The sequence below is a fragment of the Curcuma longa genome, chromosome 20, assembly GCF_044706935.1.
Source record: "Curcuma longa cultivar G26 ecotype Majalengka, Jawa Barat chromosome 20, ITB_CL_G26_1.1, whole genome shotgun sequence".
Classification (NCBI taxonomy): domain Eukaryota; kingdom Viridiplantae; phylum Streptophyta; class Magnoliopsida; order Zingiberales; family Zingiberaceae; genus Curcuma; species Curcuma longa.
Window position 1 is genome coordinate 10533419 of NC_133880.1, and position 72089 is coordinate 10605507.

Genomic DNA, 72089 nt, shown 5'->3' on the forward strand with positions numbered 1-72089 from the left:
ACTGCGAACGTCGGAAACAATCTTCTAAAACCTATTAATTCGGAAAAATAATAGGAGATAGGGAAATAAACGGCATTGCCGAAATTATTATTAAACCAAAACTTCTTCTTCTAAACATCAACTCATAACATGTTTATATAGACCCAAACTCTAAGAAAGATTCCTCGTAAAAAAGGAAAATTTCTTAACAAACTCTAAAAGAAAGATTCCTTATAAAAAGGAAAATTTCTTAATAGACTCAATCCTAAAAATCTTAAACGGATTTAAAAAATTCTAAAAATAAAACTTTTCAAAACTACTCTAAATACCAAAAACTCCAAAAATAAAAATTATCAAAATTAATAATAAAAATATTTGGATCCTCCTGCATCACTACGTACAGGAGGCGCCCGTCCACTAGTGGTCTCCTTTCCGAACGTCGTTCGGAGGAGGAGAAACCCGTCTTATAGTCCGTAAATAATAATAAAGAAATGACTGGAAAGTAAAATAGAAAAAACAAAAGCAAACTCTTGGTAGTCGATCTGGAAGTCCTTAGCGTCGCGCACTCCTCCTGGATCTTCCCCGATTGCAAGAACTTGACTCCGTTTGCGTTCCGAAACACCACTAGATGAGGAGGGAAGTTTATGGCTTGAATGATCTTGTTTCTGCACGTTCACATCCTTTTATACTGCTCCTGAGTCGACTCGAGGCTGATTTGAGTCGACTCTAGTCGACGTGGCAGATAAACCTTCTTTCCGCTCGTTTATCCACTTTCCAGTCGACTAAAGTTTACAGGTTCAGTCGACTAGCCAGTTCAGTCGACTGGGTTCCAGTTACAGTCGAATGGATCCTCTGGACTGGTTGGTTTGACTTTACGTTGTTTGCTTCACTTATGTTTTCTCCATCTTGCTTCCATCTCCTGGTTCCTACAAAATAAACATACAAATATACAAACAATCCTAAGCCTTACCTTGTGGGTCTAACTTCGGATTTCTACTGAAATCCTAGGTTAGTCTAACGCCTCCTGTTCCACTCTGGGAACGCGCCTTTACCCACTCCACTCAGGAGAATTTATATCAACCAAGTCCTCCAGACTTGTTGGACTTTTGCTCGGCTTTGTCCTCAGCCCCTAGGATTTGTGCTACGATTGGTTCTCTCTAACCAACCCAGACTTCTGCTGCGACTCAGTCACAGCGCTAGTCGTCTGACTAGATTTCACTCACTTCCACACATCCAAACATCAGATCCTGTTTGGGTCAACCCTTGGTCAAACTGAGAAGACTTAGGTTTATTGTCAAACATTGAAACTCTAGGCAAGATCTTATTGCATCTTGCACCAACAGTTTCGTAATTGAATTTCATACTATTTTCTCGTCCACTCGGGTATTTGATGCTGAGTGTGGCTCTTATATATGCGATAATATATATAGAGTCTAAGGAATAGTAAAAGACTTGTTTGGAAATTATTACTATGTTTGGTTTTAATAAAGAATATCATTTCTATTTCTTGTTTAAATAGAAAAGGGTCCTATTTGATTTTAGACAACAATTGTTGTTACCTAATTTGGAATAGAGTTCTTTATGAGACTGAAACATTAAGTAATAGTATCTACGTGTTAGATATTTCCAACGAGACATTCAATATCGAAACAAACAACAAGCATGCTTGAAAAGATAATCAATTAACCTCTTATTTGCGATATTATCGTTTTGACCATATAAGCAAGAAATGCATCACCGAACTCCAAACGGTTGGTAGTTTGGAATCATTTAAATTACATTCATTTGATACATGCGAAATATGCTTTAAAGTCAAGATGATTAAATCACCTTTTATCGGAAAAGGTGAACTAGTGGGAGAGTTGCTTGGCCTTATACATACCGATGTAAATAAAATTTTAATTAAAAAAATCTAATTAATTAGGAAACAAATTTTCTAATACAAAAATTTCTAACCAATTAGAAAATTTCTATAATTAAAAATTCTAAATTAAAATCTTAAAATTTTCTAAATTAAATTTACAACTAACTACTACATACAAAACTATTTTACGCGTAGGCCTTGCACAATCAAGCTCTGATACCACTGTTGGGATCGTCTCGGTGCGAAAATGTGCACAGTGAAAATAAATAAATAATTAACAGCTAATTATTATCACAACACATGCATGCTAGGTAGGAAATAACATATACAAGGTATAGCAGAAAATTAAAAATTTTTGAATAATAAATTATTCTAAACATGTACCTTGCGGATGACTCACGTTTCGAAAATGTGCACAGTGGAAATACATAAATAATTAACAGCTAATTATTATCACAACACATGCATGCTAAGCTGTGGGAGGAAATAACATATACCAAGGTATCGACTGTTCATAAATCAGAAAGATTCGAGCCAGAGGAAAAATTTTTGAATAATAAATTCGATTGCTAAACATGTACCTTGCGAATGACGTTTGCAACGGTGTAAAAGAAGCCTGGCATCGCCATTCTTTTATCGAGCGGTCCTCGTCGAAGTCTCGCCTCTACTGGTGATCTACGTCAAGCTCTCATCTAGACGACTTCAGGAAGCCAGTCCCGACTGGTGTCACGTCATCGTCCTCGGTACTAGCCGATAATCGATGACGAATGAATCAAAAGAAGCCTTAATCTGAAAACCAGGCAACAACGTTTGTCACAATCATTTCAGGGTTTTCTAACTATCACCAAGAATCATATTTCCGATGTAGTTTTCAGTGGTCAACCATTGACCATCGATAACGGACAAATAGTCGAAACATTTTTGATTAAGATGCAATAATTTCCGGAAGCTTTGTAAGCTTACGCGAAATTAACAAACGATCGTTTACGATCGAGATTTGATTGGCAACAGTCGAAAACTTATCTGATGGTTGAAACAATTTTCGACGATCGGACAGCAAGTTCTCACTTTAAAACCTAATACAAATAGCCTTCCCTCTCATACATGGCTTCTTCTCTGGTAGACAACAACAAAATAGCAGCCACCAACGCTCGGGAGAAGTAAGGGGTGGTGTCACGGGATTGGTCGTACTCGAGAGGACAAGCGGCATACGGGAGGGCGGTGTTGTGCCCTCACCAAGAAGATGATGAACAAGGGTTGCTCTCCAGTCTGGCGACAGCAACCCTCAAATCCGGCACTGCCCTCACACGAAAGGGGCGTGGACGGCGGTGCTTCCGCCGGGGGGGGGGGGGGGGGGGGAGCACAACGTGAAGTTGGAGAAGATAAACAGGGCTCTCATCGCACGATCCTTTTATTTTGAGGAGCTACAGTAACTCCTCAAAAATTAGGTTTAATCGATGATTAGGGTTAGAAAAAAAACTGGGTTTGATTATTGAATCGACTTTAGGAATAAACCAAAATCCCAAAACCTAATTCAGATTGAACCAGATCAAGTTACTGTAGCGAACTGATTTATTTTTGGTTCGCTTGGTTCAATAATCAAACGATCTCCGATTTGGCCCAAATCAGTTTTGTTCAAATTCATCTTCATAAGACGAAGCTCCTCATCTCTTCCATTTTGCCAAAATCTATTCCATCATGAATTAAACCAAGTTGATTCAAAACCCATTTGGTTCACTAACCAAACGACTTCTGATTTGAACGAAATCAATTTCGTTCATTTTATCTTTGTAAGACGAATTTCATCATATTGTCCTTTGTCTGGTCCAACTAGACTTTATTTCTCTCATTTTGAGAATCTAATTCTCAAACTCGTTTTAAGTCCTTCGGAGAACTTGTAGTGCATGTGACCCAATAGGTTCACGGTTATATTGGTCGTTCATAATTAACCATTGATTATGGAACGATTATGAGTGGTACATAGTAGTACATCATGATCCACAATTGATCAAAAAATCAATGATTGATTCCAGAACAATTCTAAACCTTTCAGCAGCTCTAATTAAATGTGTCTCGTTCCTTTCACCGTCTTATACCCGTTTAATTCAGGACATGGTCTATGTGTCGGTCCCCACTAGGCTGACTACGTCACACCTAGCTGAAGCTGCTTTCTTATCTTGTGGATTCAAGTTTCTTGTATATATGTCCAAGAATACCGTACTCTTGACATGTAATGCTTTGGCCAAAGACTTTTAGTAACAATCCTGACAAGCGACCGCAAGGTATACGTCTCCTTTTTCAAGGAGCGGTGAATCCTCTGTGGGCTATTCAAATACCTTCGGGCACTTTAACTTATACCCAATTATCTCGGATCCACACCTCCTCGGAGATGCTTGCTTAAAATGTCAAATTATAAGCCTCTATGACCAAGATGACTTAAATACTGTAAGTCAAAGGAAACTCGCACTTAAGCTGCACTGAGATCTTCATTGACATATGTATAGAACCATATGAAATCTCACGACAGGTCACTCCAATGAACTGGTTACCTTTAATCAGCATCCACGTTTAACTCTCAATATCCAATGTCTCCAGCAGTGAGATCGGTTGCTTGGTTAACCAAGGAGTCTAAATGTGCTAATCTCGACAGAATTGATGACGTCCGTGCTCATCAATTCTTCGACTAGGGATAATTTCAATACGTTCATAATTGCACATGTAGAGATGCTCATGAGTTGTGATCCAATCACAAATTCTCTTATACTATGAATGGTATTGCAGACATTAAGTATTTGAGTTTAAGATCCAATCAAACATATATGGAATATGCACTCAAATAGTAAATGACTATTTATCCAATAAATAGGATAATCGTAAGGCGATTGTCTTAGGACACCTCTCAAATTTAACATTAGTGATAGCGGAATATAAAATATAAAATACAAAACACAAAGACACGATGAATTTACTTAGTTCTCAACCCCCCAGGATTGGTACTCCAAGCCTATGTATGGGAGGCGACCCCATCGACTAGTGGCCTCCTTTTTGGAAGTTTTCAAGAGGTGAAGAAATCCGTCTTACAATTTAAAAAAATATAAAAATATGAAAATATGAACAATTTGTTACTAAATACAACTAAACATTTTTGCCATCGGTCGGTCCAGAAGCTCCTGAGCGTAGCGCACCACTCTTAGAATTGTCTTGATTGACAAGCAGAGCTTCGGTTGCATTCATGAGCACAGTGGAATTTGAGAGTAATAGAGAATTATTTATTTTTTGATGTTGCTCATTGAGTGCTTATAAAGACCCTTCCGGGTGCCCGAATTCCTTTTCAGGTATCTCAAACCGATTCAATCTGATCCGCCTTTGTCGATCTTTATCCAACTAAATCTCATCCTGATCCAGGTGCTTTGACCAACCCAGAGCACCTGGATCAATTCAGGGTGCTTGGACCATCTGAACACTTAGAATATGATCTGGGCGTTGATCCGTTTCAACCTAGTTTAACTTGAGTTGACTTCGAGCATGATTTAATTGTGTCTATTGTCTTCTGCCATATTTCCTTAGTCTTACTTCCAGCTCCTGATTTCTACAAGATATGCATACACCAAACAATCAACTTAAGCTTTAATTGTAGTCTGTTTAATCTACTAGACTTACTTCGAGCACGTTTTTTTTTAGTTTTTAATTATTTTCATATTTATAAATTTATAAATATATATTTTTTAAAAGTTAAAATAAAATTTTAGTGAACGGTAACCTTACAAATTAAGTTAGGAATCCAGAGTTTCTGAACCGTGCACCTCGACCATTCCGAACCGTCGGTCCGTTTGTCGCTGGCCCCTTCTCTACTCAGCTGGCCAAGGAAAACTCACCTACCGCATGTCCTGCTCTCAGGCTGAGTCCCTCTCTTCTCCTTGCCTCCAACTAACGCGCTTTATTTAATAGGCGTCTGTAACAGATTCTTTCATCTCCATTATCTTAATCTGTTCCTGAAAAATGGCGTCGATGGAGCCGGAGCCCAATTCTAAGCAGCCCAGGTTGTGGACTTTCTCCGCCAGGTTTCCTGCAAGAGACGTCAGCCATCGATCTTCTTTTCATCTCACTTTTCCTTTTTTTTTTCTTTTAAATTTCTAATTTTGTTTCGTCATAGTTTTCAATTGAATATTCTACACTTGGGTTGTGTATTATTATTTCTTTCTTGAATCAGGCTACGGCTAGTGAAATAGAGGACCCGAGGGAACCTCTGATCAAGGGCGATGGATCTGGTGATAGTTATTCTGTGGCCGCATCGATCCTCCCGTGAGTCTACTTAACTTCTATTGTGCTTCTTATGAAAAGAAACAATTTTCCTCAATGATTCGTCAATCTATTACTATGAATTTTATGTTAACATAGTACGGAAGGTTATACTTCTGGTATTTCAACTTTTATTGTTTTAACAGTTACAGAGAAAAACAAGATAAGTAGATTGGTGTCTCAAGAAACCATAAAACTCGTCTATGTCATTTCTGTATAAAATATGGAGAAAAATTGAGCAAAAGCAATTACACAGATTTGGCAGAAGAAATGTAATGAAAGGAATAGATTATTCACTTGTCAAGGTCAAGTGTGCTCCATTGCAAATAGATAGTACTACAATTGGGCTGATTTTTAGTTAACCAGTTGGGATCATAAAGTCCTGATCTATGGACCATAAACAACTAAGGGAGACATGGTAATTTTACCGTGACCTTTTCCAACTCATCAATTAGTATCATTAATTTTAATCATCTATATCTACCCTGCCTAAATCCTTTCTTGGTGGGAGTTTCATACTCTATGACTACCATATAGCTATCAGTATAATTCTCCATTAAATCTAGTTTATCACATGAAACTATGGATGATAAATCATAGAGAACCTGCATTTTGTGAAAGTTTACACAACTGAGATAACCATATGAATATTTTTCTTGAACATGACCTTCATAAACCACAAGTCTAAGAGGAGTAGAAAGGTATATACAATTGACTTCTTAACTTTCTTGGGATTTTTTAATGCCATTAGCCATTCGCAATGGGTTATAAAAAACAATAAATGTATGAAAAAAGGAGCAACCTGCAGCTATATCAATGTAACTTAAAATTTTTTGGAGTGCACATGTATCATTTAATTTTTATTTTTTTTAGTGTTTTATTATTTTTCTTCCTATGAGGGATGATAAATATGACTGAAGCCTGTTGTTTCTCAATGGTATTTTCTTTTGAAGTTTTAAATGGTAGGGAACACTGAAGAACATCTTTAGCATGTTTCCTTTTTTGCTTCTCCCAGTCTAGTTACTGTCATATTTAACATGCTTCCGTTTTGCTTCTATTAGTCTAATTGCCAAGTCCTTTTTCATATATATTTAAATCTACTTAAATTTATGTTTTTTTAATATTCTGGAGATTCTTCACGAGAGATTTATTGTAAGCATGTACTTGTTTCAAGAATAGCCTATGGATATAATACTTTATCAAGTGAAGGTTTTTGAAGCAGTGAATCCTTCACCATCCTCTCTAAATTTCATTCTAAACTTATCTAGTGTTGGCCGTGGATTAACATGATTGTAGGTCTTTTAAAATAATGAAGATATTTGTACAGTATGGTGGCATTCTTGAGTAACACAATGTATTTTAGGTTCTTATTCCCAGCTGTAGGAGGGCTACTCTATGGTTATGACATTGGTGCAACATCTGGTGCTAAAATTTCTCTGCAGGTATTTTTTTGATCAAACTTTATAGCTTATGTTCTTGACATTGTTTATAGTTTACTTTAGTACAATGATTTATAGATCTCAATTTCTTGTCAGTTGTTTGTCTTTGCTTGCAATGGATATTATTATTAGTATACTTCATAGTTTTAGTTTTAAACCATACAAGACTCGCCAGAATAGGTAGTATGGGCAGATAGATAGGCGAGCTTGCAAATTTCAGTGTTGTATCCTTGTGAATCCAATGTTTCTATACCATCTGTCTGTATAGGGTAGGTACAAAATAGTATGGTGCTTTATACAAGTTAATGCTAGCCTAGGATATCAATATCAAAAGGGATATAGCTATGCATGGAAGTAGAAGATTGTTTCGAGTACCCATGGTTACTTGACTTGTTAATCATTTTGAATAATGTTTTTAGAAGCCAAAGGAAGGATAGGAAGAGCACATTTATAATCAATAACATTTTTTTTTATCATTGGATCTCAACTCCACAGACAAATGATAAACCAATCTCAAATAAATTACAGAAACAATTCCTCTTGTCAAAACACCAGTACTGAATTGCACCAGCTTAAGTTAGCATAACACTAAAGAACTCCTTAAGCAATTTGTAGGCATAAAAATTATCTTTAGAACAGTATAAATCACAATTTGATTTGTGCTTAAATTCATGGAAGCTGTATGCAATACATGTCATCATTTCACTTACATATTTAGATGTCTAAACTTGAAAATCATTATAATAGCATACCACTATGTATAACCACAATCTAAAATGGAAAACAAGAAGGTAATAGCAATGTTATAAAGCAACACAAGAAGATATTATAAAGGAACTTTAACAATATGAAACCACTTGTAGAAGCATTAACATTAGCACCCATTGGATGCACTTGCATCATAAATCACTACAGAGGAACCTCAGTGTTGAAACAACAATATAGAACAAATTCACAATAGGTAACACCAACAGCATGAAAATTCATCTGCAATACTATAAATTCCTACAACAACAAGGAACCCTAACAGATTGAAGTCCCTCTCTAGGAAGAAACAATAGAGTATCAATCAAAAAAAGGAATTCAAACAAAGAAAATATGAATTAAATTGCAAGCCTCAAATACTCTTAAGCCCGGTGGCTCATCTCCATTAGTTCTGATGAAAATCCTTTTCACAATTGTGCACATAAAGACACTTGCAGTCCCAAACTTCATATAATGTGAGTTCAAGTGAATATTGAACAGGGGTAGGAATAGTCCTCTCAATTGGGATATTCCAGGAAGGGAAGGATGCAAGAGAACTGCTTCCACTTTTGGCTAAAAGTGAAATTACTAGCCAATTTGTGGAGAGATTGGATTACACCCTTTTTGCATGTAGAGTTTACTAGGGAAAATGTTGTTTGTTGGTTGTATTCTTAATTTATTAGCCTTGGATGAAAATACTATTAAGTGACTAGAAGAGTTGGGGGAAAACTACCTAATTGCAAGGTTCCAATAATTCAAAAGTTAGACAAGGAAGATAGGGAAAGGGAGACAATGTTGTTAGTGATAGTGCTTAGAGACAATTGCATTTTAAAGAGAAATCATCATAAATATACAATGTAATTACATGTTATATGAATGAAATTATTTTTATTTACTATCTTGTTAGATGTTCTAATAGCATCACTGCTTTAGTGATATATCAAGATAGATGAGAGATAATCATAATGATGTTATTGAAAGGGCCATGATCATAGCGATTTTGAGATATGATATCTATTTCATTACTATATCAAGATGGACATATTAATGTCTAAACCAACACATTGGTGATATTGTTGAAGAATAACCTAATAGACATGAGCAGTTATGAGAACACATTTGGTATGCTACTTAGTCTTTATGAGGGTCTTATGTAGATGACTCCAATTGGTCTTAAGATTTGTAGTTAGTACTCATCTCATAAGAGAAGTAACATATTCAGATGATGTTGGACCTTTAAAATTGTTACATATTGTTAAACATAATATCCAAAATAATAATTCTTATACCTCTTCTCTTTACATACGAGGTATATTTATATATACAAACTAGCTATCTTTCTAAGGAAAGGTTCCAACTAAGGAAACTATAATAAGGAAAGAATCCAACTAAGAAAACTATAATTAGGCTAATTGACCACTACCTAATTGAGAATATATATTAACTAATATATATACAGATAATACTCTTCCTCAAGTGGAGCATAAATATTAATCAAGCCCAACTTGTTACAAAGATAATCAACCCAAACCCCATTTAATGCTTTTGTGAAGATGTCTCCTAGTTGCTCTCCAGTCTTCATGTATCTTGTAGTGATCAATCCTTGTTGAATTTTTTCACGAACGAAATGACAATCAATTTCAATGTGCTTAGTTCGCTCATGAAATACGGGATTTGATGCAATGTGAATAGCGGCTTGATTATCACATCATAGTTTTGCTGGTACTAAAATTTTAAGTCCTGCTTCAGTCAATAGCTGATATATCCACATTATCTCACATATAGACTGTGCCATAGCCCTATATTCTGACTCTGCACTGGATCGTGACACAACATTCTGCTTTTTACTCTTCCATGAGACTAAATTTCCTCTAACAAAAATACAATAATCTGAAGTAGACCTATCCACTCTAGAACCTGCCCAATCTACATCTGAAAAGCCGCCTTCAATATGAGTGTGCCCATGATTTTTATATACGATACCCCGTCCGGGTGCTCCCTTCAAATAACACAAAATTTACTCTAACGCTGCCCAATGATTAACTGTTGGAGATGACATAAACTGACTAACAACACTAACCGAATATGCAATATCTGGACGAGTCACAATAAGATAATTCAACTTCCCAACCAACCTTCGATATTTCTCAAGATTTTCAAATCGTTCTCCGTCTTCTGTGAGGTGCGTGCTTTGAGTTGTTGGAGTACTACAAGGCTTTGCCCCTAATTTTTCTGTCTCATTCAAGAGGTCGAGAACATATTTTCTTTGAGATAGAAATATACTTTTCTTGCTTCTTTTAACTTTAACACCTAAGAAATACTTTAGCGCCCTTAAGTCTTTTGTATAAAACTGAGTAAGAATGAAAGATTTAAGAGATAAAATTTCCGTAGTATCACTTTTAGTGATAACATTATCATCCACATACACAACCAACAGAATGACACCAAGTCCTGACTGCTTATAGAATACAGAATGATCAGACTTGCTTTTTACCATACCAAATTTTTCAACAACTTGGTTAAATTTTCCAAACCAAGCACGAGGGCTCTGTTTCAAACCATACAAAGATTTTTGAAGACGACAAACTCACCCTTTCTCCCCCTGAGCAACAAAATCAGGAGGTTTCATGAAGCATACCATTCTGACTCATGTAAGATTGAAATAGATTGGACGTATATTCCTTGGTATTATCACTTCGTAAAGTACGGATGAATGTATTGAATTGTGTTTTAATCTCGTCACAAAATGCACAAAATAAAGAAAACAACTCAGAACGATTTTTCATTAAATATAACCAGGTAACACGAGAATGATCATCCATAAAAGTGACAAAATACCTAAAACTAAGTTTAGACAAAATAGGACAGGGACCCCAAATATCAGAATGAACTAACTCAAAAGGAATAATAACACGTTTATTTATTCTTGGACTCGAACTAAGACGGTGATGCTTTACAAATTGACATGACTCACAGTCTAATAAAGACACCTTACTATACTGTGGACAGAGCTTCTTGAGCAAAGGAAGAGATGGATGACCTAATCTACAATGAGCCTCGAAAGGAGAAGTTACACTCGAGCAAGCAAGGGATCTTGGGACAGATGGGTCAAGAATGTAGAGGCCTCCAGACTCATGTCCTTCACCAATAATCTTCTTCGTCAAAAGATCCTGAAACAAACAATGATCGGGAAAAAAATGAGATGCAATAGTTAAGATTACGAGTTAATTAACTAACAGAGAGCAAATTAAAAGATAAATTAGGTAAATGTAAGACAGAGGATAAAGAAAGCAAAGGAGTAGGATTGATAGTGCCAGATCCGCGAACACAAGAGAAAGACCTATCAGCTAAAGTAACAATAGGATTGTTAGATTTGAGTGAAAAAGTAAAAAAAAGACTAGAATTACCTGTCATATGATCTGTGGTCCAGAATCAATGACCCATTTAGAGGATGAAGAAACAAAACATGTGTTGTGGTTACCTGAATCAACACTAACAGTGATAGAGGAAGATGCAGATTTGAGTGATTCCTGATATTGAGAGAATTTAACAAATTCATCCGCAAAGATAAGAACTGATTTATCAGGGATATCATTAGTGGATGCAATATGAGCCAAGTGTTTTTGCTAATTTTTATACTGAAGCTTTCTGCACTCAAACTTTGTATGATCCGACTTACGACAATAGTTACAGATAATACCATTAGAATTTGACGTTCGAGTTCCAATGTTTTGTGAGCCTCCTTTGTTTCCATTGTGAACAGTTGACTTCTTAGGCACATAATTAGTATTGCGATTTACCAAAGCACCACTAAATGGAATAGGGGTAGTACTTTCTGTATGGAGAATGCGACTAAATACATCTTGTAAGGAGGAGACCTCAGAGCCAGATAGAATTTGTAATTTAGCAGATTCAAAGTTTGAAGATAAGCCAGCGAGGAAGCTCATGATAGTCATCTGCTCTCGTTGGCGTTGTTGAACCTTCACATCAGGGCTAAAGGGCAGCAATATATTAAGCTCTTCATATGTCTTCTTGAATGCCATAAAATAATTAATCAGTGGTTGATTTTGTTTTTTCATACAGTAAAAAGCTTTGCACACCTCATATATATGGGAGATATTCCCTTTTCCAAAATATAGAAATTCTAGATAATCCATCAATTCTTTAACAAATTCACAGTGATTAATCAAACCAATTACCTCACTATCAATACAATTTCGAATTTGAAGAAACAAGCGAGCATCCTCTCTCAGCCACGTCTGCTTTGAACCATCTTGAGGAGGGTCATCAGTCAAATGACCATCTTTGTCAATACTTCGTAGGTAAAGACGAACAGTTTTACTCCAATCTAAATAGTTTGAACTATTTAACTTATAATATGTGATTTTAGACACCACAGGCACAATATCCGTCATAACAGAAACCTTATTTTCAACCACAAGATTTTATTCTAAAATATGTGAAATAAGAAATAAAGGAAGGAGCAGACCAACTTATCAAACCGCGGTCTGGTTTCATTGTCCCATGTGATCGTGTCTAAGGAATGGAGCGTTGATGAACGCGTGATCGTGTCTAAGGAACGACACGCGTGAACGCGTGATCGCGTCTGAGGAACGAAGCACCGACGATCGGAGGGAGGACGCGTGTGATCGCGTTCCGAGGAAAGATTTCGTTAGCGGCTGTGGATGCGCGTGATTGTGTCCGAGGAACGATGCGCCGACGAATGGAGGGAGGACGCGCATGATCGTGTTCGAGAAAAGACCTCGTCGACAGCTGTGGATGTGCGTGATTGCGTCCGAGGAATGACGCGCCGACGAAGGGAGGGAGGACGCGCATGATCGTTTCCGAGGAAAGACTTCGTCCGGGCGAAGCCGAAGGTCGGGGGCGCGAGGACGAAGCACCTTTGGGAATTGGGGAGGATGCGTGTGATCGCGTCGTGGGCGTTGAGGACGAAGCGTCTGCTGGCAGAGCCTCGATCTGCTGATCTGCTCCCAAATCGCGACTGAGGAAAAGCCGAAGGACGTGATGCGAAGCCAACGGATGCGATGTGGAGCCAAAGGACGAAGCGCCAGAGAGAAGAAAAAGGAGGAAAAAAAATAGAAAGAGGAAAACCTAATGCTCTGATACCATGTTAAACATAATATCCAAAATAAAAATTCTTATACATCTTCTCTTTACATACGAGGTCTATTTATATATACAAACTAGGTATCTTTCTAAGGAAAGATTCCAACTAAGGAAACTATAATTAGGCTAATTAACCACTACCTAATTGAGAATATATATTAACTAATATATATACAGATAATACATATTTACTTGTTATTGTTGGACATTGTTGCTAGTTATATGGAGATGAATGAGTAATCAATAGAGGACTTATAACTCTTGGTAAAAGATAAGGGTATTGCACAATCAATTCGATTGATGACCACTTAGAGTTCTCAAGCTAATGTTCCTTCCACTAGTTTATGGTTGTATTGTCTGATTACTTGATGTATAAAGACTAATTGAAGTACTAAGAGCACATTGCGATAAAAGATGATAAAAGGATTAATATTGCACGATAACTGTATTATAGAAAGACTTTTGTAGATATCATCAATTTTAGAGTAATGGGTAGTCTTAACACAGAAGGGGAGCCTTGACACAACGGTAAAGTTGCTGCCATATGACTTTGAGGTCACGGGTTCGAGTCGTAGAAACAACCTCTTACAAAATACAAGGTAAGACTGCACACAATAGATCCATTGTGGTTCGACTCTTCCCCGAGACCCCGCACTTGCGGGAGCTTCGTGCACCGGGTAGTCTTAACATCTTGCTAGAGATCAATATACCTAAATGGATGAAGAGGGTTTTCATGTGGTATCAAAGAGTTTAATAGCCTAAGTGCATTGTCACTATTTCTAGGAGTCTAGAGAGTCACAAACATAAGGCTCGATTCACGACATGAGATGCATGTAGCTTGAGAGAGGACTACTGGATAATTAAGAATTTATTATCTGAAATTAACTAATTAATTAATTAAGAGTAATTAGGATTAAATCTTAATTAATCTCTTACAATTAGTTTAGATCAAAATGTCGAGTTTAGTTCTCATAGCTATAAATAGATGACTTAGGTTGAGACAATTAATGCTCATCCAAAATGTAATTAGATTATGACCTAGTTGTCTAACCTCTCTCTCCTCTCATCCACGTTGATACCGACTACTTGCCACCAATGCCACTTCAATGAGCTTGACAAGACATCCTCATCCCTCTCTTGCCAATTGGCATTAGCACCTCCGTGGTATGATGAGAGTTTGCATTGTGTGGATAACCTAGAGGAAGTGTAACTTTGTGCATCTCTTACGAATGATGGTATGATAAAGATTTTTTTTAATGTTTTGTTTTCATATGCTTGATTTAACAATGCTAGGAAAATTAGCAAAACAATTTAAAATAAGTTGATTTTGTTATGCCATTGTGCCTCTGTCCGCTGTGATGACCAAGCAAATGCTAGTTATAAAAAGATCCTTTGAAGAAAAGTAATGTTTCCATGGAGGGTTTTAGTCCCCGTTAGTTCAAGTGGGGGCATGGAGAAGGAAAGATTGAGGGATCTTATAAAGATTCTTGGTAGAAATTGTTGGTGTCCCGGTTAGTTTTGATGTGATCAATCAGGTTAAGTTAGGTCCTGGGTTGTTCTAATCCCTCTGTTAAGTGTGCAGGAACTTAGGTACGGAGGAAGTTGAGCGTAAGACGTAGCGGATGAGAAGGGTTGCGCGGGGAAGTGAGCCGACGGGCTCGGTGCAATCCGAGGGACGCGGAAGCTACGGAAGAGTACGCCGGTGGATCGAGAAGGACGTGCGCGACGTCCGAGGGACGAGAAGCCGGGAGGAAGCACGCTCGAGGGGCAAAAGGTCGGAGTCGGGTTCGGGTGAGCCTAACTCCGGTTGGCAGAAATCACCCAACCGACGATTCTACAAAAAGTCAACAAAAGTCAAATCATTGACTTTGATCATTGACTTTTTGACTATTGACTTTGACCGTTGACTTTGACCAGAGGAAGACATAGACTTGGACCTTTTGGACGTGACTTTTGAAGAGAGAGAAAAAAGAGAAAAGATAATTAAGTTTTTATCTTTTATCATATAAAAGATAAATACTTAATTTTTATTAATGATAATTCTCTTTATCTTTTATTAAAGATAAAGTTTATCCTTATTTAATCAACGACTACGATTAAAGCCTATCTCCGATCAAAAGTTAGGATCGCATCAACGGATCAACGACCAAGAGAAAGTTCATCTACGATCAACGATCTAGATCTATTCTCTTGGGCTATAAATAAGACTTAGAGTTTTAGAAGTTAGATCATCAATTACTTTTGTAATCTTCTCTCTAAGTCTCTGTGCTACAATTGTAAAGGCTTCTCCGCCTAAAGAAGTTCTTGATTGAGCGTTAACTGCCTTGGAAGCAACGATCCAGTTGCAACCAAGTTTTTTTTAAAGACGAGTGCTAATTCTCTTAACCGTCTATTCACCCCTCTAGCCGGTCCAACCTGATCCTACAAGTGGTATCAGAGCGAGTTCGCCGCAGAAGGACTAACCGCCAACTGCAGCACCGTCAATCAAAATGGTCGGACCCGTCATCTACCCGCCAAAATTCGAGGGGGAGTTCGCCGAATGAAAGCGCAAAATGGAGGTATTCTTCACGACTGAATTTGAGTTATTTTTAATAATGCAAAATGGTTTTGCAGCTTCAGAAGATAAAGATATAACCAAATGGAGCAAGAAAGATCAAGCTGACTTCGTGGCAAATGGAAAAGCCGTGTTCCATTTGCTTTCAGTTCTCCCGGCGCAAGAGGTCAACCGAATCGGCGATTACGCGTCAGCAAAAGAACTCTGGGAAAAATTCTTGGAGTTACACGAAGGTATCTCGGAGGCCAAGCTCGCCAAGAGAGATCTGCTCCGAAATCAGCTAACGAACCTCCGGATGGACGAAGGCGAAACGGTAGCTCATTTACATGCTAGAATAAAGGGTTTAATAACTGAACTAACGAATCTCGGAGAAAATGTAAGTAATCGAGATTCGCTAAGGTACGCTTTAAACTCTTTTTCAAGAAATTCTGATTGGTCTTCCTTTGTCGATTCATTTTTTATTGCTAAGGATCTCGAGACAACTACACTCGAGAATCTATTTTCCACGTTTGAACTTCACGAATCCAGACTTGCAGGAAATAAAAAGGGAAACAATATAGCTTTGAATGTGAACACATCAGAACCAGAATCCATATCCACGAATGACGAAGAAGAAGGAAAAGCGTACTTGGTAAGGAAATTTAAAAAGTTTGTTAAAACTAACAAGTTTTCGAGGATGCAGTCAAAAAGGCGATCTCCGAAAAGACGGACAGTCAAGTGCTACAACTGTGACGAAGAAGGTTACATAAAAGACAACTGTCCTCAACTCAAGAAAAAGAAGGATTACCAACTTAAGAAGAAGAAAGCACTGAAAGCAATGTGGGACGACACATCTTCTGATGATTCAGAACACGAAGAGTATGCTGGACTTGCTCTAATGGCAAGTCATCAAGAGGAGGACAACGAAGAAAGCACATCGGAGATGAGCATCGATAAAGGGGGAGAGTCATCCGATGAAAGCAACAGCGACGATGAACCACTAAGCGATAGGTATAACGACATGGTAAGTGAGGTATGTAAACTATCTCCTGATGAATTATTTTTTGCTATAAAATCTCTTTTTAATAATTTATACAAAAATAGGAGAAAACTTTTGAATTTGAAAAAACAATTATCTACATCATGTCCATTAAGCATGTTTGATAATTTAAAAAATAGAAATAAAAATTTAGAAAATTTAGTTGCGAAATTGGAAATTGATATTACATGCTTGCGACAGAAAAAGAATTATTATACTCAAGGGTTAAATTGGTACGGAAAAATCATAAGGGTCAACTTAGGAAAATTCCCAGAAATTATGTACCCCCAAAATTTTTAATTAACCCGGTAGATAGGAACTTATTTTGGGTTCCTAAATCTTTTTTAAATTGATTTTTTTTATTACATATGTATTGGTTTTTGCTAAAGAAAAATTTTTTCTATTTTTCCATGGGAAATCTTTCAAAATTTTTTGAATATTTTTTTAATTTTTATGATTTCTCTTTCGAAATTCAAATTCTAAATCTTAAAAATAGATAAAAATTTTATTTTCTCAGATCCGATTTTTTCGGATTCAGATATAATTAGTAGACTTCAGTAAAATTTTATTCAAATTTTTTTGAAGTGTTTTTAAATTTTTAAATATTTATTCTTCAAAGATTCCTCTATGTTAGTATTTGATTTATTTTTAGACTTAGCGAACGATTTTAAAGTTGAAAATTTTTGTACAAACTCAAATCCCTATTTTCCACTTATATAGAAATTTTAGATTTTTCTAACAGATTTTTGATTTTCTATGAATGTTTTATTAAAATCTGATTTTTTTAATTTTAAATTCTGATAGAAAATTATTTTGACCAGATCTGATTTTTCCTGATCTACACATTATGTGTTGTCTTTGTAAAAAAAAACTATATTTTTTAATGTAATTTCTAATTTTAAAAATTCATTCTTCAAAATTTTATTATTTGAATATTTAATTTATTTTTCCTCACAAAAAATTCAATTAATTCCAAAAATTTTTGTACTGTTCCCTAAACTTTTTATTCACCTTTCACAAAAATTTTCAAATTTTTATGACAGTGAAATTATTTTCTGTAAATTTTTAAGTGAAAATTATATTTTAAATGAAAAATACTTAGCTAAGCCATTTTTTGACAACCAAATTTTTTATGATCTGTTCTACATTTATTAGACACTTATACAAAAATTTTAGGTTTTTTTTGTTTAAATTAGACTTGCACATTTTTTTCCCCTTAATTTTAAATACCCCATTTTTGCTGTGATCAAAGGGGGAGAGTAGGCTGAAGTTCAGGGGGAGGTTATAGTTTTGACATGCAAATTTTTTTTATGCTTAACTGTTTATTTAGTTTGTTGCTTTTATTGTTTTTTTGGTTAACCCTAACTGAACCTGGGTTGATGCACATCAAAAAGGGGGAGATTGTTGGTGCCCCGGTTAGTTTTGATGTGATCAACCAGGTTAAGTTAGGTCCTGTGTTATTCTAATCCCTCTGCTAAGTGTGCAGGAACTTAGGTACGGAGGAAGTCGAGCGTAAGACGTAGCGGATGAGAAGGGTTGCGCGGGGAAGTGAGCCGACGGGCTCGGTGCAATCCGAGGGACGCGGAAGCTACGGAAGAGTACGCCGGTGGAGCGAGAAGGACGTGCGCGACGTCCGAGGGATGAGAAGCCGGGAGGAAGCATGCTCGAGGGGCAAAAGGCCGGAGTCGGGTTCGGGTGAGCCTAACTCCGGTTGGCCAGAAATCACCCAACCGACGATTCTACAAAAAGTCAATAAAAGTCAAATCATTGACTTTGCCTGTTGACTTTTTGACTGTTGACTTTGACCGTTGACTTTGACCAGAGGAAGACTTAGACTTGGACCTTTTGGACGTGACTTTTGAAGAGAGAGAGAAAAAAGAAAAGATAATTAAGTTTTTATCTTTTATCATATAAAAGATAAATACTTAATTTTTATTAAGGATAATTCTCTTTATCTTTTATTAAAGATAAAGTTTATCCTTATTTAATCAACGGCTACGATCAAAGCCTATCTCCGATCAACGGTTAGGATCGCATCAACGGATCAACGACCAAGAGAAAGTTCATCTACGATCAACGATCTAGATCTATTCTCTTGGGCTATAAATAAGACTTAGAGTTTTAGAAGTTAGATAATCAATTACTTTTGTAATCTTCTCTCTAAGTCTCTGTGCTACAATTGTAAAGGCTTCTCCGCCTAAAGGAGTTTTTGATTGAGCGTTAACTGCCTTGGAAGCAACGATCCAGTTGCAACCAAGTTTTTTCTTAAAGACGAGTGCTAATTCTCTTAACCGTCTATTCACCCCCCTCTAGCCGGTCCAACCCGATCCTACAGAAACGTAATGCATCTATTGAAATATAGATTCCCTATTAGTTAGGTGGGGGCATGGAGAAGGAAAGACTTGGGTATCCGGTACTTCTTCCTAATCATATCAAGTATGTTTACAATCATTATAGAGGTTTTCCCATGCTTACTAGCCTTCTTAGCTTGCTCCCTAGTAGGATGCACTACATGAGGGTGGTCCTCTTCTATGTGCTCTATATGAACTTACTAAAAGACACTTATACTTATGCAATAGAGTTACTGAGGAAAAGAAGTTAGAAGATAACTAGGACAATTTTTATCAATTTGGTGAAGAGAATTTCACATTACTAATTTGTCTTTTTTCTTATTTAAATTAGTTTGTAATTTGAGGATATTAAGGTAGTACAATAACTAAGAGTTTTAATCATGATTATCAGTATATTGCTCCTAAAGGTGATGAGTGATCAAGGGTCCCCTTAGGACACTTGATTAAGGTATCATAGATCTAAAGAGATGTGTCACTTAATACGGTAAGAGTTGTAGCATTATATTAGATCATTTCTAGAGGAAGTAGTTTACTAGGAAGTTCCTTTAAGGTTAAGCATTAGGGCATTAGTTAGTCAATGATCTCAAGTGAAGACTTAGGTCTGCTTGGAACTATTTGTTGTTGTGCTAAGATTGGACTTGCCTCTAGGTCTCTAATTTTCTTCTAAAGTTGTGGTTGAGGTAAGTCATGAAGTGACTTTCCATAGATTGGATCTTTTGACTCTATCTCAGTAGATTGTTGACCTAAGGAGGGTCGGCTTCTACATTTCTAGGGTTGACACTGCTACTGTATTGGTCTTTTTCTTGTTATGTTGGGTTACTGTGAGGGTCTGAGGTTTTTTTCTTTGTTATGTGTGGCTTTGGTTTAGATTTGGAAGGGTTAAACATGGGTAATTTATGGGAAAAATGTTACACTATATCTCATCTATATAGGATCTCATATGGATAGAACTAAAAAAATGTTACAACTAAATAATTTATGGGAAAAATGTTACACTACATCTCTCTAATGCAGAAAAGGATGTTTGATCTAGCTATACAACTTTACAAGGATTCAAGTGAGGTTGTAGTGAGTTGGATTTTGGCAAGTTCCTTGTAGAAATAACATTTATGCAACTACTGCTATCTTATGATAATTTTGCATGTTGTATCTCTACATAATCTATATGTATAAATAATGTTTGTGTTTTTTCATGTGCCATCTAATATCGATGCAATTAGATACTTTATTATGTTATGTTTTGTTGTTTTATTTTGATCTACATCCATTGGTTCATCCAGAGAGGATCTCTTCATTTAGTAAATATTCTAAGTTGTCTTTAATCTAGGTTCATCTTGCATTTTGGTTTTAAGAAGACCTTCGCTATCTCCCACACTTTCAAAAGAGTGGTGGTTTTTTTTTTTCTTTAATCATGTTGATCTAAGATGATTAACAAGTTATGGTTCTTAAAAAGGAAGTAGCATGATAATCTAGACAAAATGCAGAAAATGTTTTTATTTATTTTTTGAATGATGGACGATGGTGCAATTAAAAAATGGACTACCTATATGAAGATTTTTTTTCTTCTATATTAATGATGGATAACCATAGCTTTTGAATAAGTTTATCAATGTGACAGATGATGAACTATGATATGATGATATGCAATGGTTTTCTAGGACAATAGCTAAATGTAGAATAATCAAACTAACCAACTAGTTTAACAAAAGGTAATTGTAAAAAGAGAATATAACATTTTGGAATTTTGCAAATCAACTTCATTTTTGAAGTCGACATGATCAATGTCTTGATGTGGATTGCTTGCAAATTAACTTAAGTGTGGATTATAGAACTAATCCACACTTAAAGTTAATTATCTCTAAATATAGACAAATAAATATTGAAAACAATCAAATTAAAATTTTAGAGCATTATAAAAAAACTTCAACTAATCTTTATGCCTTGCTAAAATCAAAATGACCATGTGCATTATATGCAAGCATTGGTTCTTGTAGCTTCCTAGTAGAATAGACCTGCATAATTTTTATGACCCCATTAAGTAGTGTAGTTAGGATACCTTATTTCTCTAGATGTTCTAAAATATATCTTAGGTAACAAACAAAGTTGGTTGGACTCTAATGTCACTCCTTTTTTTATTATTATTGTGGGTGCTCCAGATGATGCTTCCCCTATTCAATTGCTCCCTCTTTTATATTATTTTCTCCTTCCCGTGACTTGATAGGTGGAATTGAAGGATGAGTTATGACAAAATCTTTTTTGTCTTGGTTGATATAAACGCTTAATCAATCAATGATTTAATGTATCATGCTGTCTTGGTCAGCATGAGTGAAATTTACTATTTCGCTACCGACTAGCACGACATTGGATTTGGTATAGTAGCCAAAAATAAAAGAGAGGGAAGAAGATGAGAAGAGGAGTTTACCTAGTGGCGAGCCGATTAAGGTTGGGTAGCAAACGATAGGCAGATGTTTCAGAAAGGGTAGCGAGTGTGTGCTACTAGAGTGGCACGAGTATGATAGCAAACGATGGTAGTAGTGGTGAGCAGTGATCAGTGGATGGTAGCAGTGAGTTGGCAGGATCAAGGTTCGTGGAGAGAAAAAGAAAAAAGAATTGGAGTTATATAATTATTCTTAATCTTTTAAATATACTACAAAAATAATATAAATGAACCAGACTATCATATGTATAAATTTGGTGAAAGTTTTAAACTAACCAAAGTAAATTCACATTGAACTTGGTTTGGACCCACTAAATCCTAATCACTATGTCTATTTAATAGGCTTCATCTAACCCAAATTCAACTTTATTCAACCACCAAAACTCAAAATATTAATTAAATTTAGTTTAATTAATATTTAAATATAAAAAATTAAATAATGTAAAATTTGATATCTACAATCAATAAACAATTTTTTATTATTTTAAATTAAATAATTAAATGAAAATTTATTATATTAAATAAAAATAATTTATTTATTTTAAATTTATTTTATTGAAATATCATTTAAGATACATGATAATTACAACTTGCATTGAATAGGTTAAGTTATTTTTAAAGAAAAAAACTCTATAAAGTTCAATTTGATAGTATAAAATTTGTTACAAATTTAAATTTAATTTTATTAAAAAAATCTTTAATCTAAAAAATTTCAAATTTAATTGAGTCAAATTCGAGAAATTTTATATTTTCATTTAAAAAAATTATATTTATAAACTTTAATGAATTTAATTACAAAATTTAAAATCTAATTTAAGCCTAAAATATAATATTTTACATCTCAAAATAAAAAATTTTAAATCTTTTTATTTTTCTTTCATTTTGATAATTATAAGTAGAAACAAAATCCTTAACAATGAAAACCTTTTGGACCTTCAGATTTTGTGTTATATTGTTACAAATTCAAGAAAAATATGCCTAATTTATAGAAAAGTATAAAAAAGTCTCATTTTCTCATTTCTTGTATAAGTGATAATTACCTGCAAAAATTAAATAGATTATAAGTGTAAAGAGAAACAACTATATAATTTACAAGCGACTAGAAAAAATAAAATTTAATTACTTTCAAACATATTTAACTTTATGGACTGAGATGATCAAATTAATCAACAAATATAAAGAAAACAAATGTATTAGCAATGTAATTAATTATTAAATAAATAACTAATTATCAATAAAAATTTAATAAAAAGATACAACTTATACAAATTAAAATTAACCATATTATTATTAATTCAGTTGAATTAGTATTGAAACCATACCAACATGACACAATATAATACCGAAAAGGTATCATTTTGGTTAAAGATTGAAACTCCGGCGCGACTTTTAAATTTTAAACTTTGGTTAATAGTGTTGGTACCAGTGGGACAATGAGATTTATCAATGTTGCAATGGTTTCCATATTGGTCAATGGCTTGAATGATATGTTTCAATTATGTCGATTGCTATCAGACACTCGAAACCTTGATTGTGTGGCCAAACCCATAAACCTACTCTAATTCTAGATTTTCTCCCCAATATATTAATCTTATTAGTATATGTACAACCAAATAAGTTTATTTTATCATTCTTATATCACGGAAAATATTTCCTTTCTTTGTTTTTGTTTTTGTTTTTGCATATAATTGATTCATTGTAGGTTTTGAAACTGGTATAATATGAAGTTTCAAAGATATCTGACTCACGATTTTAACTCCTTAAAAAAATCATTTTCTGTTTACTTTTTGGATTTTTTTTGACTAAGAGGTAAGAACTTTTCTTTATGCAGTCAGCAAGCTTAAGTGGGACAACATGGTATGGTATGTCGTCCATAGAGGTCGGACTAGTGGTGAGTTAATAGCTGTTTTACAGAAAGCAAGGTATATTTGTCTAGTTCTAATACTATTTGCTGTTAATTAAATTTTATATGACAGGTCAGTGGATCTCTTTATGGTGCCTTGATTGGTTCAGTGCTCGCATACACCATTGCTGACTTTTTAGGTCTGCTGTACAATTCCTTGTACTTTTGATGCAAAGGTTGAGCATACTATATATCTTGAAACTAATACAATAGTGTCTTTCAATGAAGGTAGACGGAGGGAGTTAATCCTCTCTTCTATACTATACTTTGTTGGAGCTTTGTTAACAGCACTGGCACCAAACTTTCCTATTATGGTGGTCGGACGCTTTATTTTTGGTATAGGAATTGGATTAGTAAGTCAACTAAATTATCTGACATTTATTTATTTATTTATTGATTGTAACATTAGCTTATGATTTTGTTTCCTATGCTTTTTATCATAGATGCACATATGGGTATCTGAATGTTAATGATCTTCTAACATTTGTATTATTGTTTTTCTTGCTTGTTCTCAAATATGTAGAATTTAGCAAATAAATATTGAGTCGTTTATCTGATAATGAGATATATATGGGTATAGTGTAACTCATGTTAAACTCCTAAACCTAAACCTAGAGACTATTTATGTAAGAATCCACTAGATTAATAACCTAATGTAATGTCTCTAACACTGGTCAAACTAAAGCATAGATACTACCTATTTTCAACTTGTTATCTAAATTAGAGAAATTTTCATCAGCAACCATAAATTACATGATAAAATTGAAAAGAAACGTAATACTTAAATGTAGACAAAATTAAAGAGATAAAGAAGCATGCAACTAAAGATCCCTTAGACCTTTCATCAACGAAGCTCTAGAAATAGCTAATTAAGCACATGAAGGCAGTTGGATTGAGGGCAAAACGCTAGTAGTAGTGTTCTTTGTTTGGATGTGAGGTGTAGTCGTTGATAGACTATAAGATTAGGAGCAAAGCTTGTTAGCGGTTGTGCTTGTGTCTCCTTGAAGTCCTTGTAGACGCTAGCAATGGCAATTCTCCACTATAATTGGTTTTGACGTGATAAAATTGAAAAGAAACGTAATAGTTAAATGTAGACAAAATTAAAGAGATAAAGACGCATGCAACTAAAGATCCCTTAGACCTTTCATCAACGAAGCTCTAGAAATAGCTAATTAAGCACATGAAGGCAGTTGGGTTGAGGGCAAAAGGCTAGTAGTAGTGTTTTTTGTTTGGATGTGAGGTGTAGTCGTTGATAGACTATAAGATTAGGAGCAAAGCTTGTTAGCGGTTGTGCTTGTGTCTCCTTGAAGTCTTCGTAGACACTAGTAGTGGCAATTCTCCACTATACTTGGTTTTGACGTGATAAAATTGAAAAGAAATGTAATAGTTAAATGTAGACAAAATTAAAGAGATAAAGAAGCTTGCAACTAAAGATCCCTTAGACCTTTCATCAACAAAGCTCTAGAAATAGCTAATTAAGCACATGAAGGTAGTTGGGTTGAGGGCAAAAGGCTAGTAGTAGTGTTCTTTGTTTGGATGTGAGGTGTAGTCATTGATAGACTATAAGATTAGGAGCAAGGCTTGTTAGCAGTTGTGCTTGTGTCTCCTTGAAGTCCTCGTAGACGCTAGCAGTGGCAATTCTCCACTATCCTTGGTTTTGACGTTACTTTTAACCATACACAACCATTGATCACTTCACTAAAATTGCCCTAGTGGCTTTGATAAACTAGTTTGTTCAATTATCATTGTTGGTAGCTTTGTTAGCGGCTAATGTGGAAGCAATGAAATGTTATGGTAGTGAAGATAATGGTTGTAGGATCGATGTCCCAATTGGGTGAAAAGTGGGTGTGTAAAAAGGAGACAAAATCCTTGCACAATCATAAATTCAAATAATCTCTAGCAACACTTGCATATATATGACAAGATATCGAAGTTTAATACACAGTGAAAATAAAATTAGAATAAAACACACTAATAAAAAAATATACATGTTTTAGAACGCCCACTCCCAAGGTTTAAAGCTTGTGCCGTATCGGTCTACACGGATGAAATTTTGTTGTTATATCCGTCGATCGATACGACATTGGATTTGTCATTAGAGCCAAAGAGAGAAAAAGGAGAAGGAAAAATTTTTATCGGCGAGGGATGATAACGGAGAAGCGAGGTTTCTTCTCGCTGAAACTCCAATAGTGCAACGTGGGGCCTCTGTTAGGTCGCGGTGAACTCATAGCGACCAAGCGATTCTACGAGGCCTCCGTGAGGTTGCGATGGCCTTGCTGTTGCCTCGCCTGGCTAGGAGGCTTCTGCGAACTCACAGTGACCTCGTGACGGCCAAGCGAGGCCGTGAGGACTCCACGAAGTCACGGTGGTTTGTGGATGTCTCGCTTGGCCATGAGCTTTTGCGAGCTCGCAGCGGTAGGTAAGACCGTGAGGCTGCTGTAGCTTCATAGAGAGCCTGCGGCTTTACGATCCATTTTTTTCCTCTTCCTCCTTCCTTTTTTTAATCTCATTCCTTTTATTTTATTTTATTTGCTATTAGTTACCTTCCTTTCCTACTAATTTCTTTTCCCTCTTTCCTTTTCCCTTTTCCCTTTTCCCTTTTCCCTCTTCACTTTGTTTCTTTTTTTCCTTTCCTTTCCTACTATTTATTACTTTCCCCTTTCATATTTATTTTCTTTCCTAGTAATTATTTTCCTTTTCTACCAATTTTTTCCTTTTTTCTTTCATTAATTTTTTTCTCCTTTTTCCTTTTTCTTTATTTTATTTTTTCTTCACTTCCTCTTTCATTTATTAATTTTTATTTTACTCACGTTCCTTTTCATTTCCCTAAATTTATAAGAATATGTTATTTTCCTTTTTAGACTAAATTTTTTTCCATAGAGATGCACCAAAATAAATATAATATAATTAATTTATAAAATCTGTCAATGTCGGTCCTAAGCCTGGATGTAAAAGGGCATGAGTTTTGCATGCTTAGCATGGACTTTCAGGTAAATTCAAATGAATGGATTGATCACACTATTATGCTAATGCTAGGATGTTCTCCAAAAGGAATGCGTTGTAGAATCTGACTGTAATGTCTCGGTAAGGATTGCTATATCCCCATGAGAATTTGGGTGTAGTGTTAAATTTGCAAGAGTTTTCACACAATAAGTTGGGTAAGAATAAATATTTTAGGAAAACTAATATCTAAGATTTGAAACATGAAATCTAGGAACGCTCATTGTAAAACAATGGAGGTAGTAGATATAATGATTAGGAAAAAAATTAATATTTTATAATACAAAAGATAAAATAGATAGGAGAGAAGACAAAAATGATAGAGAATTCGGATTTTATGTTATGAAAGTAAAATAAGAAATAAAGTAGGTATTGTTGTCGATAGTTTGTTAAAGGATGAAGTAGTAAGAGTAATTAAAAATGGGATATAATTATAGCTCTCAAGAAAATGACGGCAAAAGAAACTATTAATGTAATTAATATATATGTTTCTCAAGTAGGATTTGATGAACACACCAAATCTAGATTTTGGGACGATCTAGATGAGGTATTATAAAATATTTCGCCAATTGAAATGATTTTAATAGGAGGAGATCTAAATAGGTATGCAAGAGTGAAAAATAAGGAATATGATAGAGTACATGGGGGTTATGGGTTTTGAAGAAAACTTAACTACCTAACATAGGTTAATAGTGTTGGATATACGCCTCAAACATAATATCAATAGAAGAAAAATATGTACGATTCCTATAATTAAGTGGTGGAAGTTAAAGGATAGGAAACAAAATATATTTAAGGAGAGGGTAAAAGTATAAGTATTAAGAGAAATATACGGCGGCTCAAATATGACATTAGATAAGATGGTATCAAAGTTGAAAATAGCAGTTAAGAGTATACTTAGGTGAGTCAAAGAGGCATGCACCACTCACTTGGTTACCAGATTCAAGGAACTTTAGTACTTTATCCTGCAGGTCTAGAGTTCGAATCTGGGGAAAGCAAAAATCCACTGGGCAGGGGTGGAAAGTCCTAGTAGGTAACGGCACCGTCGATGGTCGACGGCCCATGACCCACGAAAAATAGGGGTCGGGATAAGTAGAATTCCCAAGTAAAGAATCTTGACGGTGGAATGAGGAGAAAGTGAAGGAAAGACGAACATCTATTATACATTTGTAAGAACGAGGAAAACTTAAAAAAATATACAATAGCCAAGAAAGAGGCTAAGAAAGTAATGAATGAAGCTAAACTGAAACTTTAGAACACTTATATAAAAAATTAGATACAAAAGAAGGGGAAAGAGATATTTACAGAATAACTTAAGAAAGAGAGAGGAAGATAAGAGATTTTATCTAAATAAGATGTATTAAAAAAGAATGCAATAGGATACTAGTAAATGATAAAAAAAAAGCGATAGAAGAAGTATTTTTCATCAACTTTTTAATGAAGGGGTTTAGGTGATCAACTTAACTTAATTTAATAGGTCAAATGAGTATAAAAATGTAAATTTTTTATTGTAGAATTCAAACTTCAAAAGTAGAACAAGCTTTAAATGGGATGCAAAATGAATAAACTGTTGGACCAAATGATATTTTGATAGAGGATAGAAGTGCTTAGGGAAATAAGGTATTGAATGACTTAGCGGGATAGTTGAAATGGAAGAGAACGTCAGGTGTTCTTTGTGATCGTAAAGTACTTCTAAGACTTAAAAGAAAGTTTTATAAAATGACGGTTAGACTTGGTATGTTATATGAAGTTGAATATTAGGCTATAACTCAAGGACATGAGTAAAAGATGAGAGTTATAGATATGAGGATGTTAAGGTGGATGTACGGACGTACCAGGATGGACAAGATAAGAAATGAAAATATTAGAGAAAAAATCAAAACTGCATTTATTGAGAGAAAATTCCGCGAGACACGTTTAAAGATGGTACTGACATGTACTTAGATAATCAATAAATGTTCTAATTAGACGATGTGAAATTATGATAAATATGCATATCAAACGAGGAAAAGAAAAACCAAAAAAGATTTGGTTAACAACAATAAAATAAGATAAATTTATTTAAATATAAATGATGATATAGTAGCAGATAGAGTCCAACGGCGTAGAAGGATCCGTATAGCTGACCCCACCTAGTGGGATAAAGTTTAATTATTGTTGTTGTATAATTAATTTTATAAAATATACTATTATTTTGATTAAATTTAAATCAAATTATTCTTAATCTTATAATATAATTTTATAATATAATGTAATATAATTCTTAATCTTATACTATATTTTATATTTAAAAAGTATTGAAACCGTATCAGCATGACACAATACAGTATCGAAACCGTATCATTCCTGTCATAAACTTAAACTCTGATATGACTTGAAGTTTTAAACCTTGCTTACTCCTCCACGACCCGACGTATTGGATGCAACACCCTTAATAATAGGATCGACTATCTTCTCGTTAACATGAGGTTACGAAGCTAACCTCTATAATAGAAGATGAAACCTCAACAAGGATGAGATATCAACGAACTACAGATGTTGGCCCAATCAAAGTTTCGACCCAACCAATGGTTCCATAAGCTAGAAAGCTTGACCCAACCAACAAATTCCTACAAATTATAGATCTTGACCCAAAGAAATGGGATTTCTATAAGCTAGAGAGCTCAACCTAACCAATGGACTTCCACGAGCTTGAGAGCTTGACCCAACCAATGGGACTTCCGCGAGCTTGAGAGCTTGACCCAACAAATGGGACTTCTACGAGTTAGAGAGCTTAACTCAACTAATGGGACTTCTACGAGTTAGAGAGCTCAACCCAAACAAAAATTAATTGTGATCTACTTTCTCATTGATGTAAAATTCAAGTTTTAGAGAGTAAATCTCACTACTCTAATAAATTAAAACATAACCCTACTATGACGGAGTTACCAAGAGAACTTTAATAAGGATGAAACCTTGAACAAGCATTCCAAAGTCCATTGGTGATTCTTTGGCACTTTAACAAAGATGGAGAAATGCTAGATGTATTTTTGTGTAAATTCTAATGCCAAAACAACCACTGAAGTTACTTATAAACTTGGATTGAATGGTCATATTTTAGCTCTTAGACCTATCTAGAGTATTATGTGTTGGGAATCTTATGCGATAAAAACAAAAATTTTGCAGCAGAAAATAAGATCCCTCGAGCGATCCATGCGAAAAATCTGTACAAGTTAAGTCTACAAAATCCTATTTAATAGAATTTACCTTTGATGCGTGCCTTTCGCTTATCCCGCTTGTCTAAAGGGTGTCGGATCTCTAGCACGTTCAAGTGTCCGTGCCTCTATGTGTCTCCACACTAACACTCTTTCACCTTTTGGAGAAGACTTAGGTTGTGCTAGCAACCCTATAGGAGTGGTTGGCCAAGCAAGAAGAGGAAGGCAAGAAGAAGAAACAACACTTGTGAATTTGTGGAAGAGACATTCTTTTATACTCATGCCATGAATACCAAAGGTTTTTAGACTTTTGGTATTCTTTCATCAATACATGATTAATCCTATTAATCAAGCATGATAACTCCTATGCATGTAATCTCCTCCTTTCCATTGCATGATTAATCCACATTAATCATGCATGATGAATCAAAATCCAATTTGATTTAATTTGAGTCTAACTCAAATTCAACTCATGCATGATAACTTTCATGCATGTAATTTCCTCTTCTTTATTGCATAATTAATCCACATTAATCATGCATGATGAATCAAAATCCAACTTGGTTTAATTTGAGTCTAACTCAAGTCTAGGCCTTCTAATGAGCTTAATTGCTCCTTCAGTCAAACTAAAATGAACTCATCTCCAAATAGACTGTTATTTGTGTGTGACCCAATAGGTTCTTGTAACTTTGACAATGTCTCTAAAACTTATTTTATAAACATAAGCAATGAGCGGCATCTAGCAATGCATCATTACTACTCAAGTAACAAGAATGTCGAGATCTGACATAACCTTTGTGATTATGATAATTTATGACCATGTCCTTTTATCCTCGATATCTAGATTGATCAATGAGGTATAGACTATGACATCCTCTTATCAATTTTTATGTTTCTTGATCCCCAAGTAAACTCACTCAAACAAATAAGCTCAATATCTCATATTGACTTATTTGAGCATGATCATGCATTTCGTGGTTCTACTCTATCAAGAGGCCGCAAGATATCACTCCTGTTATATGGGAGGGATAGATCCCATCTACATCATTCACATTCCTCTGCATAATTTGTTTACATACCCAGTGATCGCCTTTATAGTCCACCCTGTTACGGGTGATGTTTGACGATACCAAAGTACATAACTCCTTATGTAGGAAACTGTAGTGACTTCAGATCTAAGGACTATTCATACCAATAGTCACGTGAGAAAGTTTATGACACTCATATAACGATCCATGAAACTTTCTCATGACGGGTCAATTCAGTATACATTCTTTAATGTATACCCATGTGTCAACTCGATATCCCATATCTATGACTTGTGAGATCAAGTCATCCAGCTGATCCACATGCTAATCTCAACGCATTAACATCGTCCCTGAATATTAATGCTTGACTACGAATGATTAAGAGTAGTGTTCTCTACATCATCTCATTATCGATTCAAACAATCGATATGATTTAGATTAGAACTAGCTACCCAAGGACATTATTATACTTAGTTATTTGGCACAAATACAAAGTAAGTATAATAATAAAAAACCTTGCCTTTATTAATAATAGAATATGATACAAAAAGTCCCTAGTCAATCATCACATAATTGGCTCTAGGGCTACTACTAACATTATATCAACCTAGCTTTAAGGAATCTGATAGTTAGAAGTTGACATTGACATCCAGGCTGATTTTTTTGGTCATCTTAGCCAACATTAGTCAACATACTAGAAAGGTTAGATTGACTTAACTTACATTCTGTGTAAGTTAGTTGGTCAAATTAACTAGTTAGGTTGGCGTAAGATAAGTCTACTAATGGGTTAGGTTGACCTAGTAGAAACCCAAGGTTACACTGCCTCCATTCGAAAGATTAGAGGCGGTGCATTTAGATTTTCCACTGATCAAGCGATTATTTTATATTCTGGATCATATACTGTCAGCTTCTGGGTCTTCGGTGGATGATGCACAATGGATGGTAGATTGGTTTGCACAGGATGGAGGGGGTGGCCAAGGTGTATGACTTCTTTAGGTCCTAGCCCTAAGAAGCCTTCAGTGTGGATGGTGTGGAAACCTTATATACAGCCGAGTCGTGCAGTTACTTTCTGGATATTAGCACAGAGGTGCTTCCCCACCAGAGACAAGGACTATTTGGAGGATAGACAATGTACTTTCTGTAAACAAGTACTGGAGGCGTTGGAGCACTTATTCTTCGGGTGCGCCCCCCCCCCCGATTGTGGCTCTATGGAGGAGGGTCAGAGATTGGTTGCATATGGAACAAGAGATGTCTACATACAGGAGGATGTTTCGAGTGTTTGGACGGTTTTTCCTTGGTGGGCGGGTATTGACTAAAGCAAGATACCTTGCTATATCTTCTTTGATTTACTTTAAATGGAGGGCTAAAAATCATAGTTTCTTTGGTGAGGGGCAGTTGGATAGTAAGTCAATTACAGGAATGTGCAGATTCATGTGTATCGGACATTGGGGTGTTTTTTGACCTAATGTTGTGTCAGGCATGAATCACTATCAATTTGTACATGAATGCAGGTCATGTATACAGGTCGACACCAAAATTAAAAACTATCGAAATGTATTGTTTCGATAAATCACCGAAATTTGATACCACTCGACATTAAGGTTCAAAATCTTGAGACCTGTTTCGGTCTTTGATTAGAAAGATACTGTTCCAGTATCGTGTTGATGCTCCGATGCATGGTGTAGGTGATAATTAGAGGTTGAAGGAGGAACAAGGTGAAGTAAAGGAAGAAGATATTGTCTGTGTTGAATGGTATTGAGTTTCGGTAATTTATCGAAATGATATGTTTCGACCATTTCGCTAAACAAGGTACAAGATTTAAAACCATGCTTGACACCATACATCAAAACATCTACTTCCTTCTTTAACTCCAATTCATTATCAGCACTATGCATTGAAACATTGGTACAATATTGAAACAGTATTGTTCCAATCAAAGACCGAAACTTTGGCACAACTCGAGATTTTGAACCTTGGATCAAACACATGCAAAGCCTGAGATGTTTTGCGTGTGGAGCTAGATGAGAGAGAAGGCTTGAGATTGTGCAAATGAGGGAGATAAAATCACTATGGGTTGAAATTTGAATATCATGTTTCGCATAATGGGAATAATGTGCAAATGAAGGAGATGGGAATCACAACCACTTGAAATTTGAATATCATGTTTGGCATAATGGGGATGAGGATGGATCCCATATATCTAAAATTCCTGAATTTCAAATTCATGTGGATATGTTTGTGATCTATCTTAACTATTTCCTCACTTGAAGAACACAAATGAATCTTACTGTTTTATTTTTTTCTCTTATGCAAATTGCTTGAGCAGATTGCTGAATTCCTAGAAAATTTAATAACATTGTTCCTTTGAATGAAATAAGCATCCTTGCTAGATGGTCATGATGAGATTAGCTTGATTCTGCATGTCAGATTTCCATCAATATCCTTTTGTCTGGAATACTCTATCACATTGATGTTGTTTTCTAGTCCTACATTTTCTTCGTAGAAAATATGAGTGGGCATACAAGTACTTCTATTTTACTTATCTCATGGCAGTCCGATTTCATCAGGCTATGCATGCTGCTCCCATGTATATTGCAGAAACGGCACCAAGTCAGATACGAGGAACACTTATTTCTTTGAAAGAGTTTTTCATAGTCTTTGGGATGCTTGTAAGTCCTATTCTGTTATGCTGAAAATATCTGACCTCAAATATTCTAACAGTTGGTTTTCTATTTTCTAAATGTAGTTGGGTTACATAACTGGAAACATTTATGTTGATTTGGTTGGTGGGTGGCGCTACATGTATGCAACCTGTGCCCCAATTTGTATAGTTATGGGCATAGGAATGTGGTGGTTACCCCCATCTCCTCGTTGGCTGCTTTTGTGTGCCATACAGGGAAAAGGAAGCGTGCAAGATGCAAGAGAACTTTCCATTAACTGTTTGTGCCGTTTGAGAGGTTCAGCTTTTGATAGTTCGGCTTCGGAGCAAGTTGACTTGATTCTAAATGATTTGTCTCTTGCCAATCATGAAAAACAATCAACATTCACGGAGATCTTTCAAGGGAAATGCCTTAAAGCACTCATAATTGGTGCAGGACTAGTTTTTTTCCAGCAGGTTGCCACTGAATGACTTCAATGTGCCAAAATGTCCCATTTGATATGCTTAATTGATAATGCTACTTCCAGAATCAAAAATTGGTTTAATGCTTAAGCTCTAGTATTCGTGTACTATTACCTATCTATCTGCTTATGTTTTTTCTCCCATATCAGATAACTGGGCAGCCAAGTGTGCTGTATTATGCTGCAACCATTCTTCAGGTATTCCAACCAGAGTCTTGTGACCAGTCCAAAACTATTTAACAACAGTTATGTATCTTTTTCTTCTTATTAACAAATATTCTTGATATACAGAGTGCAGGATTCTCTGCAGCATCTGATGCTACACGTGTCTCTATTCTTCTTGGATTACTAAAGGTCAACTTTGAATGCCTTACTGAGAAACATTCTGGTTTGTTTAACACTTCAAAAATCATGAATTTACTTATACGTGTGCTGCTATTGAGCAATGTCTTGTAATAATCACACACATGTAAAAATCTATTTTGTTGATTGTTCATCTCATTATAGGATTCTAAATTCTTGAAATTTGCATGTCTGATCAAACGCAAAAGGAAGTCTGAAAGAAGACTAGCTTTCTCAGTATTCTGGTCAGCCACAAAAATAGCACCTGTTCATATTTGTATGAATTTCATTTTCCTTCCACACAAGTGATTGTACCTACTTCCACATGCAGTTTTTGCGAAACAACAATGTAGTCATCTCCAAATAACCATACCTAACCCTCTCTCTTAAGTCTTACCACATCCCGTGATAGCAACTTGTCACTATCATCATCAAGTTGTATTGGTCCCAGCTATTTGCTTGTGTGAATACTAACTACTTAAATAGTTTTCACTTTAGTTCTCTTTTTTTAAAGGTTAGTTTATATGCTATAATCATTTATTATTTCAACATGCTTTCTCATGAAAATATAGTTTCTGTAAGGTTGCAAATAATGGTGGTTTTTGCTTCCTTGTGCAGCTAATTATGACTGGTGTTGCTGTTCTTGTGGTAGATAGACTTGGACGAAGGCCATTACTTATTTCAGGTGTCAGTGGAATTGTAAGTTTCATGCTATTTTCGTGCTGACTTGAGTCTTACATTTGTCATTCAATCATCTTTAATTGGAAACTGTTTTTTCCTGATATGCACAGAATATTTTAATATTGTTATATGGTGTCAACAAAGGTACCTTTAAAGTATTGTTCTATTCTGGATTTTCAATCCCCAGATGGAATGGTATGATTTTGGTTCCGCATTATACCATCACACTGAGATGAATTGAGATGGACTCCTTTAGTGCCCTTCACTTAGTTTATATACTTTGAGGATTCATAGTAATTAGTTATTCAATTGAATTAAAATTTTGTTGTACTATTGTTATCGCATGAATTAGGTTTGTCATGAAGCTAGCTTTGCTCTCCATGTGTGAATGCAATAGTGTCAGAGCAAAATATAAATAATATCTAATTAAACTAACTAAATGCATTCCTTTGAATAAATTCCGTAAGTACTCTGCATAAATTTCAGCAAGTAACCTCGAGGCTAAAAATTCCAAAACATGAGCATAATAATGCAAAGTGGGTATAAGAGAGAATTGCATAATGTAAAATAATATATATCTCATAATGAAACAAATAAAATAGTAAATGTTCAAGGCCATCATTTTCTTAACTTTGCCTCATTATTCTCGTATTACAAATTTCTCTTAGCTAGGTTCATCATTCCTCTTGTTTTCTCTTTTATGTTGTGACAAATATTCTTGATTTAATTTATGGAATCAACATATATTATTCTAGGGTGGATGATCAACAATCTGCCTAGTAAAGGATGCATGACTTGCAATTCGTCCAAAATGAAGTGCTTGATAAATATATATGAATATATATAGGGTGAACGACTTGCAATTCATTTGATAAAGATCTATCATATATTCATGGGATAAACAACTCACAATCTATCCAATGTAAAATATGCCATATAAATATATAAATGGTGAACACTTGTAATCCACCCAAATACCTCACAAAAGAAAGGGTGAACAATCTGCAATGCATCTTATTGAGATCGGCATCTTATGTAAAATGACTAAAGCTTACAAACATGCGAAAAGACCAAAGGGTCCTTTTTGAGCTTGGAGCCAATGTTCTATAATACAAGTAATTCATTTGTTTTATTAATTCAACATAAATCGTCGCATAAATCCTTTAGAGTGTTGGGCCCAAGCTCTACTACAAGTAGTTACGCAGCTCTTTCAGAGGACGGAACCAAAACTCTATAATACAAGAAGACACACAACTCTTTTAGAGGGTAAAGCCGGAGCTCTATGGTATACATGTTGCATTCATTATCTTGTTAATTTAATATTAGTAATAATGCAATACCTTTCAACTTGTGGAGACGAAGCTTTAAGTATAAGTGTTGCATTCATTATCTCATTAATTTAATTTGCATAATCACGTAACGCTTTTAAAGTGCAAAGCTGAAGTTCTATCATATGAATTTTCTATAATTTTATTGATTAGCATAATTAATTATGTAATTTAATTCGTTCAATTTCTCAAAAGGGAATAGGCAGAATAGATATACAACTATAAATAAAAGGACAAGCAATGTCAGAGAAAACTGTTAAGCAACTATACAACTATAAATATAAAAGGACAAGCAATGTGGGAGAAAACTATTAAGCAACTATTTTTAACAATTGCATCACATGATACTCCTTTATGACCATTCATAACTTGCTCTATAAAACATACATCAAAATCAAAATTGAGTATGAATTTGGAATATCAAACAAAACTAAGATAAGAAACATATGATATGCCCAAACTTTAAGAGTAGGGACGATAAGAAACTTGATTAGCTTCGTCCAATCCCAATGAATCTTCTCAAAGAGGTTAATGACGAGTTGCTTCAAAAAGTTGTCAATTAAACACCATCCTTGACGAATCCAACATTTATAACCTTTGGTAATTAACTAATGCTTTCCATTCTTATACTTCGTTGCAACTCTTGACAAAATGCAACCTTTCCACAGCTAGTCTTTCCACAACTGTTCTAGAATACAAGAGAGCCTCATTAAGATCAAAATTTGATCTTCACCACTTTCTTCCACTCTCCTAGTGCATGAGCAATGTGTTTGATCGAGAGTCGAAACCTCTCATGAGATGGTATGCAAATGAGCTCTTGTCCAAGCATAAGGCGCTCTTTGCTTCGGAGTTGTGAAATGGGGTGAGATTAATGAGGGGCGAAGCCAGGGATGAATGTGTCGTTAAGCAATTGAGGGTGAGGAAGAGTACGATGAAGATGACCATAAGCATCAAACCGATGGAGGTGCGTCATTTTGCTCCCCACTGACACCGCTACTAGAGCCGCAGCCAAGGGAACTCACTTTCAGCCATGGAACAAATCTCCAACCTCTAATCTTCTGTCACTCTTCTAATTTAGATAGGTGCGAGAAGAGATGGACAAGCGATAGGCTTTTCATGTGAAGATGGAGAGGTGGCAATGTAGCAATGACGACATGTGTGGCGACATGGGTGTTGTGCCGAACAAAACAAGGGATAGGGCTCAGTTGGGAAGGAGATGGGTTAATTAATTTGGCAATCTTGTACATAAGTCCACATTTATTTTTCAAAAATCACAACTAAGTCCTTTGAAAATTTCAATAATATAACAATTATACATACTGATACATGAGAAAAATCAATACTTGTTAAGAAGCTACCTAGATGAATTATGTATTCCACCCTATATCTTCACTTCACCTTTTTTATAATCCTATTTATATACAAATATATGGAATGTACTATATCGCATGGAATCTATGCATTGATTGTCGTCTCACATTCATATCCATGATGCTTGTATATTCACAACTATAATCCTTGTATATTTGTAAATAGGTTATATTAAAACATGATGGATCTATTGAAATATTGATGTGCATAGCCTAGCTATTAATGAAAATTGAAGGAAAGAAGAATAATAAAGTCAGACATTTGCTCCTACAAAAGCAAAGTCAGTTTTAGATTAGTCTTAATCCAACTTTTAAGATGTATTGCTATCACACCCTATGCTAATAGTGTAAACAATCATGAAGGAAAAAATGTGACGACTACCTTCGTTCTTGTGTTTTACTTGATTAATTCCTGCTAGGCAAATGTGACAACTAACAGACGACTACCTTCTCTCCTGTGTTTTACTTAATTAATTCCTTCTAGGCAAATGTGACAACTTAGCAGATGTCTATCTTTTATCCTGCGTTTTACTTGGGTAAGTCCTGCTGGTTGAGAATTTATAAAGGTTTTGGCATCTAGCAGAGGGCAGATGGGAGACTTCATGCTTTGAGATGATGTTGAAGTCAATTGACTATTTATTTTCCTAAAATCTCATAGTGTTAGCAAAGAGATTGATCTATAAATTTTATTATTAATCACTATTTGCACAAAGGATAGTTACATTATTACGAACAAATACCCATTTCTCACAATAGTTTTGGCACTTGGGTAATAAGACGAAGGAATGTGCCTTTCTTATTGGTGACATTAGTTCTAACAATGTTGTTGGAGCATATTGCATGTAAAGATTATTATTATCATTATTGCTATTATTATTTAAGTATTTTGCCTTGTGATTGCAGACAATCTCCTTGTTCCTTCTTGCTTCATACTACACCTTCTTGAAGGATTTACCTTTTGTGGCTGTGATTGCATTGCTGGTGTATGTTGGATGTTATCAGGTATTGCTTTGCGATAATCTTTCTTCTCTCATTATTGTCATAGAGCATTCAATGTTATCGACAGTAAAATATGTTAGCATACAAGTCATATCAAATGCTTTCTGATCATCTCATTGGTTTATGCATGGATCTATGTTATAAACAGAAGATCCACCTGTTGCTTGTCAGGCACTGCTTTCATAGTCATTCTTTGTTTAGGATTGGATCCTTCTTCATGATTGGTAATCTGCTTTAGTTTCAAGTAGTTCATGCCATTAGTCTACTACACTCTTTTCCAATCTACACTAGACCAGCAAAAGAGCACCAGGAATTAAGTGAACTAGTCTTCCACATGAATTCTTTGATCATGCCAACAATCTGATAGGTGAAGCTCTATCATCAATAGGTTTATGGTACAAATAATGAAAGAAAGACTTCTCCAATTTCCCAGGATTATAGCAAATTATGTAGTAAATGACATCTCAAGTATTCCTCCTGTTAAGATAACAAGGATTTATCCTAAAATTGTGGTCCCAAAAGCTGGTGACAACATATTTTCATCAGGTGTGTGCTATTTGGTTATGTTTCTGATTCTTTTGCATGATGCATTGATATACTTTGACCTGAGTACAAAATCTACTTTGTCATGCACTCATGCTCTGGTAAATCTTCACTTTTTGTTTGTGTGTGTGAATGCTGAATGTTGAATATCTTGAAGGTATTAAAAAAGTCTGTAAAATGGACACTGTAATACTAGCTTTAGAAACCAAGTCCAAAGTCCTATTGTCTTTTTATCCCCTTTAAGCTTCATATTCTGCTCATGATGAGCTAATAGTATATGTTTGTCTTGTTTTCCTTATTATTGTCTCATCCTTGCAGTTATCATTTGGTCCAATTGGTTGGCTGATGATATCAGAAATTTTTCCCTTGCGATTAAGAGGTCGGGGTTTAAGTATTGCAGTGCTCGTTAACTTTGCCTCAAATGCATTAGTGACTTTTGCTTTCTCACCATTGGAGGTACTTATTATAAGATTTTCATTATTTTTTGCTTTTCTAATTAGATTGATTGTAGTGAAGATAACAGTAAATCTCTGATATGGCTGTCTATCATCATTTTTTTAACAATATTATTCCATTAAATCAATGAGAAAATTACCTGTTCAAGTGACCCTCTAGAGAAATTAGTCTATTCTTTGATACAATTTTAGCAACCTTTTCAGCTTCCTTGTTACCATCCTAACATATCTCCATATCTTAGCAACTTGCCTCATTGAGAAAAAATTCCATCAACTAAGACATGACTTGCCATTGAGGATCAATGTCATCATAAAGACTATCACAGTATTTAAAATCTCAAGATGTTGTAGTCAACTTGGTGAAAATTTTCATTTTGTTCACCAACTGGTACACTAGAAGCTACGAAATCGTTGGTGCAATGAGCGAAACTTAATGTCTACCTTTGCAACTTTGTTGTGAGATGCTTCCTTTGTCGGCGTCTTCCATGAGAAGTTTTGGCTTCTCAGAATAGTTAGTCACATCGAGCTCCTCTCCTGCTTTATGAGAAACCCCGAACTGGTCTGAACTAGAAGTTGTGATGCAATAAGCATCACGTCTGCTCCTATGTGCCGAACTATCCTCCTTGATGTTGAAATTCTAGCTTCCTCCTCTACACTGAAACCCTTTGATGTAGCAAAGCAGAAAGATAAAGATATCATCCTCACCTAAAAGAAAGTTATTGATTCTCACACAGAGAAAATGAAATTGCAAATTGTGTTAACTCAAAACTTGTTCATTACATGAGATCGTGACCTCTTTTTATAACTCGATTACATGACCTATTCTTTATAAAATAAAAGATCTTTTCTTATAAAATCCTAATTATCCTAATAAAACTTGTTTGACTCTTTCAAAAGAAATAAGATAACTTTTTTAAAATTTCAATAAATTATAAAAATTAATGACTTAGACAACTTTGTCATAAAATCCTAATTATCTTAATAAAACTTGACTAACTCTTTCAAAAAGAAATAAAATAACTTTCAAAAAGTTCTAACAAATTATAAAAATTAACGACTTAGATGACTTTTAATAAAATTAAATTCTTGATTGAATTATTCTCCTCAACTAAAGGGGAGTCTTGGCATAATGATAAAGTTGCTGCCATGTAATCTAGAGGTCACGAGTTTAAGTCACGGAAATAACTTCTTACAAATGTAAGGTAAGACTGCGTACAATAGACTCTTCTTAGGACCCCACATTGGCGGGAGTTTCATGCACTGGGTTATCCGTTATTATTCTCCTTTAACTGAAGAGCACTTGACTCTGTCAAGTGGGAGGGTGGAGTAATTGTGAAGTGGATGTGCCTTTTTAGCCGAATCAGATAGTTGTTGGTTGATTTCTTCGATCATTGCTCTTTTGATGCTAATGTGTTTCCTTGTTTGCATTTTTCTCCTCCATTGAGGAGAACTCAACTCTTGGTGAGTTATTGACTTTTCTTCTTGAATTGTCTTGTTCGAGTGTAGGGAATGATTGCTTTGGTAACTCAGGCTAGTAGGCTAACAAGCTGTGTCATTGATGGGAGTGTAGGAGTCAACACTAACGGTATTTGACCTGAAGTCAAGTCAACAAACAAAGAGGAAGACTTGAATGCCCCCGATATGATAGTAGGTCCTTAACAATGAAAATTGGATTAATGTTTAAATAAGTAGGCAAATTAACAACATATGAATTAGTACTAATTTTTCTTATAATTTGAAAAGGATCAAAAGAGGGGTCATGAAGCTTTTTTGAGAAATTTTTAGAGTACTTAGGTGAATGCGAATAAGCACATAGCCTCCTACATTATATTCCTTCAATTTATAATGTATACTACCTTGAAATTTATAAGCCTCGTTACTCGGTGTAACCTTTCTTCTGACATCAACATGGATCTCTATATTGCTACTGATTTAGATACATAAGAATTGGTAGGTAAGGGAGGCATATTAATTGGTTGACGAGCTTTCGACTGATTCATGATTTTGAATGTATTATGACCCGTAGATTGGCTTATCGTATTGTTGTGAGCAAACTTGACAAGTTGTAGGTTAGACAATTGAGATGTTGGAATCATATTCTTGGTGCAATTGGTCATGTGCAAATGTGGGGCCATGTAAGGTAACTTTGTGCAACTTATGCTCTTATGCTTGGTAGGGCCTGATTTGATGTCATGGGTCACTAAATGGGTATTATGTCCCTTTTATTTTCAAATATGCATTGTGTGAGAAGATTGTGGGGTTGTCTCAAGGGTTGGGTCACTTTAGTGAGCGAGTTAGGTTTGGACTCTATTTTGCTAGACTTGGCTGGGTACATCTTAATTTTTTTCCCATTGTGTTTGAAAGAGTAGGCATTTTCTTGTCCATCATGAGTAACGAAAAAATCGTAAAGCCAAGGTCGACCAAGAATGACATGGGCCACATTCATAGGAAGAATGTCACACCATATATTCTCTTTATATGAGCTCATGTCTATTGGAACTAAACACCTTTATATAACGGGAAGGGAGGTTTAATTTACCCATGCCACCTTATATAGATTCGACTGTGGTTCCGGGGTGGCTTGAATCCTAGAGATGACCTGTGTAGAAACTATGTTCACACAACTACTATCGATTATGATTTTACAAGATTTACTCCCACATTTTCGTATTGGAAGATACTGGTGCGTTTCCATGTGTCATCTGACATAGGTGTTGAATGGATACAACATACTACACTAGTTCCTTTGGTCCGTTCTTTGTTTTTCTCATTTTCATGGTAAGTTTTCAAATTTACCTAGATATTCATCTACGCTCATGTTTGATTGCTTTATATTGAACCACATACTGAACTCTTGTTTTCTAAAGTATATTGGAACCATGGTTTAAAATCTCATGTTGTATTGGCTGACATAGCCTAAACTTATCATTTTGCTCGTCGACCAGTAAGACACCAACACCAATAAGACCCCACACAAGGTCCCACGTCCTCGCGGACACCTCACAAGAGTCTTGCAACCACGTAGAGGGCTTGCGTGAGCCCCGCGACTACACGGAGGCCTCACACAAAACTACAGCGGTTGAGCGAGGTCGTTAAGTTTTTTTTTTTCAATTTATTTTTTTAAATACATGGGAAAAAAATTCCTCCTTCAATTGTTTAAAATAAAATAAATTTAAATCTATTTGTTCCTATTCATCATGTCTAGACTTTCATTAATCCTAAATTGACTTTTACTCAATTTTAATTTTTAAAATATTAGTTTAACCTAATAGTAAGTATTTATAGCAATCAAATATTATAATAATATTTTTTAAATAATATATTTTATATTTAACAAAGTACGAAAATCATATTAGTACAACATGATACGATACTAAAAATGTATTGTTCCAATCATAAATCGAAACTCCGATACAGTTTGAAATTTTAAACCATGGTTAGAACATATTGTATACTTAGAATATGCTTAATCTCTACCTAATGTGTGATTGGTTCTTTCTCGTTTATGATGTATTGATCTACGAGTATTTCTTTTTCGAACCTACGAGTTTGAATTTTACAAATGGTACTTGTTCAATTTAGGTCATACCATACCTGTCAAAGTAATCTTTAATTTGGGTAATCCAATTGAGGAATGCATTTGGATCTAACTGACCATTGAAATTAGAGACATTTAGTTTGACTCAATGGGTAGAATCTTTTTTGATCTAATTTCAAATTTAGGTTCAAGTCTAGACTTAGGTCGGATTTGAGTGTTCTGAAAGTGGTCTACTTTGTCGATGACTGAGTGATGGTTCCAACTTGGATGATAGGTAGGTGATTGTTGAGCTATGTGTAATATGTGATTTGTGGACTCGGGACTCATGTCCTTTACTAGCTTGTTAGCAGCATGTGCTTTAAACCATTTTAGGTCTTCCATATTAAATCGGTGGATCTTAAGCTCATCTTCTAAAAATTCAAATTTAGTATCTATCTCTCTGATAGTGGAGTTTTTCATCATGATGATGCAATGGTTTGATAAGTAATGAGTATTATAAACTTAAGATGCAGAATAATTTATGATAATAAATTGGAAATTTAATAAATAATGGTGATATAAGTAGAAATAGATGTCAAAATAGGTAGGTAATAAGATGATTATTACATAGGTAGAAATAATGAGAAAAAATAGATAATGTACATAAAGCAATCAACCTACTTAATTAAACAATAATAATTTTCAAAAAAGAAAAATATTATCTGGTTGATGCGAGTCTTTTTTTTGCTCTAGAATTTGCACTTTAAAATTCACGAGTAGGTTTGTTCTCCTCTATTTGTGATCTCCTATATTGTAGGTGGTTGTCATAAGAAAACAATAATGATGACAATGACAGTGATTGGGAGGTGATGATGCACAACGATGATGTGCGAAGATGATGAGAGGGCATGGAAATCATATTTAAACCTAAGAATGTATGAAAATAGAGAATTAATTGATAGTGGTGGAACAAAATGGTGAAAAAGCAGAGATGACAGTAGATGAGCTGAGGATGCAGTGTAAGAAACGATGTGTGATGCTAATGAGAGAAGAAAATCTCATTAAAAGTAGTGATGGAGAAGATGGAGCAATGATGAAATTTGCGGTGAGCGGATATGCAATGAAAAAAGGAATAATGATTGTGCAGAGAGGGAATAAGGCATGGTGAATAACGCGATAATTTTTTTTTTTCGTTTTAAAACTTTAGATTTAATCGGAATTTTAATAATTAACTCCTAGCTATAGAATAGATAATTTAAATAGGCTTTATTAAAACCTATAAAATTATCAAAAAATTTTATTTTTTATTTTTAAATATTTAGATTAAATTTTTTATTTTAATTAATATATTTTATATTTTAAAAATATCGAAACTATACCGGCATGGTAGATTGATAGTGGTGATATTTTAAATCTTGATTGAAAGTATGATAGTTTTGGAGATTGATAGTGGTAATGGTAATGGTGGGGAGAAAAAATAATGGTGAAGAGGGATAGGAAGGTATTGAACACTGAATTAGGAATTCAGTTTTGATACCAATTGACGCAGTATAGTGGAAAGATAAAGATACAATCCTTATATAGAGGAAAATTATCGATTTTCACCTAGAGAAAAGGAAATTGCAAATTCTATTAACTCCAAACTTATCTATTATATGGGATCTTGCCCCCTTTTTATAATTTGATAAAATGACCTATTCTTTATAAAACAAAAGACCTTTTCTAATAAAATCCTAATTATTCTAACAAAACTTGATATACTCTTTCAAAAGAAATAAAATACTTTTTAAAAGTTTCAACAAATTAAAAAATTAATGACTTAGACAATTTTATAATAAAATCCTAGTATCCTAATAAAACTTGACTAACTCTTTCAACAAGAAATAAATAACTTTTTAAAAGTTTCAACGAATTATAAAAAATAACAACTAAGATAATTTTGTCATAAATTCTAGTATCCTAATAAAACTTAACTTTTTAAGAGTTATAACAAATTATAAAAATTAATGGCTTAGGTGGATTTTAATAAAATTAAATTTTTGATTGAATTATTCTCCACAACTAAAGTGAATTTGATTCCATCAAGTGGGAAGGTGGGGCACTTGTGAAGCAGTGCATTTTTAGCTGAATTAGATAGTTGTTGGTCGATTTCTTCAATTATTACCAAGGTTTATAATTTCGAACCATATTGAAGTTTCGATTTATGACTAGAATAATATGATTTTGGTACACTATCGTACCGTATTGATACAATTTCAATACTTTTAAAATAAAAAATATAGTATAATATTAAAAATTTATTATATTATATTATAAGATTAAGAATGATTTGGTTCAAAATTTAATCTATAATAATATATTTTATAAAATTTATTATATTATATATATATATATATATATTTTATCTCTATGGAAAAAATTCTTAGTCTAAAAAGAAAAAACAATTCTTGTAAATTGGAGGAAATAAAAAGGAACGTAAGTAAATAAAAAATTAATAAATGAAAGAGGAAACGAAGAAAAAATAAAATAAAATAAGGGAAAAGGAGAAAAAAATTAATGAAGAAAAATGGGAAAAAAATTAATAGAAAAGAAAAAGAATTAGTAGGAAAGAAAATAAATATAAAAGGGGAAAGTAATCAATTAGTAGGAAAGGCAAAGTGAAAAGGAGAAATGGAAAAGGAAAGAGAGGAAAGAAATTAATAGGAAAGGAAAGTAATTAATTGCAAATAAAATAAAATAAAAGGAATGAGATTAAAAAAGAAAGGAGGATGATGAATAAAAAAATAGATTGTAAAGGCATAGACTCTCCATGAAGGTTGTAGTGGCCTCGAGGTCTTGCCTGGCTACTGTGAGGCCACTGCGAGCTTGCGGAGGCCTCGCGACTAAGAGTAGTAGACGTGAGTAAAGCCGTTAATTTGGATTGGGCCCGTCCTGCCAAACAATTTAAGATGGTTGGATTAAAATTTTATCAACCTATTTAAAAGTGGGCTTAAATGGGCACCCATGTGGGTTACAGGATCGGCCTGTGAGTTGACCTGCCTGGATGATTTCCCAACCTGCTCTGCCTTGATGATGGGTTTTTGACGGGTCGACCTATGGCAGGGTAGGTTCGGCCTGTCTAATAGCTCTAGCCGTGAGGCCCCTGTGACCTCGCGGCCTCACTTGGCCGCCGTGCAACGACTACAAGTTTGTGAAGGTCACGCGAGGCAGCCACAAGGTCATCACGACCTCGCGGAGGCCTACAGATTTGCTAGGCCTCTGTGAGGCCACCACAACCTCGCGGAGGCCCCGCGCTGCATTGCTAGAGTCTCCTGGAGTTTTGGTGAGAAGAAACCTCACTTCGCCGTTATCATCCATCGTCGGTAAAAATTTTCTCCTCTTTGTCTTTGTGCCGAATCCAGTGCCGTATCAGTCGGCGGATAGAACGACAAATTTCGTACGTGTCGACTGGTACGACATGAGACTTTAAACCTCGATCATTACCCTTTGATGCTAACTTGTTTGCATTACCCTTGCTTCCTCCTCCAGCGTTGGCTTGCATGGTGTCCCTCTACTCTAGGTAAGCATCATTGTCTTTTACTTTTCTTCCTCTCCCTTTGACACCGGTGACACCTAGGTTCTTCATCCTCTTCTTCCCCTTTCTCCTTCAACACACTTCCAACAACGATATTTGGGATCATTTGTATGTCTCCCCAAGACTGAAACCCTAGCTTGGCTTGATATTTCAATCCTTGCTATCAATAGACCCTTTATAATTTTAAACTTCCATTAGATTAGAACAAATCCTTGACAACATCAAATGAAGCCACTTCTATACTGCTATCAGCTCATCTTATATGACAATTGTAGCACTATCATGCACCACTGCATTATAATAGCAACAACACCAGTGCCATGATGCATCACCACTACATGTGCAGCCAAGTCAAAAACCATTCATGTGGCATCTTAGCAGATCGACAAATAGTCTTCCTGATCATTGTCCTACACACCAGAAGCAGCAGAAGCAATTTCCAGGCCCTTGCTGTACACCTCAATCTTTAAAGCCTTTGCATTTGTACCACCGATCTGAGAGCAGGCTCCTAGATTCATTAACATCATTAGTTACTTTACCAACAAATGTACCAGGAGTCAATTCATCATCAAACTTTTTCTTATTTCTGTTATTCCAGGTATTCTACAAGCCTATTGAGATACAAGCCTTATCTCAGCAACACGAGTCTTTCCAGATGAATCATCTGTAGGATTGAGTGCCGATTTGGAAGAGGTTCATGTGTAGTTCGTTATGGCTAGAGGGGGAGGCGGTGAATTACTGAACCCTAAAATAAAATTCTTTTCTAAAACACAATCACAATTAAAATTAACAATGCTAATTTTAGCTTCTGATCCATGACTTATTACTCATCTAGTAAGTCAACCTTAAAATTTCCACTAAAATAGGGTAAACTTCTTACAATCCATATCTGAGATATTTACAATTAAATCTCTCCTAAGAAGAATGAAATGCAACTAAAAGAAGAATACCAAGAGCTTGAGTTGAAGGCTTCAACCTTATCTAAGCCCTTGGAGATCTTTGAGCATTGCTAAGACAATATTAGAGAAGTAGAGAAATGCTTTTATGCAACCTCTTGCAGCTCAAAGATCCCAACAGCTTTTATAGAGATTGCTCTAATGGCTCTATTGTGTCTGCCTCTAGTCTATTGGAAAATACTTCAATAACTGCTTGGGCACAAATGACCTTAAACAACCAACTACTATATTGTCAGTTGATTGGAAATTACTTCTAGTTGATTTCTCAAGGCCCAGTTGATTAAAATCCAATTCAGTTGATTGTTGCTTAAATAGAAAAATCCATTCACCCCCCCCCCCCCCCCCCCCCCCCCCCTGACAATTTAGTGGACTCTCAAGTTGACTCAACTCTCCAACTGATTGGGTTCACCCTCTAATTGAATCTTCTCAATGGTCCCTCCTTCACACGAGATACCTCACTACTATAAACCTACACAAAGTCCTAGGACCGAGCTAAATTGTAGACTACGACTTGAGATTTGTTGCCTCTCAATTGGAGGTTTCAAACTGGCCACTAGGTAGTCTATCCTACCTTGTTATAAGCATCATCTCCTGTGATATTACTCCAAAGCAAAAGCCCAAGATTATACATCACCTATAATTTCTCACAACATTCATACCTCCAGTCTTCAACCTTGCCAATGATTTTGTTGCTTCCTTGTGTCAAACCCCCCTTAGCTATATCAAGGCTCACGAGTTGGTTCCACATGCCATCTTTATGCCTTTCACCTTGCTTTGGGTTGCCTTAGAATACACCTCATGTTACACCCTCAATATCCAGATATATTAAGCTTCTTGAGCATGCTTCACATGTCATCCTTCTTCTTCCCTCTCCTTTTATGTCAACATTAGTGATGCCTCATATTAGGCCCTTGGTACCTCATATGCACTAAGCTCTTAAGCTTGCTTCAAGTGCTATCTTTCTCCCATTGCCTTTTGAGTTTATCTCCTCCAACAACCAATCAACTTGAGCAGTTTGAGTCGTCCAATAAAGCAACTCAAATGCGTAAGTCATACGCCTTGCAAGCTCCTATCTCCTATTTGTACTATTTTAAGTCCCTGAACACTTGATGTATGCATCAAAAATACAAATCAAATCTAACTTAAACCTTTTCCCAAATAATCCGACTGTTTGGGAAGATCGTTGCACCAACAATCTACCTTTTTATATTTGATAATCCTCTTGAACTAGAGCATAAAAACACATAGGTAAAGTAGCACTAGGAACTCAAAGCTCCCCTCAACCTAAGCTCTCTCTTGATTCGGGATTCCAAGATTCCATCCCTGATGAGTTACCATTGAGGTGACCCTTTACTTTCTCAAAGATAAACAAATAAGTATAGTGATGAGCATATAAACAATTAAGCACATAAAATGCATGTCAAACAATCATATAATTTCCCATTTTAAGAATAAATATGAAAATCATATTCAATTAAGGCATGAGAATACACTCATGCATGATGAGCATCCTAGAATTAAAATATACTCCTTAAGTGTTGTCAAATAATGAAAATGTAACTATTTTAACACTTCAAATTCCACAAAGTTAATTCTACGATCTATAAAAAAATTTGATTTAACATACTTTAAATACTAAAAATTATTTTAAGTAGGTTTTGATAGCATTATTCATGGCATATAATGATTAAGATTTGAAGAGGGTTTAAACAATTAAAAATGTCATAAAATACTTAAATTTGAACTAGTTTCCTATTTTTGTTTGTTGAAGGGACCATCCAATTAACTAAACTAAGTTCTAGTTAACTCTATCTCTGATGCACTTTGCTGGATGTTGAAAAGCTTAGTGGTTCAAGTTTGAATAATTATTAAAATTTTTACAAACATAGAAAATTAATGAAATTTAGTATACACATACAACTGGGCTATCTTTATCTGGGGGAAAACATGTTTCATATAAAATCAATATTTTTTGTTTTTGTCATAATTCTCAAATTGGTTAAAAGTTTCAATTGTTAAGCATTCAAACAATGTATTAAAAGCACAATTATGTATACATTGTCTATTGTTATTAACTTGACAACATATATATTATTTAACTAAGTGATTTAATGCAAAAATAGACAATTTAGTGAATTTTTTGAAACTTAGTGGTAAAAATTATAATTTTACAAGATGTTATCTATCAGATCTAATATTTTTAGATAATTATGAGTAAATTTCCAAGTCGACCCCACTTAGTGGGATAAATGCTTGGTTGTTGTTGTGTGAGTAAATTTCGAACTATAATTTTTTTGAAGTGTACATGATTGAGTACATTAGTCTTGCCATCTAATACATCTCAGTACATAATTAAAGTAAATTAATGTTTTTAATGAGAAGACTAAAGTTTTATCATAATCTTTTCTGTGTGATATAGGACCTATAAATGTACCAATCTTGCATCATATTTGTGCCTATCATATAGATTGTCATATTTACATATAATGTAGGCATTCAAATCATACAAACAAATATGAATGGCATACAAGTATGTCATATCAAACATAAATTACCCAATTTGATCATCATTCAAAAGTAGCATACATGCACAAATGGCATATCAAAGAATTCCTAGCTCTACCACCCTTCCAAATGTGTTTTTTTTTATATTCCATTCATCATCCTCACCTAACAATTTGATCATCATTTAAAAGTGGTAAACATGGATTGAAAGTTTGTCCATGCTCAATTAGGCACACTCAAAAGATACCATTCTAGTAAATTATTAAATTCCTATACTCATCGATATTCTTTTGTACCATACCAACACTCAACATGCTTCAATCTACGCTCTAGATGAATCAAGTAATATTTGTTATTTTCTAAAGCTTGTTTCTAAATATTCTACTTCAGTTTATTATCTCATTGCTCTACTTTATTTTAAAAGTGGTTAATTTATTAAAATAACATAACCTTTACATTGTTTTCCAAATCTAGCACATTAGTTTATTTTTTAAAATTCTATAATAACATTTATAGTTTATGTTAAAATCTAGCATTGGTTAACTTTTCTTCATCCTTTCGTCATTAGATTGTTAATGGGACATCTATGAATTAACTACAATGTATAAATTTTCCATTCTTCCTACTAATCGACATGTGAAATAATGTATAAATTGAGGCATAACTACAATGAAGAGCTACATTGACAAGGTTGGGCGAGTAACTTGAGACTTTGGCGAGGTTGCACGAGTGCACTACGACAGCAAGGTAACACAATTATTCCGTGATGTCATTGGGGTTACATTGAGGGTTCCACCTCCTTCAACGATGTGTGGAGGTTATACGAGAGTTCCACCAACTTTTGCGATATTGGTGAGGACACACGAGTGTTTTGTGTTGTTGTTGAAGTTGCTTAAGACTGTGACATAACTATAATGAGCCATCAACAATGCTAAAAAAATGTCCTATGAGGTTGTGCGAGTGTTTTATAATGTCAGTGAGGTCACGTGATTGTTCCTTGATGTCATTGAGGACTTGTGAGATGGAGGTTGCATAAGGGTCTTTCCTCTTTCTTTGAACCTTGATTCTCCTCCTTGATGCTTTTGGTAAAACATGTCCATACGCATGACTTGGCATGACATTGTCTCATCTTGGCTAGGGGTTGAATTGGAAACAATATTTCAACCCTTGGTAACATCCTCATGATATCATGACAACTCAACATAGAATGTTTTTATTTACCTGGACCCTTATTAGATCTTAATTTAAACATCTAAAATGGCCAATAAGGCAGCAAGAGAAGTTGCCTACTGCTCAACTCCTTGTCGTCCTTGTTGTCTCGTTGTTGGTGACATAGGAGCACTCTCCTATTTTATTCCATGGTCTATGATCCTACGATAGATCCCTCCTGAAAGCCCTCCCATTAGCTTTACTTCCTCTCCATGTTTTTGTACTTGCTGTTTTATTTACCAATTATTCGAAATGTCGTTCACTGAGATACAATTTTCCTTTTTATGATTACAGGAACTAGTTGGTACTGGTATACTTTTTGCCAGCTTTGGGGTGATTGCCATTGCCTCTCTGTTATTCATATTCTACGTTGTGCCAGAGACAAAGGGTCTCAGTTTAGAGGAAATTGAAGAGAAAATCTTGTGAAAGGTTCAGACAATCTTATATATGTAATTTATATTTATAATTATTTAGATTTGCTCGATACAATTATAAGGTGATATTGGTGCTGAGGTGTCTTGAGATCCCTTATCTGATATTTATCTAAAAATGTAACTCAATACAATTTTAAGGCGATATCAGTATAGTGTTCCCATGAGTTCTCTTAGCTGTTATTTGTCTTGCAATTTTGTGCTCACAAGTAAAGATTGGTGAGTTAGATTTATAACAAATACAAAGAGTTGTGGTTCTGTGGGGACAGTGTACAAAAAGATTAGGACTTGTTTCAAAATTCATGAAATTGTAAACGTGAGAAAATTGTTTATGTACATGGCCAAAAAGTATATTGACAAAATTTAAACTGCCCCTTACATAGAGGAATGACATAGGTAAATCTTAGATTGTGGCTATTGTTTGAAGAGTTGGGAGATCAAAGTGAAGTTAATAAAAATTATTTGATATTCAAACGATTATTCAATGACAATACATGGAGGAACTGATTAGGGAAGGCTTTTTGGGCCCAAAAGACTGAGCAATCAAATGAGGATTCTCTTAAGAACTAGTTCAAAACCATATACATAATAGTTGGAGGGTGAACATATAATGGTCAAAGCAATAATAATTTGAAATACAAAGGAAGATGGTGGGGGGAAGGACAATACATTGAGGAAGAATTATTTGGGAAAGTTTGTTGGGTCAGAAAGTCCGAGAAATCAAGGATTGAGGTCAGTGCTTTGATCTGTAAGTGAGTTTGGTATTTTTCTGAGAATTAAGGAAGATGTCGTGGAGAGTTAGCCTTTATAGTTGTAGATTTTAAAATGATTGTAACAAAAATATTTGAAAAAAATGGATTTCCTTGGATACATGAATGTAATATATGTTTATAGAGAGGTTTTCAAATCATTTTTTATCACATATAAATAATCTTTCATGAGAATACGTATTAAATTTCAATTTTTATACAAACATGAAAAGTAGTTAAAAATTTTAATATGTATCACTTTCATATTTTGAAAATCTAAGGTTTGAAAACACTAATTCAAATTCTTAAAAACATGAAATTGTATCTTCCAAAATAAAAATTTCCATGATCTTTGAGCTGAACATATACTATTGTTAGATCAGTGAATGTGGCTAAAGGGAGGTGAATAGAAAGTTATCATTGCCCTCTCCCTTGTACACCTAGTTCATGGCTATGATCTGTCGATTGGTCTAGTTGTCTGCCCTTCATTAGTCAAATAGCCTAGTTGACTGACCTTCATCTGTTGATTGACCTAATCAACTAGCCTTCGTATAGAATTAAATAGTTCCCTTTTGTTCATTTTAATTTTAGCTCGAATTGTTTGCTTCGTCAGTTGACTACTAGGCCATCATTAGTCGATTAATCAAATCTTGAATTCATTTAAATCATAACTTTGGGATCATCAATCGACTAGTACTCCTACATCAATCGATTGACACTCTAATTCTAGCTACATCCAAGTTGAATTTGTGCCATGATAAGAGACTCCGTACCTCTAGCACTTTCTCGTCTACCTAATACTCATCAACCATAACTCTTTAGGCCTTCAATTGCTTAAGATTTAATCAACTTTGACTTACTAAGACTTTTCCTTTCTTATAGTCCACTCCTCTATGACTTACACTTATGTAGCGTTCACTCTTTTAGGACTTTAACATTGTTTGACATTTGATTAACCTTGACCTGTTAGAACCTCCTTTGTTAAGTATATGATCCCTACTAACCTACTTAAACTTTCATTGTCTAACCTCCAGTAACCATCGACTTGTTAGAACTTTCCATCACTTGGTCCTCCCTGACCTACTGGACTTTCTTTGCCAATATATGTTGGAACTTTTCATCATTTGCCAAACATCCAATCTACCTAGATTTGTTTGAACTTTCACTGTTAGCACTTATTGAACTTCTCCAATGCAAAATATTTGGTCTGTCTGATACACTTGAACTTCCCAATAATCAAGTGTCTGATAAATCTTAACCCACATGAAATTTTTATCTGCCAACACTTGTTGGACTTTCTCAAATACTGAGTATTCGATCAACCTCAACCCACTTGGTCTTCTTCCATAATCAAGTTTTAGTTAACTTTGACTTACTTGACATAATCAACAAATATATTTCTCAAACATCAAAATATAATTCATATTCAATCTAACCATGAGTTAATTGCTTCAACAATCTCATCTCTTTTGATATTTGATAATATATTTAAGTTAAAAATATTTATCAGCCTAAACTTCATTTCTTATGCCAAACTAAGTGAATGTTTCCTAACTTAAACATTTCATTTCTCATCCTTTGACATACATCAAAAATGTTTCTCAAAGACCTTAATCCAAAATTCAACTTTCGTGTCAATGTCTAGGTGAATGTTCCCTAACCTTCCAATCTCCTCCTATAGTAAAACACCCAAAGCTTAACCTTGAGTTGTTCCTAAAATGGGTATTTCATTTCCCCCCTTTGAGACAAAAATATTTTGCCTTTCATCCAACTAAGGCAGGTGCTTCCCCTTGTTGAAAGCTTCTTCTCAATGTTCCTTAATATAGGGAAGTCGGTTTCCCCCCTTAAGGAAATATTTTCCATCCTTTGGTCATTCAAGTACCTTTAAGGTGGACTTCCCCTTTAAAACATACCTCTCCTTTGCTAAACTAAGGACCTCCCCCTTAGTAATTGCACCAATATTTTTTCTAGAATTCCTAAACCTCTAGGCAATTCTAACGAGGTAAAAAAGTTTAATCTTGAACTTTAACCTCCTCTTAAACTAAGATTTCTCCCATTCTTAGACTTTCCCCTAGTTTGCACCAACAAACTCACCCTTTGCATATTTATCATATCAGATCAGAGGATTAAGGATAGTTAAATACTCATGGGATAACTATATAAAGTTTTAGCCGAATTTGAAACTCCATAGTTCTTCTAGCACTGTAGCATTTGACTAATGTGGATTAGTCGATACTGATTTCTGAACTAGTCGATTGATTTTTAAAAAACCCAACCAATGAAAATCATAAACGCATAAATGATTTTATAATTAAAAAAATCATGAAGACTCGTATATACATTACTTATATTAAATGTTATTAGGAAAAAATAATTTTCTATGAAAATAATCTCTATTTTCAAAGAATGTCACAATTGGAAACCATTAAAACCCTCAATGTTTAATTCCAATTTTGTATCAATATCATCTTCCTCTTAGTAGGCAACACCAAGTTTTTTAAAAACAATTTTAAAATAGTTTTTTTCAAAAATAATTTTCAATCATGATTGTTAGGCTACATGGACATCAATTGTATATGAGTTTTCCCCATAATTAGCATACACTTAGTTTGTCCAGATGCACCACATCAAGCATCCTAAATTTTATTAGGCAAAAATCAAAAGGGCACCTCAACTTTAACTAATCATCAAATGGACACCCCTTTTGTAAAAATCATCAAATGGGTGCCCTACTAAATAAGAACTATCCAAAATACCCTTAAGTTGCCCGTCTAATCCAAATTCTTTTTTTTTTTTCTGAATCGAGTTTTAGGGTTTATGATCTAAACCACAACTGACTTACCTAGTTTTAAGGGTTTAGGGTTTTGTTTAATGTAACTAATTCCTTATAAGTTAGCTACCAAATCCAATTTCTTTGCAGAGATCACAAGCTGATGATTCATCTCCCTTTTGCTTTAACTCTCACAACTACTTCAGTTTCCTTTCTTAAATTGAGAAACAACTTCAAGGGAATGCAATAGGGTGTCCCAAATAGAAGGTAAAGTCAACATAACATTGTAGGGTTTCCCATTTGTCATCTTGAAGCTCTCATTTAATGTTTAGGGTGTTTGTAGGATTTAGTGTTTAGTCCGTTATCCATTGCTACTTGCTACAAGATCGTAGCAGATTCCATGCTGGCTGCTTTAACTTTGTAGCAAGCAAGAATGGTGTCCTTGATGCTACCATGGAACTTGCTATGATCTTGTAGCAAGTAGGGATGGTGATACAATGTTGTAGTTAGGGGTGAGCAAAAGTTTGATTAAATTGAATAAAATAATTGAACCTATTGAATTTAAAAATTCAGTTCAATTATTTCAAAATGTTAATTTTTTTAAAAAAAATTAATTATATCGATTAATTCGGTTCGATTTTGATTTTAAAATCTCTTATTCAATTAAACTGAATAAACAAAAATAAAAAACATAATCGATAAATTTTTAAGTAAGTGAATCTATAAATTCCTAACTAATCGGTCAATCTCCCACAATACTTGAAAATTTTGATTAATTCAGTTTTCAACCAAATTAATCGATATTTTATTGGTTCAATTTGTTTGATTTTTATTTAAAAATTTGATTAGTTTGATTAGTTCAAAAAAATTTGATTCAGTTTGATTTTAGTAAAATACTCAGCCCTAATTGTAACAACTATAGTTACTACAATGTGTAACAGTTGGCATGTAGCAGCTAGTAGGTAGCTGCTACAAACAACATATAGCAGCTAATAGGGTAGCTGCTATATGTTGTAGTTGTTATACATTGTAGCAGCTACCTACTAACTACTACAATACTGTATCATCAAGGAATTAGATTCTATGGTGATACCTCAGTAACTGTTATAACTTTGTAGTAGTAACAATTTCTTAATGCTACAAGTTCAATTCATTGGTTGCATTCAATGGTGTTTTCTTAACTTCAACATTGTGAATAAGAAATCTAGTATTTGTGCTGCAAGTTTAAACGACTTCAAGGATTTTGAATCTTTGAGTGGTGGAAGTGGTGATTATAGAAGTGTAGCCTCACGGGCATGAGAAAAAAAATACATGGAAAAGTAGCTTATTCCACTTCAGGTCCTTTATAAAGTTTGTGGAACCCAACAAGCAACAGGTCCTATAGCTCAAAATAACTCTATTTTATGAGACCTAGACATCCCAAAGAATCCACATATAAAAGGACTTATGCAAAATATGTTTCATATGTGGGACACTGAAGACTAATATTTCATATTTCAAAATGTTAGGTTGAGCTTCACAAGTAAAGATGTTACTTTAATACTACCTGACTATGTAGATATAGTTCCTATGCATATACTTACTGTCTCAAGCTAGTAGTATCTGCAACATTTTAAAGACGGGCAATGTTCAAAGAAAGATCTTGAGAGATTTCTTCGAAAAAGTAAAAGGGAAGAAGTTTCAGTTTCTAATGCTGGCATTTTGTATTGTCAATTGTTCATATTGTATTTTTTTATTTTGGTCTTTTTTCACTACTAGTAGTCGATCTACATTACCTGCATTATCACTAATTGATTGTGTATATATTTTGATAATATAGACATGTATCATTGGTGTGAGACCGTATAGAGGAGGCCACAAAGACTTAATGCGTGCTAACTGTAAGTGTATGATCATCGTCACGTAATAAAAATATTATCCTTTGCGACTATGGTGTTGACTACTAGTTTACGTGCAAAGCAGACTATTTAGATGAAATCGAGATAAGTGAATATATATAAAAAGGAACTAAGTAAAATTAAGTGAACTTAATAGAAGTGATGGGAAAAAACTAATTCTTGAGACAATCCTAAGATTTTGATTTCAGTATGATGATTGTTGACAGTTTAATTGTGATTCTCTTTCTTACCTCAATGTTAGATTATGCTTGAAGATGGTTTATTTTAAGGTAACCGATGTTTCCTCTTGAAATATACTAATGTATCAACCCTAATACAACTCCTATTCTCATGGTAATTAAATCAGGATAGACCCTTTACGCTCTGGACAATTAATGTTATCCTCGAGAGAATTTGAACTACTTTCGTAATCAAACACTGAAGTCTAGTTCTATAGATCCGAAATTAAAGTTCACCTCACAGTTCATCCTCTAATCTCTATTATATATAAATGTACGCTAATGCATCTATAGTTAAACAAGATAAAACTAAATCAAGAATCAAACATATCATTAATAAAAGAGAGAAATCACAAACATCAATCGTCAACTTACCATCTGATTACTTCTAATCCTAAAATTAAGATTAGAGATACAAGCCATTGACATCGTAGCTTCTTTGATGTCATGGATGTTGTTGGTGTAGGGAGCACTAGATGATCGAATCTGAATTGTGATAATGGCAAAGGGTTCAAGTTAAGTTGGTAAAGTGGACTAACAAGATGAATTAAGTGTGCAGGTAGTACAGGGAAGTCCTAGTTGAGGCTAGACAAGGAAGCCTTAGTTGCGACTGGGCAAGGAAGACCTAGTTTGGAGGACTGGACAAAGAAGACCTAGTTTGGAGGACTAGGCAAGGAAATCCTCATTAGGATGACTGAGCAGGAAGTCTTGGCAGATCAGAGCACCAGACAAAAAGTCTAAGCATGTTTGAAGGATCGGACGTCTAGTAGTGGAAGTCCTGGGAGTCGAAGATCAAGACTGAGCAAAAATCCAATGGGTCTAGAGGACTGGGTTGACAAAAGGTAACTTCTCCTGAGTGGAGTGGGTGAGGACGAGTTCTCAAGAAGGGGATCAGTAGGCATCGATCTGATCTAGGATTTCATTGGAAACCTAAAGTCAAGACCAAACAGTTTGTCAAAACTATTACTTTCTTATTATACTTTGTTTCTGTACTAACTTGTGATGCAGGAAAGGAGAGGCTAAAACTTTGTGTTCCAGGCATCCTTATTTGGATCTAGGTGATCAGATGGTTTAGGAGCCTGGAAGGGATCCAAGCGCCAGAATGTCAATTGAACGGGTCAGTGAAGCGGATGAGGTGAGAGTTCTAGTGGTCGGGACATCTCAGCTTCTAGACACCCAGAGAGGCTCCAGGTGCCCAGATAAGGATAAGGCATTGCGGAGTCAAAGTTGATTTGGCAACTTCCACGTCAACATTCAGGCGCTCAAAAGGGATACAGGCGCCTCAAAAGATGTCGAGTCAGCGTCAGAAGCGGATTGACAGGATGACGTGGAAGTACCTGGAAGGACTTTCAGGCATCCGGATCAGCCTTTATAAGCAGCTACGAGGGAAACTCTAAGTATAACTTGATACGCTACTATGACGACTTCCTACGCGCAAACAACCGATCTAGTATGCCTCCGTAACACCAAGGAGCTGCACCGACATTCATACTTTTAATCTTCTAAGTTGGTAATCTTTACTTTGTCATTTTTGTATTTAACATCTTAAGACATTTCTAATCGATTTTGTAATAGTGGATTGACCATCGAAAATGATCAAGGATCATGGGGCTTGGAGTAACAATCTGTGGTTGTGAACCAAGTAAACAAAAGTGTACTCATTCCTTAATTTTCCGCCGCAAGTTGGATTTACGTACTTTGTTTTACGCACGATTTATCAAACAAGTGAAAAAGCCACGAAGAACTATTCACCCCCTCTAGTGCTTTAACTCGATCCTACAAATATGACCACCTCCTAGGTCTCCTATTACTAGATACTCCAAAATTGCCAACCTTTGCTTCTTTTTATAGCATAATAGACTTTCCTAAAAATTGGTATAGTGCCCTAAAATTGACTTAACGATCCACATGGCTACCATAGGCAGACCGTGAAACGATCCACGAACTTGGTGGTTGTAGGAACTAAAAAGGCGATAGGAGGGGAGGGGTGTGAATATCGCACGCTTAAAACTTCTTTTCTTTATACGAAAACTAAACAAAGATGCAGCAAAAAAATAAAGTATGAAAGTACTCTATTGGTTACAACCCAGTGACTACTATTCTAAGGTCTATGATCCCATGGATTGTTTAGGATAGGCAATTCACTAATGCTTTTCTCTCTAAAAACTTTTCGGAGAAAGAGGAAAGCTAATACAAAAGATGAAGAGAGTAGTAATACACTACTACCTCTTTAATTTGAATGCAAGTAAAAGAAGAGTTATCGATATTGACTTAACAGAATTGAGCGTAGGTTGTCGGAGAGTACATCGATGCAGTAGACTTGCAGGGTGTGCTTCAAACATAGAGATGAGAGCATTGAGTTGTAGAGAGTAGTATTGTTGAGTCTTAGATTTTAAGGCTTTTTTATAGCTTTCATCCAATCGACTTATCCTCCTAATTAGTTGACTAAACTGAATTATATCCCATTGTATCTGCGCTTGAATTTGGGATTTATCGATCGACTGAACGTCCTATCAGTTGACTAAACATTTGTTCTTTTCTTGCTTGCTCTGATCCGGTTAGATCAAGCCCGTGTAATCCGCTTGATTAGTCGACTGATCATCTTAATCAATTGACTGAACCCTAGATCTTCCTTTTCTAGTTGATTCGATCTCATTCGATCTATGCTTTCTATATGTGTTCAGTCGATTGATCCTCCTAATTAGTTGATTGAACCCTTGTTTCCTTCTAGGCTCAAATTGAAACTGATCTGTGCTTATATCCACTCTTATCGATCGACTGAACCACTCTATTTAGTCAACTAAACCATTTGAATTCAGAGAACTTTATTTTCTGTAACAATAAAGTTAACACAATATACATAATAATAATCTTGCAAAACCGAATTAGAAACAGTTAATATATACATGAATTATGTTGATAGTTAGAACTGTCTGATCTCAACTTAGAAACTTTCATTGGATTTTTTCCTAAGGTTTGGCCTAAATGGGACACATCCTCACCATCTTTCATTTGAAAGACCTTTCAAGGACTTACCTTAACTTATCTGTTAAACATCCAGTCCAACTAACTTGTTTGAATTTTTTCTGCTTAGTGTCTGATCGACCCAATCCACTAAGACTTTTCTGCAACATTGAATTAGTACAATAGTAATAATAGTAATGTAAAACAGTATTAACAACATTTTACTTTGGTTGACCAAAATTGACTGCTCTGATCGTGTGATCGACCAGAAACTTTGTTTTGGTGGCCGAACCTATTGGTCATACTTGTATGGAGTTCACTCTTCCAAGACTTCTCAATACCAAAGGTTCACTCTCTTAGATTTTTTTTTTGCTTGAAGTTCACTTGTCCAAGACTTCTTACTACCTAAGATTTACTCCCTTAGGATTTTCCTTTTATTTGGAGTTTGTTGGTGTTGGAATCACCATGTAATCAAACCTAAGTTTTGATATTGGCAAAGAGTCAAAGTTAAGGTTACTTGTGATCTGATGTGTTTATCAAGTTTACAGGAAGTCATAGTTGATACTAGGCAAGGAAGTCCTGGTTCGTCAAATTAGGCAAAGAAGTCTTAGTCGGTGGACTAGACAGGAAAACTTGGCAAATCGAGGACATCGAGAAAAAATCCATGGGGTCAAGGACACCAGGCGGAAGTCTAGTCGAAATCAAGGATCGAAGGTCTAGCAGAAGTTCTGAAGGCCAAGATCAGCTAAGTAAAAGTTCAAACAAGTCGAGTGGATCAATGTTTGACATCAAGTAAACTTTCCCAAGCGGAGTAGTGAGAATGCGCTCTCAGAAAGAGAACAGTAGGCGTCAATCCAACTTAAAATTTCATGGGAGATTGAAAGTTGAGATCAAACAACAAGAAAGTTGTCGTTCATACTTGATATATTATACTTGTGCTGACTCTGTGGTACACGAACTCAAATCGTAAGTTGGCCAGAATCACTGATTTTGGGCACCCAAATGGAGCTCCGGGCGCCAAGAGTGGTTCAGGCGCTTGGATGTCCTCTAGGCGCTTGGAAGGGAAGTTTCCAGCGAGCAAGATGAGTTGGCATGTGCTAAGTGGTCGACACACATTCGCTTCCAGGTGCCCGAAAGGGATCCAGGCGCCCGAGAAGGGATAAAGTTCGACACGAATAAAGCTTCAGCCAGATGTTACAACGTCAGCGATCTAGGCACTCGGAGGTGGTCCAGGTGCTTGGAGGTGGTACCAAGCGCTTGGAGATGGATAAGTCAACGATGAGGTCAGATCGATAGGCTTTGGTGGGAGCGCCCGGGGCTAGTCTAGGCGTCCGGATCACCCTATAAAAGTAGGGTTCGATCAGTGCTTCAGTGGAACTCTGTCCTTGATCGTCCAAGTGCTCCTCTACAAATCCAAATCTCCGAGATGACGTGCTCAAGCTTCAACGACGCAATGACACCATGAAACCGGTACGAGCTCAAATGAGCCTAGCCTTTTGTAACACTTTGTTAGTTGTAAGTTTCTTTTGTACTCTCGTTTCTTTTGTGCTTATTTACTTTAAGGGTCGGATTGTTACCAAACCCATTGTTGTAAAGAAATGAGCCTCCTTCAGTTTTTGAGGAGGCTAATAGTGAATTGCCCATTGAAGGGATCAAGGATTGTGTGCTTTGGAGTAGCAGGCAGAGGCTGTGAACCAAGTAAAAACAAACACGCTATTTGTGTATTTGTTTGTTTTTCATTTTCGCTGCATGACTCTATTTTTGAATGATTTTTGAATGTATATGAAGAGCGCTATTCAACCACTCTAATGTTTTCTCGATCCAATAATTGGTATCAAAGCGAGGTGCTCAAAATTGATGCAACCACCAATCGGGCTTGTTTCTATTGTTCTTTTTTTTTGTTTTAACTCGTTGTCAAAATTGGTGCAATCACCTCTTTTGATGAAATATTTTAGATTTTTGTAATTGCTCGAAATTGGTGCACATATCACTCGAGCATCTATTTCGGAGTTTTAAAATTTGCTCCTGTACTACTAAACCTAGACAAAGTCTTGAAAATATTTTGGTTGTTTTTGTCGTGTGTAAGATTTTAAATGACACTAAGACGGATACAACACCACTCACCCCTGCTCTTCACCGGAGATGACTTTAGTTACTGGAAGAGCCGCATGGAATTCCACCTAAAGTCTCAAGTAAAAATGTGGATCTCCATCCAGACTGGATTTATCTTACCCACCAAATCGGATAGAAGTTCACTAGGCTACGAGTACTGGAACTCGATCATAAAGAAGCAAGTGAAAGCCGATGCCAAAACAACTCAGACCCTTTAGTGTGGTTTGATTAAGGAGGAACTCAGTCGCGTCAGCCCTTTCATCAGTGCTCAAGACTTGTAGAACAAGCTAATCAAGATCCATGAAGGGACATTAGACACAAAGATAAGCAAACGTGATTTGCTTTTAAATAATTTATATAATATAACAATGCAAGAAAGTGAGTCCACTAGTCTACTCCACACCCGCCTACCAAACATCCTCAACGGGTTGCATGCAATCGGACAAATGATAGAGAATAGGATGTCATAAGGTATGCTCTAAGAGCCTTTTCGAAAAACAACTTGTGGGCATCAATAGTCAATGCTTATAAGGTCTCTTAGAATTTGTCTAAAATTAAACTTAATCAACTATTTTCAAAACTTGTACTCCATGAGTAGAGTAACACGAGCCAAGCCGAAAGAGTATAACTCTTTTTGCAAGACAATGAAAGGAGAACAAGCAAAAGAGAAAAATGGAACAACAGTCAGAGGAGTCCGAATCTGATGATGATGATGAAACCACTGTTGAACTAGTCAACCTTGTTCGGAAGTTAGTGAAAAGAAGAAAGGATTCAACACACAAGAAATCAAGAAAGTGATTTAGAACAAGAAGGATGGGTCAAACCAAAAGATTGAATCCACCTATTACAAGTGCCAACAAAAGGGGCATTTCAAAGCCGAATATCCAAAACTGGAGAAGAAGAAATATCAAAAGATGAAAAAGGCACTCACAGGGACTTATGATGATTCTTTGCCCTCTAGAGAAGAAGAAGAACAACGTAGCCACTTGGCAATGATGGCCAGAACTGAGTCCAAAATTGAGTTTGAGTCCGAGTTCGAGTCGGAGCTAAATCTGAATTAATCCATGGATTCGTATCCATTTTTGAAGGGCCCAATCCCAATGTATGCTCAAATTCTCTCGATTTGAGAAAATAAATACCTTTTGTTGTTAGGGTTTCAATCATCCCTTGAATATTAATTTTAAAATTATTGTTGATATTATTCATTGTCTTTTGCAGAAAGATAATATCTAACTGAATATTATTCTTTTGAAAGTCACTATAGCCTTTGGCTTGTATCATGATTTTGATATGTTTAATAAAGTCTGCATTATTATATTAAAATTTGAGCAGATATATATTATTCTTACATTATTGTTTATGTCTACTTCAATTAATCCAATAATTGCCTTGTCTTGATCAGAGAATCTAGAATCATATAATATGATTAATACCTTACTGCCTACCCTTTTTCTTGTTAAACCTCTTTGTCCTAAAACAATTAGGCCTAGATGCATATAATTATGTCTTCTTGTGGTGGGTGCTCTAGCCGATTCCTCTGTTATGAGATTAAGTCTTTCCTCAACTCCATCAAGGAGATGTAATGCTTCTATTCTATGATGTCTGAATACAGACATAGTGAAAGATAGTGCTCCATGACTATATAATCTTTCTAGGGTTAGAGCATTTAATTGTGCATTTAAAAATAGTTTCATTTCTTTCTACATCTATTATTTCTTCTAATTGATGACTAGAAGTATTAGCTCTTCTAGCTAGTAAGTTATCTAACCATGTTGTATTTTGTTGATATATTTCGTGTGGATCCACGAATGTATCAACCCACTTTAAATTTTATATGAATTTTATTTCAATAGGTTATATTTTAAGTTAGTTTCATAATTATAAGAATTTTATTATAATTACGTTCATGATTTGTAATTTCTTTTTCTTTGAATTATTAAGTTATGGATTTAATTTTTGGTTAATTTATTTTTTATATGTATATTTATATTTTAAATTATTAGTTTGTTTTTGAATTATTAGTTTAGTTATATTCCATAATTAAATAAAACTTGATGACAATTTAAATTTAAATTTTTTAAGATTTAATTTTAACTTGTAGAATTATTTTCTTAAATTTTGAGATTTAATTTTAAATTTTTTAAATTATTTGCTGTTTCATAATTAAATGGTACACGATTATAGTTAATTTTATTATTTAATTTTGAATTTTTAGTGTTTAAATTTGAATTAATATATATAAATTTAAAAATTTATAGTAAAAAATTTTAAGATTTAATTTTAATTTTTCATCATTAAATTATTAATTTTAGTATTTTTCTTAATAGATTTTAAATATTTCTCATTATTAGGATTATCTTGATTATTTAATTCTAAGTTATTTATTAAAATTGAATTATTCAATATCTTGTTTGATTGAATTATTTTAATTTTTTTATTTATTAAATTATTTAAATTTAAATTATCTAATTTGTCATTATCTTGATTGAATAGGTTAAAGAATTAATCTAATTTCTTATTTATTAAAATTATATCTTGATTAATTAAATTATTAATATTAATTAAATTATTTGAACTAATTAAATTTGAATTTTTTTAAATTGAATAATTTTGAATGAATATTAGATGGTTTTTATTATTGATAAAATCTAAATTTAAATTTTTTAAATCAATTAATTTATTTTTATTAAATAAAAATTTTGATTTATTTGATTTTTCAAATTTATTAATTTTAATTTTTTTAATAATTTTTTAATTATTTAAATTATTCAAATTAGATAATTATAAATTTTTTGAATTGTTTGAATTATTTAAATTAATTAAATTTTTTAAATTAAATAAATTTAAATTTTCTATAATTGAAAATTTTAAACTATTTAAATTAAATTTTTTAAATTAGTCAAATCAATATTATTATTAATTAAAATTTAATTATCTAAATTTTTAAAAAATAATTCTATCATGTGAAATCCTAGGGGTATTTTTGTAATTAAATGTGCTTTCTAGAATCGCATCCCCTAATTTCAATTTCTTCTTCGTCGTCTTCCGCTCTAGGCACCGATTCTTGTAGTGTCCACGTTTCTGGTACTTGAAGCATGTGATGTGCTCTTTATTCCTCCGGGCTCCTGACATCAGTTGCTCCTTTGCCGCCGATGGTGCCATCCGAGTCTTACGAGTAGGATATTGATTTTTATAGTGCCCTTTCTCTCTGCTCTTAAAACAGATCATATGTAATTTAAAACAAACTGTAAAATTTTTATCTCGCTCCCCCTCCATTTTCACCGTCTTGCTCCCGTAGTGGTTATTCCTATCAAGAGCAAGTCTGCTCTGATACCAATTGTAGGACCGATGGGCGGGCTAGAGAGGGTGAATAGTATGTTCTTTCATTCGTTCGACTTTACAAAAACTAGCAACGAAATTAGTAATAACAAGCACAGGGGACTCACATATTTACTTAGTCCTAACCCTACAATGTTAGTACGTCCAAGGCTTATGTATGGGAAGACACTCGTCCACTAATGGCCTCCTTTCCGGACCTTTGTCCGGAGCGGAGAAACCCGTCTTATAGTCCAATAATAAAAATATAAAATATAAGAATGTAAGACTTAAATAAAAATAAGAACAACACTCGTTGGATCGATCTCGAAGTCCTGAGTGTAGCGCACTCCTCTTGGAATTTTTCCAATCGTATGAGTGAGGTGTTAGTTGCGTTCGGCAGCACTGTAGGATGAAGAGTAGTGAAGATTAGGATTAGCCTGGTGCTCCAAGCTGAGGTTCCTTATATATACCCTTCCGAGCACCTAGATTCTTATCTAAGCGTTTGGATCCGATTCGATCCGATCTCTTCAATCTTTATCGGGGCTGATTATTCTTGATCCGGGTGCCTTGACCATCTAGGGGTGCTTGGACTGTCCAGGCGCAGGAGTAACATTCGAGCACTTAGATCTAGTCAACTCGGATTTGACTTGAGTTGATCCTGGGTTTGATTCGGCTATTTCTGTTTGTTCCTCTTATGCTTCCTCCATCTTGCTTCTAGCTCTTGGTCCCTGCAAAATCAGCATACAAACGAACAAGCAATCTAAGCCTACTTGTAGTCCGTCTGACCTACTAAGCTTATCTAAGTCTTATCCTATAGATTTAATCTACTGGCTTACTCATGCCTAAGTTTCAGTTAGGAATAGTCACTTTTATAGGTAGACTTCCCACCTGCCAAACATCCTATTTGGACTTTCCCTTGCCTAATCTCCAGTTAGGAATAGTCACTTCCATAGGTAGACTTCTCACCTTTCAAACATCTGGTCACCCTTGACCTGTTTGGACATCCCCTTGCCTAACCTCTAATTAGAACTTCCTTGTCCAATCTCCAATTAGGACTTCCTGCCTAGTTTTACTCACTAGGTCTTTCTTGTCCAGCCCTGCAAACTAGGTCTTCCTTGTCCAATTCTCCAGATCAGGACTTCCTTTGTCTAGTCGCAACTAGGACTTTCCCTACCTAACCTTAACTAGGACTTCTCCTTGCCCGATCTAATCGATTCAGACTTCTTGTCTTGTCCAATTGACTAAGACTTCTCACTAGTCTGCTGGTCAAACTGACCTGATTAAACTTCACTTACATCTAAATATTAAATCCTGTTTGAATCTCAACCCTTAGTCAAACAGACCAGATCTAAGTATATTGTCAAGCATCGAAACTCTGAAAACAGACTAGTGCTTATTGTACCAACAGTGCAATCGTGTCATACGTGGTCCAGGGTAACCTTATATTTTGATGATTGGGTTTAAGTTATATTTTTTTTCCTATTGTATTTGATGTATGTGTTTAAGATGCAAATATTATAGGAACACACATGGAGCAACTCTCGAGCTTTGACTTGGTACGGCTAGGTTGGCAATTCCATGGCTCTAGGTTAAAAGTTGTTTAAGACAGACCAAGGGATTGCAATACGAGGACCATCGAGGCAACAAAGACAAGCCGAGGGAAGCAGACTTTGAGGGAAAAAACATAAAGGATAGCACAAAGAGGAGTTGTAGGGTTGAGTGCATCTGAAAGGAAGAAGGCTTAAGGTATCGTTAAGCTACAAGGATATAGCTCCGATGACCTATGAGGGTTGAGTGACTTGTACCAATGTGGGAGCACTGGTAGCATTCAACCTAGGTGAACTCAAAAACCTTAAAAAGTCATAGTCAAGATTTATCATATTAGAGATCAATTGACTAGTGTCTAAGAAATTCAATACCCCAAGTTAATTCAAGGTTTGAGGAATTATCGATCGATTGAAATGTGTATTTTAGTCAACCAGTGGATCAATCAACTTGGATCCATGATGTCAGCAAATAAAATGGTTCTATTTGTGGATGAGTCGATTGGGTAGTCTAATAATAGCATCAATTGATTACTTGTAAGTTTTTAGTCGATTAATAACCTATGTGGAAAGTAGAAAAGAGTCATTACTACTCAATAACACGATTGAGTTGCAAGGAGCAACCAACTATTGGGCGGCAGACAAACACTTACAACAAGGACTCAAAGGTATAAAAGAAGGCTCAAGAGGAAGCTTCACTAATGGCGAATTTATTAGAAGCCTTATTCTCCCTATAATTTTTTTTATTGTATTCTTTGTAATCCTTGAATGAGAGCTTTCTCCAACTCTGATTCAGTATTGAGAAGGAGAATGATATAAAGACTTTTCAAGATTGATCCGCTTGAAAGATCCTAAACATGGAGTAGGAATCAAAGGTGCTGAACCATGTTGCATCGTCTTGTTCGTTTTGTCTTTCTGTCTCTTGTGCGTTTGGTTTTTATTTTGTGCTGCGATTATCTCGTCTTGTAGATCAAAACACAGAAAGAAGCACGAAAACTATTCACCCCTCCAACACATTCCTACAAGTGTTTGAGTTTCTTCGAGATATGCATTTAGCTAGGATGGTTGACATTTGTCTATAATTTTTTGCTGATTGTAGTTTTCATGTGACAAGTGAAGCTAGCTTCACAACAAAGCCTGGTTTGTGTAGAACATGACACATATCAAATACAAATATGCTAATAACTTAAATTATTTACATAAACATCAAAAACTATAATCAATATCAAACTAATTGCTTTAACACTGATACTCAAGTTTTGCTAAATTGAGGGCTACCCTCTCTTAGAAATAATCTCTCAAACGCAACTCATTTAAGAGTTTACTTTGCAAGTCCTTTCCATAAGACATCTTTTGTTAGGCTTCTTATCCATCTGCTGCACCCGAGCACTCGACTAATTTCATGTCACCTTTCACACTCTGCCTATGTAATTTGCCTCCTCTAATTTAGCTACACTATTGCTTTTTTTCTTATTGTCCCTCGAATGTCTTGTATCATATTTTTTGATCTCTTATGAACTTTGAGTCATCGAGTCCTCAAAAACCTTGGTCATTCCAAGTTATTTTCATATGTATATGCATGAAGCTTTGTCCTAACATCAAATCTCAGACAAACATCAAATCTCATGCCATAAGATTTAATAGGTAAAGACCAAAATAATTTATTTTATTTTTGCTATGCCAAAAATAAAATAAAATACTACAAATAAATATCCTGAAATTCTTAATCTAAACATATTGTATTTATTTACATCCCTCAATGAGTAATTTTGAAATTCTCTATAAAATACATAAAGGATTGTCAATCTTATTGTTTATGCTTCCATAATTTCAAGTATGCTTTTGACTAAATTTTCTTAATGATTTAACATAAATTTTCTTAATAATTTAAGTTTCTAACTATATTGTTAACATCTTAGGTTTGACGATGATGCTGAAGTTTTGAGATATGCTAGTTTTTCTCACAGCCTCAAGCGGCTTTAAGGACAAACCAACCTCCAACAATCAATGGCTAGCAAAGACATGAAGAACAAGAAGATCAACTTGCACCACCAGGGATAGTTCATATCGCGAACATCAAGTTCAATGACGAGGCCCCAAAGGATTCATCATCTATGCCCTTGAGGTCTGCCAATGGTCATACCCTGCCCCATTAGAATTTCAATTAAACAAGTTCAGGTCAGTTGTGTCAGAATCTGCAGCTTTTTCGAAAGCAAGAGTATCAAGATCACATGATTAGTGCAGAATCTGCAGTTGCTTATCATGGCAGCCTCCTAGTGTTCATTTCTGGTTACTTGTGGTAAGGGAATTCACGTGTCTTATTGCATACAATGCGTTGAATGCTACCTGAGATGTTCAAATATCTTGCAACATCCACACAAAATCCACAACGCCAATTTCTCAAAACCTTGCCTGCACCAACTGATCATAATTTTGATCTCCTGGTCACTTGAAGTCCATAACACAGAAACAACTCTTCATAATAATTTATCGAGCAAGGATCAAATATTATTCTATCAACAACTAACTGCATCAAGGAATTGTAATTTCCTGCTCAACACAAAACCATCTATCATTATGCAGCACTCCTAGACAGTGGAAGCAAAGTCATTGGTCATCATCTTGAAGCAGACGGTGGATCATGTTTTCTTTGAAAGTGCCATAACATTAAAGTTCAAGGAGTCGGGAGTCGTGTTGATCATGGCCTTTATAACCTTAGCTGCATCCTATCAAATGCACTCGTAACATTAAACGTATAAGCAGAAAACAAAAATGTTGTACATAGCTCGGTAGAAATTGGATAAATCCTATTAAGGTTACAATGTTTAAGAAGACATTAGCAAAAATTGATTGTATCTTACCTCCCAGCAGAGGCATCAAGCATAAGTGTAATTGAACTAATGCATGGATGACGATTGTTTTAAGGTGGCAGTTTTACATGACACTTGTGCCAAAACTTGGACCGGTAGACAGCAATACCAAAAATATAAATAGATTTTTGGCTACATCATTAACATGAAGGTTTCAAGACTAAAGTGATCAGCCAATATTAAAATAACATCCAGGATCATGGTAGCAAATTTATATCCAAGCTTGGATAAACTCCCAAAAATCACAAAGAAAATTAGTAAGAGTAATCGTGGAGACAATTAAGTTTTCATGGCATGTTGACATTTTCTTAATCAGCACTGGAATACATAGCTTTTGACCACATACCTGAACAAAAGATATGGAAGTTTGACTCACAAGTGATATGTGTACAATCATTTTGAATAACCAGAGAAGTTTCATATGTGACAGAAGGCTTGATCATCAAATACACTAACTTATCTTATAGGAAATGAAGATACATAAATCTACTAGCGGGAAGTTATCCAGTGTGCATGACAAAATTGGAGCAAACATAGGCAGACACCACAAAGCATACACACAAACGGCAAGGCGTGCTTACTTGGAGAGTATGGATTCAACGTGAGGGGTAGGGGATAGGAGAGTTACAAATCTTATTTACGTACATAAGCATGGAGGCAAAGAGAAGGGAATGCAAGAGGGATCCCTCAGTCTTTTTTCCATCAAAAGTGATATGTCCTAAGGTTCAAAATCTAAGTCGTGTCGAAATTTCGATCTTTGACTAAAACGATACTATTTCGATATAGTACCGATATTTCGATACATAGTGCTAGTAGTGGATTAGAGTTGAAGAAGAAAGGAGATGAAGTATAGGAAGGGGCATTGTCTATACTCAATTTTAAATCTTGTATCATCCTAGACAATGTCTCCTTCCTTTGTTTTATCTCCTTCCTACTTCAACCTTTAATCTATCACCGACACCATACATCGGAGCATTGGCATGATACTAGAATAATATATTTTCAGTTAAAGACCAAAATTACGACAGCTCGAGATTTAGAACCTTGGCGTCGAGTGGCATCGACTGTACGAGATTTTAAACCATGATCTGTCCAAAAAGAGAGATTGGAAGGGAAGAGGGAGGGAAGTGACATAAACCTAGACTTGTAGTCTTTTCTTGGATGACCATTGTTCATCACCTTTGCATGCCAACTCATAGTTGCCACCGGAGCCATCTTCCTAACTTGGGATGGAAAGTAATTAGAGAAGAAAGTATATATGGAATTTTTCATTCTCTTCCCCTTGCTCCTCATCCAAATAAACATAATTTTCTCACCTCTCTTGTCCGCTCCCTTTTCTCCTCCCTTTCTTTTCTGTTCAATTTTGACCCCTCCAAGTAAACATAGTTTAAGAAGGGTACATAGAGTGCTTTCATGTATCAATTGGGAGAAAGGAAAACCCTTCTGGGTGGCTAACCATATCACTATCGATTGGGAAGGACCATTTGCTCCATGAGGTGAGCTACTTGAGCATGATAATAGACTTCAAAATTTGACAATTGGTTTGTCTTGGATTGATTTGTCTTGCTGAAATGACGATTTAAGGGAAAATTACTCAAAATAGACAAGAATTCAACAGTCCATGCGAAAAACAAAAGGCTCCTGTTGTCAATTCCAGCATTCAATACTCTTGAACATAA

At 35.0% G+C, this 72089-nt stretch overlaps 1 protein-coding gene across 1 annotated transcript; it reads left to right on the top strand.

Moving 5' to 3' along the window:
• The first annotated feature begins 5728 nt into the window (after positions 1-5728).
• On the top strand, positions 5729-52143 carry LOC141813265 (D-xylose-proton symporter-like 2). Its single transcript, XM_074701200.1, has 14 exons — positions 5729-5920; positions 6054-6145; positions 7506-7584; positions 23644-23703; positions 23789-23855; positions 23944-24068; positions 33505-33606; positions 33684-34052; positions 34208-34255; positions 34349-34411; positions 35018-35098; positions 38682-38780; positions 39639-39776; positions 51831-52143. The coding sequence occupies exons 1-14, from the start codon at positions 5843-5845 to the stop codon at positions 51960-51962; spliced, it is 1533 nt and encodes a 510-aa protein (XP_074557301.1). The 5' UTR covers positions 5729-5842; the 3' UTR covers positions 51963-52143.
• The last annotated feature ends 19946 nt before the right edge of the window (positions 52144-72089 follow it).

Bases quoted from the DNA above. Each gene is read 5' to 3' on its own strand.
- LOC141813265 (XM_074701200.1), top strand. From the start codon at position 5,843: ATGGCGTCGATGGAGCCGGAGCCCAATTCTAAGCAGCCCAGGTTGTGG. The intron at 6,146-7,505 runs GTGAGTCTACTT...AATGTATTTTAG, and splicing joins GTGGCCGCATCGATCCTCCC to GTTCTTATTCCCAGCTGTAG. The intron at 34,412-35,017 runs GTCAACTTTGAA...TTCCTTGTGCAG, and splicing joins TTCTTCTTGGATTACTAAAG to CTAATTATGACTGGTGTTGC.